The sequence below is a fragment of the Anser cygnoides genome, chromosome 4, assembly GCF_040182565.1.
Source record: "Anser cygnoides isolate HZ-2024a breed goose chromosome 4, Taihu_goose_T2T_genome, whole genome shotgun sequence".
Lineage (NCBI taxonomy): Eukaryota > Metazoa > Chordata > Aves > Anseriformes > Anatidae > Anser > Anser cygnoides.
In genome coordinates this window covers 26,463,924-26,536,012 of record NC_089876.1, presented here as the reverse complement: position 1 = coordinate 26,536,012, position 72,089 = coordinate 26,463,924, and the positions used below count along the sequence as shown (strand labels likewise).

At 35.8% G+C, this 72,089-nt stretch overlaps 3 long non-coding RNA genes across 3 annotated transcripts; all 3 read right to left on the bottom strand.

Moving 5' to 3' along the window:
* Positions 1-35,660: 35,660 nt before the first annotated feature.
* On the bottom strand, positions 35,661-42,204 carry LOC125183880 (uncharacterized). Its single transcript, XR_010831037.1, has 3 exons — positions 41,993-42,204; positions 36,579-36,690; positions 35,661-35,822 (listed from the first exon to the last, which is right to left on the bottom strand). It is a non-coding gene; the product is annotated as an uncharacterized lncRNA (long non-coding RNA).
* A 16,329-nt stretch (positions 42,205-58,533) lies between these two features.
* LOC136790830 (uncharacterized) lies at positions 58,534-63,490 on the bottom strand. Its single transcript, XR_010831544.1, has 3 exons — positions 62,801-63,490; positions 62,114-62,206; positions 58,534-59,703 (listed from the first exon to the last, which is right to left on the bottom strand). It is a non-coding gene; the product is annotated as an uncharacterized lncRNA (long non-coding RNA).
* Positions 63,491-68,436: 4,946 nt separating this feature from the next.
* LOC106030842 (uncharacterized) lies at positions 68,437-71,340 on the bottom strand. The gene is made up of 3 exons (XR_001203975.3): positions 71,238-71,340; positions 70,631-70,750; positions 68,437-68,958 (listed from the first exon to the last, which is right to left on the bottom strand). It is a non-coding gene; the product is annotated as an uncharacterized lncRNA (long non-coding RNA).
* Positions 71,341-72,089: the final 749 nt, after the last annotated feature.

The window sequence follows — 72,089 nt, the reverse complement described above, 5'->3', positions numbered from 1 at the left end:
CTCTCTTTCTCTCTTTCTCTCTTTCTCTCTTTCTCTCTTTCTCTCTTTCTCTCTTTCTCTCTTTCTCTTTCTCTCTTTCTCTCTTTCTCTCTTTCTCTTTCCTCCCTCCCTCCCTCCCTCCCTCCGTCCCTCCCTCCCTCCCTCCCTTCTTTCCTTCCTTCCTTCCTTCCTTCCTTCCTTCCTTCCTTCCTTCCTTCCTTCCTTCCTTCCTTCCTTCCTTCCTTCCTTCCTTCCTTCCTTCCTTCCTTCCTTCCTTCCTTCCTTCCTTCCTTCCTTCCTTCCTTCCTTCCTTCCTTCCTTCCTTCCTTCCTTCCTTCCTTCCTTTCTTCCCTCCTTCCCTCCTTCCTTCCTTCCTTCCTTCCTTTCTTCCTTAGTGATTTTCAAATGCCACTTGTGCTTACAGAGATGAGTCCCATGCTTAAAAGGTTGCTCATCTGGATAGTTCTCTGGGCTCCATGTGTTCAAAGTCTAGGGTTACCTAGATGGTATATCAGACATCTCTACAGTGCTGGCATGTAGTGGACAACGTCTGGAAAACATCTGCCATTCTGGGGCAGCAGCTGAAGGGAAAAGTCTCTCAAATTACAATAAAAAGCCTGTAGATGAGCAGCTAAAATAAGCCCTTGATCTTCACTGAAAATAGGTAAAATAAAAAAGTATATACGATACCTGATATATGGACACCTAAAGGTTGACACCTAAATTTAGATGATTCATTTGCAAACCAAATCTCACTCTCAGTGACCCTAGAATTAAGATAGTACATTTAATCATGAGAAAATGATATTTTTTATGTTCAGAAATGCTAAGAAAAATTTTTGCTGTCTGGATAATATGTTATGCAACGTTTCCTCATGAAAAACCGCGATGAGCCTCTTATAATCTCTGTATGACACAAAGTGATTCTTAAGAAAATGTTAGTAGTTTTCTTTTGTGGGAAATACAGATATTCTAGCTATGATTTTGCCATTAAAACTCATATTCATGAGCAGCTGAAATCCAGCAACTCACAGATTTGAAGTCTTTTTCTTGTTTGAATTCTGTGTGGTACTAATCTTCCATTTCTGAGACAAGTAACATGTCCAACCAAGTGCCTAAAGTAGGTCTATTTAACTCTGTCTTTTACCAAAATTCACCTTCTTACTCTTATTTCTCATAATATTCTTTGAATGTTATTCTGTCTGCCTTGCATTCTGGAGGTATTAAAATTAAATGCTCTCTTTCAATTGCTGTAATGAATAGTCCAAATAAAATATCTACTGAGAAAAACAGGTACTTCCATCCATACAGTGTTGGTAGTTCAGCAGGTGTTTGGTTTTTGAATTTTGCTTTGTTAGATGAATAGCCTTTTACAATACTCAGTTGTTTTGTTTCTGTTTCTGTATTAAGTTTTTATTTCATTTGTGACATTTTCTGTTTAGATTTTTTTTCCTATTGTCAAGCTTTTTGATTGCTTTCTGTATCCAAGATCAAAAATGAAAAAAAAATACCTGGAGGAGTCTAGTTGAGATGGGCTTCATCTATTTACTTCTTAAGTTGCTTATGTATTGGAAAAGTAATTACAGTATATGAACCTATACAATTGCTTATATGAACTAAGCACTACAAGGTACAAGAACAAAGACCTGGTCCACTAAAGTAATTATGTGCCTAACTCATGGATGCCAGTGGGATGCAGGTGCTTAAAAGTGATTTACGCACAACAGTCCTGCATCATTTATTATTTGCATTCACTGAATGATTGGAATGAAACTCACTCTTCTTCTCTTTACTTTTCCCTTGAGCATGGCAAAAATTGGAAAAGTATTTGGACGGAAGAACAGTTCTGAAAGCTTTCATTACAGACCATGTATTTTGCAACATTAGTTGTAAAGCAGGCTAGTAGGAAAAAACAGATGCTCATGAAAACATGGGAATGGAAAAGCAAGATCCAGTGCAGTAATCAAATGCAGCATCTTGAGTTAAGGAAAGAGAACCCTAAGGGAACTTCTGCTTTTCTGAAGCATCACAAAATGTTTTTCCAGCATCCTTCTACAGTTTGGTTCTTTTTTCACGCACAGTATAGCTTAGCACAGAACGTTTCACATAGGTTATTTTAAATGAAGAAAACATGCTTTCTCATGGCCATAAATAAAAACAGTAAAAAGAATACATAGATAGCTAGACAGATAGCTAGACAGATAGAAGAGTATTCACAGAACATCCAAAATATAACTCTAGAATATAGGGAACACATTATTCCTCAATGCAAGCCTTTTTGTAACTCTGTGACAAAACCTACACTAACTCACAAGACCTCAGTTTCAGAATGGAGCCCTGAGGGCACAGATTCTCCTTCAGCCTAGCATATATATATATCACTGTGCAAAAGAAAAAAAAAATCCAATCCCCAGAGACATATTGTACCTACTTAAATATTTCTTACATGTTTCTCGGGTTGTCTCCTTGGAAACTAGAGTTTCAGCTTGTCTGCTTATCCCTTCATCCAAGCTCAGGTATAGGAATTCATTAGCAAGTTGAGATTCTGGAAGCTCAGACAGCTTCACATCATTAGCGTGTTAACAGGTGTGAAGTAGAAAAATGTATACAATATTCTGCTTGTTCTCATATTTGTCCTGCTGGAGAAATGAGTAAATAAAAGTAGCAATAATATTAGCCTCTGAATTCATTAATGTTCACATATAAAGAAATACATGCATATAAATACAGACTTGAAAAGGCTGGGCTTACATGTCAGATGAGGAAGAGCTGAAGCAGTGAGGAAACTTTCTAACTTTGAAATTTCATCCTGTTATCAATGAGTTGAAAGTTTCAAGAATTTTTGCACTTCATTACATTATGATACATGCATGTGCATCAACAAATTAACACATAATGAAGTAGTTGTCTTAGATATGTTGTCTTCAGAGAAACAGAAGAGATACTAAAAAAACCCCACATCTTTCATAATGCTCTAATTGATTCAATTTGTGTATGGATTAGCAAATCAATGCAATAAATAAATAAATAGATGAATAAATTCTATAATAATCAACTTTGTATTTCTCCTGAGTTCCTTTCCACCATGATTTCCCCAAACTCTGTAGAATTTGGAGAAAATATTAATACACCATAGCAACAGAAAAACACATTTTCATGATGTCCAACTTCCTCTTGAAAATAGAGTTGAGTGTATAGTGTTATATTCTATTTCTTATCTTAAATGGCCATTATTTAAAGTTCACCAAATGAACTAAAAACACATTCCCCTCTGGGAAAAAAAAAAAATAAATGAAAGAGTACTGAATTTAAAAGCTCTCTGTAAAAGTGATATATTGTACTTAACATTGTTGATCCTCTAAATGTTTATGAGCTTAGTTTATGATGTTTTATTTGTTACCAATTGTGAGGCAATATTTTAAACTTTATAATACATTCTCTTTTCATGGTAATGAAGTGTGATTACTCTGGGCACTAGACCATAACACTTTTAAAGAGCGTGCATGAATATTGCTAAAAATACCCATAGAAGTTAGCTAAGTTCCCATAAATATGTTTGAAAATGTGTATGTTAATGCTTTAAATTGATGTCTCATTATAATCAAGCTGCCTGTCTACTGCAATACCCACACAATCATGTGGCAGAATGTTCTAACCCATAACAGATCTGTAATTCCTTCGCCTCCCTGACTCACTGTCCTAATACAGACATGAACCACACGTTAAAATAATTAAGATGTGATAAAATAATTCCAAAATGTGGGAAAAAATATGCTAGTTATTTGGCATATACAAATATTAAAATCATAATTAAATATTTTGCTTCCCTCTAGCCCTGCTTATATTTATTTGTTCGTATATGAAAATAAGTAATGCCTAAAGTGTTTACTTTCTGCAAGCAGAAGAGTATGACAGTTAGGGATGCTATCAACCCAGTCACATATGCAGGCATTTGTATCCTAGCTAGCTCCAGTGAGTTCATTGAAAACTAATATTTCACCTTCTATTTCTTAAAGCCATGAGTTTTGACTCAAGATTTATTTATTTATTTTTTCTTTTGATGAAGAGCATTGATGATATCCTGTGTGTTTGAAAAGAAACTGGAGGAAATTATGAAAAGTTTTGTCTTAACCCTGTTATACAGATTGTAAAGAATATAGTATATAGAATCATAGAATCATTAAGGTTGGAAAAGACCTCCAAGATCACCTGGTTCAACCATCACCTTACCACCTATATCACCCCCTAAACCACACCCTTAAGTTCCACATCCACCCGTTCCTCAAGCACCCCCCAGGATGGTGACTCCACCACTTCCCTGGGCAACCCATTCTCCTTCTGAGAAGAAATTTCTCCTAATTTCCAAACTAAACCTCCCCTGGCACAACTTGAAGCCATTCCCTCTAGTCCTATTGCTGGTTATCTGTGAGAAATGGCTGAGCCCCAGCTCCCCACGACTTCCTTTCAGGTAGCTGTAGAGAGCAGTAAGGTCTCCCCTGAGCCTCCTCTTCTCCAGACTAAACAACCCCAGTTCCCTCAGCCGCTCCTCATAGGAGCTAGCAGGAGCTAGTAGGAGTCGCTCCTCATAGGAGCTTCACCAGCTTCATAGCCCTTCTCTGGACATGCTCCAGGGCCTCAATGTCCTTCTTTTAGTGACGGGCCCAAAGCTGAACACAGTACCTGAGGTGCAGCCTCACCACAGCCAAGTACAGGGCAATGATCACCTCTCTGGTCCTGCTGGCTACGCTATTTCTGATACAATCCAGGATGCAGTTGGCCTTCTTGGCCATCTGGGAACACTGCTGGCTCATGTTCATGTGAGCATCGACCAACACCCCCAGATCTTTTTTCCTCTGCCCAGCTTTCCAGCCACTCTGCCCCCAAGCCTGTATTGGTGTATGGGGTTGTTGTAACCAAAATGCAGGACCTGGCACTTAGCCTTGTTGAACCTCATCCCATTGGCCTCTGCCCATCAATCCAACCTGTCCAGATCCCTCTGCAGGGCCTTCCTACCCTCCAGAACATCAACACTTCCCCCCAGCTTGGTGTCATCTGCAAACTTATTGGAGGTGCACTCAATTCCTTAACCAAATCATCAACACGTAAAAATATTAATGATAATTTTGGGTTTGGTGAGCAGCAATAGGACCCGAGGGAATGGCTTGAAGCTGTGACAGGGGAGGTTCAGACTGGATATAAGGTAAAGTTTCTTCAGTGACAGGGTGGTGTAGCACTGGAATAGGCTCCCCAGGGAAGTGGTTATGGCACTAAGCCTGAAGGAGTTCAGGAGGTGTTTGGACAGTACTCTCAGGGACATGGTCTGATTTTTTAGTTGATCCTTTTGTGGACCCAGGAGTCGGACTTGATGATCCTTGTGGGTCCCTTTCAACTTGGATATCATATGACTTGGATATCCTATTATCCTATGAGAAAAGAGTCCTACTGCCACTAAAACCAAATTTTCAATAATGTCTGGGTAATAAAGATTAGATATCCAGGAACTTAACTTAACCAATATATATCTCATGCAGTCACCTTTACTGCTAGGAAGTCTTGGAAGATGAACTGAATACATGTTTGGGAGTTTTTGGATTCCTAAATCTGAGTTCAATTGGAATTTAGGTGGAAGTGATTCTGGGGTGTTCTTTGTTTAAAGAAGTGCTGAGCTGCAAGTACCAAACTGATCCCTACTCTTGTGTTCAGGGAAATGAGATCTACTTTACACATATTTTAAATAAGAAAGATCTATTAGGAACAATTAAATTTCTACATTAAAGTTTCAGTGTAATTATGGTGTCTCAAACCCTCTTTATTTTGAATTAGTCTCCAAACTTGAAAGGAGGGAAAAATCCTGTGATCCTTGTCAAAGAGAGAGAAGAAGGACAGAGTGCTGGCATTCCTCTTCAAATACATTGGAAATAATTGTGGCACTGCTCATACAACTTTCTGCTAGGTAAAGTGGAGTTAAAGGAAGAGTGGAAGACTCAACAATGGTGTGAAAGTAACTTCGGAATGTGTGTTTGTAACTGAGAGATGACTAGATGAACAGGAGAGAAAAAAAAAAAAAAACACAACTTTTCAGTTTGGATTGGCTTGTTGAAGACAAGGTGCCCCCCAATATTAGATGCTATGACAAGAACTGAAAAGAAATGTAAAAACTCAAGACACTTTTGAGATATATTTTAGAGCTGGCCAGCTGTAGTTACCTGAAAGAAAAAAGGTAGTGTATACCTATTTATTACTAGAGATGACTCAGAAGAGATCCCATTGTTCTGTATCCCAGAACAAACAAGAAAAGCCTTATTTTAGGGGAAAAAAACTATAATGGCCTATTCCATTTCAGATCTCAAATGCATGTCTTGGAATTGGAGATGAAAGTAAGGTCTCTAGAAGCCATGTTAGGTGATATAATTTAGCTGATGCTGTAGGACTTGTGTCTTGGGAGACAGGGGAAAACAGAGAGAAGATAATAATATAGGCTATTCTGTGATATATATATATAGTTGTTACTATTGCTTTTGTTATTACTACTCATTTTGACAACCATGGAGGTGGAAAGAATGGATCTGAAATCTATATTATTTAGTTCTCAGCCATCCATAGGAATGAGTTGTCCAGAGCACAGATGAGAGAGAGAAGGAAATAGAAAGAGATGACAATTAATTTGACAGAAGTCTTGCACTGTGATTTTTATTCTTGATTTGTCAAGACATCTACAAGGAATTCCAAGATAACTTGGCTTGACATGACATCAGTTGTTTGAGGAACAGGAGTAAAGGAGTGAAGAATTAGTGTCTCCATGTGACAGCCACCATGTTACCCTGGGATCAAACCACAGAATATAATGAAAGAAAACAAAAGGATACACCACCATTTATGATTAATAACTATAGATGTCTACTTGAAGACATAAAAAAATGTATGAAGAAGACATAGCTCAGCCTTTGAGTAGTATTGTGCAAGATGGAGAGAAGAATAGTATCTAAAGAATGACTTGAATAATTATTTCATATCAGTACAGATTTTTACTGAATACTACTCCAAGAGTTTTGAAAACAGACAGTGATTTTTTTTTTTTGCTATGTTTTCTTATTCAAAACTTGAAAACTTGGAAACACTCATCTTTTTTTTTTTTTTTTTTTTTTTTTTTTAAGTCATACAGAAACATGAAAACAATGTTCTAGCATTGCTTTTCATATCATTCCTTCCCCCTTAATTACAACAGGTTACCTTCTTTTTCTTTCTTAGTGAAACTTCCAATAACACAAATCAGATTTATAGCAAAAGTGCATTTTTTCTCATATAAATAAAAAGTAGTTATCAATTTTCAGCTGAAATTTTATGTCTATGATTCAACACCTGGAACAGCTGAAGGTATAAAAGCCATGTATGATAAGGTTAGAGGAACATTAAAAGCACAGCATTAATTGTTTAGTGTCTTCACCATTATTCTTAGAAATACACTACAAAATTCATCAGTGATAGTACTATGGTGATCATTAACATAGAAGTTAATTTTTCATAAGTTAATGAAAAGTTAATTTGGCATGTGATGTTTCTCAAGAAAATTCCCAGCTGCTGAGAGAATAATACTGTATGAGATTTCCCAATTTTCTTTTTCGTTTTTTCTTTTTTTTTTTTTAACTCTAAAACTAAAGAAAAAAATTATAATGTGAACTCTAAAAAGTTAATCACAATAAGATCAATCACACTTCTGCAGTTCTACCCCTATAATTATTATTTGGTCAGCTGAATTTTAATCAAGTCTCCAGAGGTCTGACTTGTGTTTTTTTAACATTAGGCAATGTAGATTACATTCTATATCTTTATTATAGCAATCCTTTCTTCACAGAAAATATTCTACATTAAGAAAGAGAGACAGGAGGGAAGGAAGGAAGGAAGGAAGGAAGGAAGGAAGGAAGGAAGGAAGGAAGGAAGGAAGGAAGGAAGGAAGGAAGGAAGGAAGGAAGGAAGGAAGGAAGGAAGGAAGGAAGGAAGGAAGGAAGGAAGGAAGGAAGGAAAGAGAGAGAGAAAGAGAGAGAGAGAGAGAGAGAGAGAGAAAGAGGCACTACATTTTCCTAAGAATATTTTATCTGGTTTTCAGAAAGTAATTGAGGACTGAGGAGTCTGAAGGGTACAGTTATTACTTAAAGACAAAGAGTAGAATTGACAAGATTTTTGTATGGTCTCTGACACACGTGTTTTGTAATAAAATATTGAGATGTAAACATTTTTTCTTAAATTTTACATGGCTGTGGGATTTTTACTCTGAAAACTGGTGTGGCTTATATTGTTAAGTACTGCAAGATGTCTACTGTACTATTGGTTGTAATCACCTTAGCACTTCAGCATGGATCAGGCACATGCTTTTGCACTGATTTTCCCAAATGTCCCTACTTACTGCAAGGATACTTGTTTTGCATTGTGGAGTGTTGTCAAGACATTACATTTCTTTCAGAAGAACTTAAGCATGCTTAGGTGTCTGTACCTATTTTTCTCCAGCTGCAAACAGTCATTCAGTCTAGGGGGTCAGTCTAGGGACTAGTCTGAAATGAAATCCATTTGAAATGTGCATGAGGATATCAAGTTTTCAGTATCAAGTCGTTTCTCTTTGCATATCCATGCTGATGAGTCCACATTACTTGCTGAAGTTTGCATAGCCTATGTGCCCAGCAATCTCAAGCCAAGTTGCCTCCTGGCTATGTCTAGGGTTGAGGCCTAGATAAACATGTAGATAAAGAATGAAAATGCATGCTGCAACAGATGTTGTGGACCTGATGGTTCAGGCATAAAGACTGAGAATTTAGGATTGCATGATGGTAAGCACAGCCAAGACATGTTCTTCATGCTAGCGTGATCACAGAAAATTGGGTATTATGTTTTACTCTAGTGTGGGTCTTCATGGTGTATCTAGCATTAAAAAACTACAAACTCTACAACAGTAATTATATTCACTTTGAGTATAACTGTTTATTTCTTTAGATATTGTCCCATTCTACAATAACACCCAAAATACATGGATTTGACAGCAAAGACATTTTCACAAAAAGTCTACTAACAATGATTTGATGAGTTAAAATGCTTAAAACCAGCAAACCATTATTACCACATGTAATGTGTGACTTCATACTTTATTTTGATCTTCCCTTTCTCTTGTACCTGAGGTCATGAAGGTGAATGAATATATCTCAATGCATTTTATACTCAATGTGTACTTTGTAGAGTAAGAAGTTATAGAAGAACATGAATCAGAACGGAGATTTGCTGGGAGGGAAAAACACCATTCCCAGAAACCTAGCGCCTTATAGATCCCCACAAAGATGAAAATTATTCCCTCTACCACTGCTCTAGAGGTCACTCACTCACTCTAATGGCTATCAGTCTAACTTTAATAGACCTATGCCTACTAGCTGCTCTCCACAGCAGTCTGGAAACTTCTAAAACTACATTTGTTTTCATGTATTTATTCCCCCGCTCCCAAACTATTCATCTGGGAAATAGCTACAAAAATGTAACCTTAAAAAAAAAAAAAAAAAAAGGAAAATGAACAAACAAACAGACACTAATACTGGGTTGAAGTAGAGACAAAAGATATGCATATAAAAGCAAGCGTCTATCAGAGATAATGAGCTTGATTCTTCACAGATTAGTACATTGTGAAGTTATTTACAGATATGCAAGCAGGTACAAAAATCCAAATTATAGTGTCTATGTGCAATTTGAACTCACTTTCTAAATGACTCCGCAAAAACCTTGACAATGGAGAATCAAACAAATTTCCACTGCAGTGATACTATTTCAGATATTCATTACTCTGGAAAATATTTAATTTTTTTCATAACTGTAAACCACTGAGAAAAACAAGCAAATAGCAAATCAAGAGAGGCTATATATTAAAATTATCTGGAGAGCAAAAGTCAAATCTCACCATACTCAAATAAGAATGTGAATAAGGAAACTTCTGTTACCACAGGTGTTCCAAAAGAGCATTACAAATCATTGCATTTCTACTTTTCAAAAATTTCTGACAACATTTCTGATGAACTTTCAGAAATCAGTTATTATCAGCCTATAATTTAGATCTTAAATGCTAGCAACACATATTTAAAGTTATATTTCATTCTTCAAGCACAGCGCTTTAGGCAAAATTCAAAGAGTTTGTGCCCTCAGCTATCTAGAATTCTGTAAGTGACCTTTCCTGCAAAACTCTATTCATTTTGCATTAGTTTTCATTCTGCAGGTTAAACCTTCTTGTTTGTCAGGTAAAGAACTCTACATATCCTTATAAGATCCAAAATATTATTCTGAGTTTTACAGTGGATGAAAATTCTTGACAAAACATGTTAAAGAAGAATATAGAAAAAAAAAAACCATGAAAACACACTTCCTCTGTTTATTTCTAGAATACACTTTTGTCTGAACTAGCTTAAAACAAAGGTTCCAAATATTAAAAAAAAAATCAAAAAAAAATCTAGGAAGACAAAGATAGCCATCACAATACCGTTCCACATTATTGCATATATCATCATTCCCGATAGCATGACTTATTTTACCCTTCCTGTATTGCCCAAACATCTAGATCTTCATAGTTTACTCTGTGATCTAACAGAAACATGATTTTGAATGCATATTATTGATTTCAGTACTTGCAGAAAAGATTGAAAAGCAAAGTAGTCTCCCTAGTATATTAAACTGCAACAGTTAAACTGCACTCAGTTCATTACATATTGTTCCAGAGCAGCCCAGGAACAGTTTAATGAACTATTGGTCTCTCTCATATTATGCCTTGTGCTGATTATAATCCAGTGGATCTTTGAACATATGCAGGGCTTGCAAGTGTGCATTTGTAACATTTTATTAACTAACCCATGATGTTTTCAGTAGAGAGCTAAAATTACCCAGACTGTCTCTAAAATGTGGAAGATGAAATCAGTCTAGTTCCTTGCAGCTGATTCCCATAGTTACTTTACCCAGTCTCATACCCCTGGGATTGGCAAGGAAAAGAAAGGGCAGCCGTCATCTAATATGGCTTCATCTGTATAACCCCCACTGTAAAACCTGTATAGCGGTGCAAATTGGTTGGAGCAGTTTTGTTGAAAACAACAACAATAACAAAACTGTGCTGAAGCCTGCCGTCTTCACTATATATGTCATCAGGTTTGTATGCATTCATGTATGTATGTATTCATTTATTGTAGAGCAGGTGTAGCCTGCTACAGGGCTTGCATGTCCATTTGCCGTTGAGATATATTGGATGAGCTTCGGCTATGTAGGCTTATCTGAGAAGAATCAAGTGCAGGCACTCTGAGGCAGTTCCATATGATGATCTGAACTGGGATCAGCTCGGAGATTTGTGTCAAAAGCACATTAACCACTGATATAAATTAGAACATATACGTAGATCTACCCTGATAGATCTAATGATAAATGGGAGAGCAAAGACTGAACCAGAAATTTCAGGTAAAGAAAGTGGATACATGAAGCTCTCTGCCATTACCTCAAATGTTCTTTCACTATGCTTCAGTGAAAGATGTAGATATAAGAAAATGAGAATGAAGGTCCAGCACTGAAAATTGCTCAAAAATTAAAATGTAACTGAAAAGGTAGATACATAAAGGCTGATACTGATCCCCATTTGGGGCCCTCAGAACATGGGGTCATGGTTTCTTCTCAAAATCTAGTAGGGATTTAGTGTAGAATACGAACTCTTTCCCCTGGAAGTGTATGCCTTTGCAATTCAATGCTAATTACATGCCATATTCATCACTACATGCAGGCATCATTGCATACTTATATTGCCAGGCAGAGGAATTGAACTCAATGACATTTTGCCCATGAGTCTTTTATTTATTTATTTATTTATTTATTTATTTATTTATTTATTTTCTTTTTACATCAGCCTCTTGGCTGATTTCTACTAGTTGCTGCTGACTTCCAGTGAACATGTAGTTTACCCATAAGGACAATATTAGATAAGTGAGATGATTTATAAAGACTGTGTGAACTTTTGTGCATGGCCACAAACATAGGCAATTCAAGCTCAATGTAGTGTGTGTGAAAGAAAGTGAGTAATGCTTAGTGAGAGTTAGTGTTCGACATTTCATAATTAAAAAAAAAAAAGCAAAATTGTGAAGGAAATTATGACTAACAATAATCCTCTGTTGTTTCTTATTTACCTTTTTTTTTTTTTTTTGAATTGGTATTTCCTTCAGGCAAAAAAATGAGTCAGATGATGAAAACATTTGCCTTGGAATCTCCTCTTGAAGCCCACAGCCTAAATGTCAGAGCAGCTATAAAAACAAATCAAAGATTCACATCTTTGGCAATGCTTAGCATCTGTTGTTTTCTTACAACTCTTGCATTTATGAAATGCAATTAGAAGAAAATAATATGCTGTCCTGGATTTTCACAGTATGTTTTCAGTATTAAAAATAACATAATTTGTTGCATGTTTTTCTTTACAATAGTTTTTCTGGCAATTAGTTTATTATTTTATATATATGTATACACACATAATTTAATGTAAAATATTATTGCCTCTAATTTTATTATTATTATTGCAGCTGGTGCAATAAGTTAAGTGATACTTCAAGCAGTGTTGTTGCTGTATTGTGCTAGGCATAATATAAGTATATTGAGAACAGTGTATTTGTATATTTATGATACTTATGGTTAATAATATTATTAAGCAAAATGAAGCACAGATATATATGTTTACAGCATCTGGGCCTCCATAAACTACTGGTGTACCAGAAGTGGAGGATATGCTTCCAGTCATATATTTACATTTTTGATATACACACAAAATGTTCTTAGATAATTGCACATAAATATAAGGTATCAAATATTTCTGTGTTTCCCTCAAGCAGTCTCTGTTCAGGTACATCTCACTATTAGAAAAAAATATATGTTTTTTCCTTTACAAATCTATTAATAAGCACAAAATTGTTTGTGGCTTTCATATTTTAATGATAATCTTATTACCCATACATCTGTTTATGTGAAGTTTTACTGAGTGACTTGTGTTTAAACTGTCAGTTCACCAGAGTTCACCAGATGGCAGAACTTGTAGCTATGTGGAGAAAAAGACTGCATTCAAGACTGTTAATTGTCTTTGACAACACTAGTTATCTCAGAAGTGCAATAAATCCTAAAGTTCTTTCTTTTTCTTTTTTTTTTTTTGTACTTGTAAAAGTGGAATTTGTCCCTTTATGAACCCAACTATTTTCCTCTCTCTTCACATGGACAGATAAAAGAATCAATTGCATTAACTAAATATTTCACTAAACCTTTTAAACAAATTTCTAAATATAACATCATAAATTTAACATGAAGGATTGTACTTAGTTTGAGAAAACTTTATCTGACACTGGTATGTTTTAAAAGGGGGAACATATTTTAGAAATATCGTTAAAAACTTTTGTGGTCAATAGCTTAAAATTTCTGGTAAACCAATTTGTAAGTAGTTAATATGTCTGGCATCCAGTTTAAAGCACCTTAGTTGAACCAATTTTCAGTGGTTGTGTTCTAAAAATCCTTAAGATTTTAATTTTCAAAGTTGAGCAGAAAACCCCCAGGAGACACTCAATATAATTTGCCTCTTTATGAGTATCCTTCAAACACAGGTACTTATAAGCAACTTGAAAAAAATATACAAACAAACAAACAAACAAAACCCCTTCTTTTTCTAGATGCAAAAGATTTCTTTCTTACCCAAGACATCAAGGAAACACAAACCTACTGAAAAGCACCAAAGAAGGTAGTGGATTCTTTTACATTACTGTTTTAGTTTAAAAATGAGATTTTGAATCTGATTTCATTCATTATCCTCATTTGTTATGTTGTGAATGGCATCATGGAACAGTATGGAAGAGAAGAAACTGGATTTCTTTTGAATGAGACAAATAAAAGCAATATTTCTGACACTGTTGGGTCATCAGTCCTCAGGAAACTGATAAAGCTAGCCCAAAATAAAACTGCTGAAACACCTTTGGAGTGTATGCCAAGTCCTCAGCACCTCCCTTTCCATTTTCCATGGTACTTTCCCTGTGGCACCACTTTCTTTGTGAATGCCATTTTAGCCAAAGTTTGCAGTATGCAACTATATAAGCATCTTGTTGAGCATGACTGTGTGAATGGTTAGTTTTACAAAACCAAAGGAATGGTGTATTGCCATAGAAGATGTGTGGGCATTTAGTATTTCACCTGGCTCCTCATGTCTGAGCACACCAGGACTATATGTTAGATATCATTCAGTTCTTCTATAAGATTTCATGTAATTTTCATGTGTTTTCATTATAATCTCATTTTTTTTTAATCTAACAATTTGTAGTGAACGTGGTTTAGATTACCAGGCATTAAAAATAAATAAATAAATAATTAAATAAAATAATAATTAGTATGGATCAGATCCTGTGCTGCAAAAAGTAAAAATGATGGATCTGTGATGATTATGCCTGCTGACATTTTCATTTTGATCCACTCAGACAGAGATGTCACATTATCAAAGAAAACATCAGAGGAGAGAAAGTAGGAATTTACAGAGTACAGAATAGATGAGAATCCCTAATGCAGGATGTAGAACAAAATGGAAGAGTTTCCTACTAACTGCTAGACCGTTAGATGGATTTAATAATTTTATCAGAAAGGGAGTACAACATTCAAGATATTATCATCATATCAAGAAAAGTACTTAAATTTTAAAAATATGCTTTCATTTACTACAGAGAAAAAATAATATTTTGTGATTAAATAACTGAGATTGTTTAAACAGTGAGATATGTTCTTGATTTAACCTTATGTGAATGATTATGAAATGATTCTTAATAAGAGAAAATAGTTTCTGAATTTATACATCTGAGACATATTTTGCCTAAAATCATTTTTGGTGTTTGGATCAACCAGGGAATATTGTTATCAAGCGGGGAATATTCTTGATGAACTTTTTTTTAGGGGAAAATATATTGTGCCAGATTCAACATCTTTAGAGAGGTAAAGCTGATCCTGCTCCATGACTAAGGTCCAACCAGCAGTAAGGTTGAACACTCATTTGGAGTAAACACATGCACACAGACCATATATATCCAAAACATATTCATATATACACAGCCAGCCAGCCAGGCTACAGGCAGACAGACAGAGAACTCACATGAACAGAGCCAGCACCAGCAGTATTATCCTACTCAGGATGGAAGGCCTGCTGATAAGGACATATATATATATATATATAATAGGATAAGGACATATACTTGGGCTCCCCTCACCTGTCTTTTTCTCTTTGTGTTGCTTTGTAGGTGTGCAGATGAACTTTTATCACACATCTGACTGTTCCAATTCAACAACTTTTTTTTTTTTTTCCCAAAGATGACCCATATATAACAGAAATAGAGAATTCAGCATAAATCAGATTTATTTTATAGTCACATGAGATCAATATAGTAATATATATCTCATATATTTATTCAGACTGAAATTGTGAATGTCAGAGAATGAATTATGAGAGGAAAAAATATTTTATTGGAACGCTTTCATAAAATTTGTATTATTTTGCAGTGAAATAAGCTTGGAGAGCAGTTGAAAACAATCTGCTGTAACTACTAGAATTCATAAAGTAATGTATACAAAAGTCGTGGACCATATTTCAGATATATAGTGTAAGAACAGTTCTGAACACTTGCACAGTTTCTTCTACAAAATAATACTTTTAATCTGGTCATTAAAAGAATTAAATAGTTTGTGAGAACTTCCAAGACCCGAGGGACCAGATTAGAAGGTGATAACTATAATTTGATCTTTTGTGTTGTCTGAAAATTTCCAGAAGTAGAGAAAACTGGCATACTTCAAAGTACTGCACTCAGTTCTTGAGGCAGCAGTGCAACAAGAGGGAACAGAAGCTGTGATTAGTTCTCAGACCCTCAGATACTAATTATTTTGTTACTTCAGATTACAAGATACATTTCCAGCATTCATTAAGCTTTATATTTTCCCCTTCTGATGGTGTGCCAATCATTTGTCATTACATATTTGATATTTCAAGCTGTATGCTGAAGATCAGTGGATTTACATTCCCTTCTGCAAGTGAATCATCCACAGTAATTCACTAATTACCTTCTTTGCCATTTCTTGCCTTCTTCCCCTTTGCAAGGGTAGGCAATCAAAAGTTGCTTTTTCCCAGGCTTCTAGAGCCTCATCCCTCCTCTTACAAGTCCTCTGGGATAAGGACAAACAGCTCAGAGATTACTTCACCTACTTCTCAGAGATACATAGAATGGATTTCAATGGGGCCTGTCCCATTTTAAAATCTCTGGGTCCTTCTCAATTTGTTCTTTCCTGTTTCAGTTCAAGTTCTTACTACCCTTTTCCTCACACTTGTATTCATCACCTGATTGAAGCTGGTCTTTTTTTTCTGATGACTAAGAAAGAAGAGGCATGAACGACTTGCATTTTTGATGTCATCTGCCATCAGTTCTTTCTCTTGAGCTGGTGGGCCTGCTCTTTCCTATCTTTTTCTCTCAGAGCCAGTGTCCTTTGGATTTCACAGTGTTAGAATGTATTTCAGAGTGATGACTTCACATCACATAAAAAAATCAGAATGTAAGACATTTTTCTGGTTTGCAGTGTAAACTTTATTAAAAAAAAATCTACCAAATAAAAAGAAGTATAACTTAAATTTGCATTATTCTACATTCACACTTCTCATCACAAGCAAACACATGAATAAATCTAGAGTCAGGCACAACTTATCGTAAACAAAAAATAGCCTGTTCTATTACCATACACAGAAGATACCTATCTAGAAAACAAAACAAAACAAAACAAAAAACACACTTTTTTTTTTATTGATTTGTCTACATTTTACTGCATATTCACTCAATGTTCTGTGTTTGTCGTTTGTTTTGTTTTGTTTGTTTGTTTGCTGGCTTGTCTGTTCCTTAGTAGATGTGACTAGGTGCACCCCTGTTTGCTTTTCCTGGTTTCAGTGCTTTTGATAAGGTGAAAACTTAAAGAGACAGAGGCAATATGCCCACAGGATCCTTGCAATAGCATACTTGTCATCTCAGTAGAAAAAAAGACCCAGTAGTTTTCAGCTGGTGAGAGCATGACAGAGGAGATTCTTTCTGTTTCCAGAGCAGTTTGGTGGTAGTCTGCCTGTGCCCAGAGAAGAAAAGCAGACATATGAAGTGATATTATTGTTTGTATGTATGCATGTATTATGGATGTGTATACCCCTAGGAATCTCCTTTGTCCATCTCTGTTGCTATTAGCTGAGAAAATTAAAAGTGCTTGGAACAATGACTTGTTTAATTCCACTTCTTGGTGAAAGGGAAAAAGAAATGAAAACAGCTTTATAATATTGCATCTGAAGATGCTCCCTGGAGCAATATCTTGTTGTCATATATTGTAGATAAGAAGATCACCAGGGACTGCAGAAGAGCATTATGATGTTGCAAGTGAATTTAGTGGATTAATGGTTACTTTCCAGCTGTAGAATGAAATGGATTTTGCTGATTTATAGCATCTTCAAATGACAAAGCACTGAGACAGAGTCCAATGACATTCTGTAGTGATTGTAAGTTGTGAGGTTTTCTTCTGTCTCGCCATGTATTTTGAACCAATTAATAAACTGGAACAATTTACTGATATCCTTAAATACTAAATAATTGAAAAGCTTTCCTAAATAGTGTTTACTAAACTTTTGTCTTCTACCCAAGTGTTCAGTTATATAAGAGAATACAGAAGAACAGAGAATCTAATTCTTCATTTTAATCTTTCAAATTCAATAATAATGAGAAATACATAATTTATAGAGTGTCAAATGCCTCTTCAATGCTAAGTATGCTATTTTCTTTCTGATTTTGGCCAACAAAGAAAACAGAGATGCTCCTGCCAGTTTGCCATTAAACTGAGATGTTTGCTCTGAGCAACAGCTGAAAACAAACCAAACAAGATTAAGCTCTGGCCTGCTACTGCAGGTTTTATATGCACAGACTTTCTGCAGAGGGATAGTGCAAGTAACCTGATACTGACACCAGGAAGGAAAGAAGCTTCCAGTGAAGCCAGATGGAGCTGTTCAGGGGACTAGGCATCTTTTCCCAGGGTTGCTTAGGTCTGTTTTGGGAAGGAGCCATCTCATCCAAGGCATCTGCTCAGCTTCTCTTACTTGTGTTCATTGTCCCCATCTGAACAAGCATACTTGTTGCATAGTTGTCTTACTGTTTCTGTTCACAGTCAACGACTGCCTGCATTATATTCTAATTCAAACAGTCTTTGAATCTTAATGACCCCTGCTGATCTTTATATTATCAATTAATATAAAAGCTGAAAGAAAACAACCTAGGAAGGTTCCCCCTCCCTAGTTAACTCATACTGTCAGTATTAATGTTAACTTTATGCACTGGTCGACAACTGATGGCATAAGGATGGGATCTTGAGAATTTGGGGTACAGCACTGAAGAGGTGTATATAGAATGTCTTGGTTGTTTTTTTTTCTTTTTTTTTGGTTGGTATTTTTTTCTTTTTTTCTTTTTCTTTTTTTTTTGTTTTTCAGAAGAAAACATGAATTAGTCATTTTGTGGTTGTGTGGGAATCGCTTGGGTAAGGCATTTCCATACGAGTGTTTGTTGCAGGGAGTGTGTGTGTGTGGGGGGGGAGGGTAGTGCATGTGTATGTGATATCAGTAACTCCTTGATGCTGAATGGCATTTGATTAATTACACCAATTATCAATCCTTTTGTGTCAATCACTGTATAATAATGTTTCTATAACCACAATGTATGGCCAAAGCTAGTAACCATCAAGCTGCATATCTCATGCTATATATATTATTTTTGGCCATCAGCTAGAATACACTATGATTCTTCCAGCAACCAGTGTGTGGAAACCTGAACAGCAATTCACAAACACAGTTCAGCTTACCATTCTTCAGTACTATAACACATTTGAGAATGATATAATAGGGACATTTTTCTTCAGGAAATGGTTCAAGAATATAGGTGGACATCAAAGAGAACGTGGCAAGTATAAATGCTGGTTTTGGATGTAAATAATGGCCATACCTTTACCAGCTACATCCCTAAAGGAACTGGCTTTGGAATTGATATAGTAAACTAATACACAATTGTGCCAGATCCTATGGATGTATCCAATATAATATTATATTAATTAAATTAATAATGATACATTATGGTAAATATTGTGCTAAAAGAAACATCTACCAATCTGTCTAGATAATTAGAACACAGCAATTTGAAACTTTTCATTGTTTTCTATAATATATATTTGTGCGTTGCTTTGTAGTTACTATGTTCTTACTCTTGGTGAGAAGTTCAGACACAACCAACTAACTTACATGTTGGCTACTCTGCTGGTTTGAACAGTAAGCATTGAAAATATTACACTTAATCTTTATAACAGTGTGAAATTTCATAGTTCATACCTGAGTTTAACTCTGTTAAATTTAGATAAAATAGATCTACAAAGTATTTGATAAACATAAGGTGTTTCATTTCTTTCAGAACATGTTTTGTTTGTTTCTTTTTGGTTTCCCCCCAGTATCTTGTTTTGATATTCATCTATTTTATTCCCTATTTAGTGAACTTTTTACGATGTACTTTTACCTGATGTATTGAAATTCCCTGTATAATTATAATATATAAATGGAAAAGTATGAAACCAAGTCCTTTATATGTAGGCTTCAATTCAAGCTCATTCCTCCATGGCTATACTAGCAACTGCAGAATGTTAGACAAAGATAAATACATAGAAAAATCTATAGATGGAAAGAACATCAAGATTTTAATGCTTGCTATTGCTTCTATGGCAGAATGTTTTTAAAGTTTCTAACACTTTTATCCCACTTGAACAGAGTGGTATTTACTTTAGAGAATTAGGCAAAAGGAAGGTGCTCTGTAAACAGGTACCTTGCTTATTACAAACAAACCAAGATAGGAAGAATGATTCAAATTCAGAAATGGAGTATGGGTCTTACCATAAAAGCTATTGTTTCTATACTTGTGATTGCCTAGAGGTACCATCATTTAAATGAACCTAGATATAAAAATTACACTGAAAACACACACACACACACACAGAGTTGCAGGGGAAGATGGTAAAATTATACTTTCAAGCAAGGTGCAGTGACAGAAATCAGAAGGTGTGAAGTAAAGCTAATAAAAATTGTTCATTGAGGATCTCCACTTTCCTCCTGCCGGTTTCTTGCCATCTTGGAGGTAAAAATGTGGATACAGAGATACCAGAATGCAGAGTTCTACACTAGCTATGAGCATAGTTGCTTTTTATGTGTCAGTATTGAGTTTGGCTTAAACAACGTCAGTCAGAGAGGGGGAGGGAACATAAGAGCTAAAGGCATGATAAATTGTTCCTGTTTAGTGTTAGATAAAATTAAATCTCTTTCAGTAGGAATGTTACACTTAAGGTTTTTTTGAGGATTGCTAATTAGGTATGTATAAGTTGTAGCCACTGGAAAAGAATTCTGCAGAAAGTCTTGTGCTTGATGTGAGGCAAGAAATTTATAATATGCTGAAACTGAGTGGGGGAGACTGCGAAAGGCAAAAATGCAAGCCTGATGCCTTCCATACAGTTCTGCCTTTGATAGGTCTCCCCTGAAATTTCCTTCCCCAACACGAGATATATACTCTGCTTTCACCTAATTGACAAGAGGCAGGTAAATTCTGTGTTCTCTGTTCCAGTGGGGTGCCTAGCCATTGCCATTCAGATGGAATTTTACTTATGCTGTGATTCAAATTTGTAAACATAGGGACAGAAACTGGTGTAGAAATTCCCTCCTGGAAGCTTTGTCTGTGAAGGAAACTTTCCCTGCGTGCTCCCTGCTGCCTGCACTACTCAGATCTGTAATTTATAATATAAAGCCTTATAATATATTATAAGGCTAGCACCTTAATAATTATGACTTGGAAATAAAATTAAAACTCAAATTAGTAGATGTTTGTCATCTTAATAGGCATCACTAAAACACCACATTCTTATTGCCAGTGCAATTTTTTCAACCTACCACATGTCAGGTTCCTATTCCCCTTCCCTCTGCTGTTCCACTGCCTCACATATTTGCAGGAAAAAGCCTGTCTATGGCTTCAAGATCCACTGTGTGTGAAATTATGGAAGAGGCAAAGCATTACAGCACTGTGGTGTGCCGTGGCATGGTGGGGTTTGTCTCTCTGTGTGGGGTTCAGTCCCCCTAGGTCCCGCCTGGAAGAGCAAGCCACTGATGTGCCCTGTGGGCGATGTCCTGCTGTGAGATACCCCTGGCAGCTTTCTCTTCCTGGTTGGCTGTGTGATTTGCTGCTTGGGGCCTCGAATGTCAAAATCTATTTTGGATGAGAATTCCCTCCCTGAACAATGCCACAAAGGATTGCAAAGCTATTCAGGAGGTGAAGAAGTGCCTACAGTTACTCTTCAGTCTTTTTCTTATAAATGTTGCTGAAGGAAACATCGGTATAGATGATTCTTTCAGTTTAGTTGCTGAACTGAAAAAGTTGTTAGAAAAAGACTAGTTATAGGTAACAGGAAAAAATTGATTTTGTTGCACATCTTCAGCTTTTTATTCTTTTCAAAAGAGGAGAAAAAAGAGAAGATCATCTTCCTGGGCCTGCTTGAAGTATATTTTGCAAGTGAAGTGAAATATTTCCTTTTCAATTATTTTATCTTTTTTTTATCCATCTTTTACTTCATTTTTCTCTAAATATATTTATAAATGTAAACATGTAGTAAGTAAAGATATTTTACTGATATAAATGTTAAAAGAAATAATTTCAAAAATTTTCTGATGTATTTGACCAATGCCATTGACAAAATTCAGACTCAGTCAAGAGTAATCTTGTTCCTCTGGAAACCAGTTTTTATGTATTTACAACACAATCTAATATCAAACACTACTTACTCAAAAATATTAAATACAACTTGATAAGTACATTTTAATGTAATTTTGAGTATGCTAAGCACTGTTTTTGTTTGTTCGTTTTTCACATTTCAGTTGTGGATACTTATTTATTTTGAGTTTATTTGTACATTGATTAGATTTATTTCCAAAGATATTCAGGATTTATGTTTGCTCACTTGCCACATCTAATATGTCTGATTCTCTCTTTATTAAATGAATTTGAAAATAAAATAAAGTGAAATGCCAGAATTTCTGGTGAGCCAGAAGTTTCAGTTGGGGTCAAATCTTTAGCATGTATGCAAATCTGTAGGCAGATTTGCCTACATCTTCCTGAAGTCCCTCTAAAATAAAATAAAAATAAAATAATAATAATAAAAAATTACAGCACCTGAGGTTAAGCTTTTTAGTTGAAAATTGACATAAATTTGACACAAAAGGACAGCATGTATGTCCAGTAACAGTCTAAAATCTCTCTCTCAGAATTACTTTTCATTCCTCATGTAAGTACATTATCAAGAGTAAGAAGTCTAGTGTCAGCCATTGCACCTGGATGAACTGATGTATATCTTTCCACTGGACAAAAATTAAATTGTGCAATGCGGTAACTCATGAAAAGCTGTAGAGAAAGATTGTAGCTCTCCATAATGGAGATTCTGCAGTTCAGATTTTCATTGTTTTTGCATTTATGCAAACTATTACTGATGCACAACAAGTGTTCATGAAGCCAAAGAAAACCTTCATGAGAAACTGAAAATACACTTATGTTAAGGGTGTTATAGAAGGGTAGCCATGACTTTAATGAGATAGGTAAACGTTAAATTAGCCATGCTGTTCTGGGGCTGATCTTATCCAAATCCCATGTTTTGGTTCAGCTGCAGAGACTTATTAACTGCTAGCCTTCTGCTCTTTCTCTTTTATTCTCCACCCCCCCTCCCCAACCTCCTTTATTTTATCTGTGTATTTATTCATTATTAAAGCAAAAAAAAATTAAGCCTTCATGTGTTGTGTGACATGAATGTGTACTAAGACATTGAAACTGCTTCCGAGAATACAGAGAGGAAACAGGGCAATCTAAAGCAGGAAGATTTGCTTGTTCTGAAGAAGTTTTTCTTGAATGATTTCCTCATTATCCTTGACAGGAGAAAGAATCACAAATGTGTCTTCATGGATGACTGTGAAGCTGTTCATATTAGTATCACAACCTGAGTTTTATGAGTGATAAAATAAGATTGGATATGCATGCAGTCGTCCCAAACACCATTGCTGCCCAGCAGAAACATTCTGGGAACTGGGTTTCTGTGTTGAAAATGCATACAAATGTTTTGTGAATGAAGCTAGGCAGAATACGACATCTGAAATCTAATACACCGCAAAGGGAAACAGGTATTTGTATGTTATTCAGTCAGTTCTGGAGGGAAAAAATAAAAATAAATAAATAAATAATCCTTACATAAACATTAAAATTACCTAAGCATTCTCTGTCACACGTTCTTAACAAGTCTTGAAAGAAATTTTAGATTTTTATATGACCCAATTGATTTCAAGATAAATGCTATTTCCTTTAATACACAGATACACATTCATGGTCAAAGAACTGAAAAAATTATTACCAGAGAAGTAAATAACCAATGACTGCAATACGAGCATGTGCCATAAGTTCAGAAAAATACATACTCTTCTGCATTGTAGTATGTGAAAAGGGAAGTTTCAGAGCATTTTCTTTCACTTAAACATTTTCTGCTGCCAAAAAGGGTCTGACAGCTAATTTGCTTATTTTAAATAATGACGTGATTAATAGTCCTTCCAAATATGAATGGTGATTCAGATAGTCTCTCCAGTTTCTCCTAAGTCTTATCTCTGTTTAACTACTCCTCAGCTCCACACCTAAATCCAATCAACATGCTGAGCTTTCAGACTGATTACCTCACAGTTACTCTGGGAAAGCCAAAATATCATTCTTTAAAATCTCTCTGTTCTGAATATTTTCTGCACACATTATCAACCATGCTATTCCTGATCTATTTCCAATGTTAGCTAATTGGCATAGAGATTTGATTTAGCTGTCAGTAGGCTGACATAGAGCTGATGTTGACATCACCTTACTCTCTCTACTTCATAACTTTGGCTTTTAAACACATAAACAAAGAATATAAGTGCTTTATATAACTCCTTCATACCTCACACTTGTACGTTATTTTAACTAGCTTTGTGATATCATGCACTTTTAATAGGTTCTACCAGAGTTTTATATTATTATTTACCTTCTACCTCTCTGCCAATCTCAGGGTGGCAAGCTGAAAAGTAGAAATCCTCTTAATTTATATTATATGTCTGTCTTTTTGCAGCTGGCTCAAATGTGCACCTCTGTGTAGGTTGCCATGGAGACTCCTATTTAGGAGCAACTATATTTGAAGAGAATTTCCAGCACTGCAGTACATGAACAAGCAGATACAAAAATCAAAGTGTTGCCTGTAGATCTCAGGGCTTCAGACAAGTGTCAGGAAGGTCTGCTGGATCAGGATGAGGGGCCCAGTGGAAGAGGGTTTGAACAGGAAAAAATCTTGCTAGCACAAACCTTTAATTAACAGGTTACTGTCACATCTCTATCATTTTCCTTTCCTCTAATATGCTCTAATATGTATTTGTTCATTGCTTTGTGGTTATTATGTTCCTACTCATGGTGAGAAGTTCAGACAGAAGCATAAAAAAAGATAGTTCTATCTGTCCAAATGACTGTAGTAATGTCCAATATGTACAATTTCTAACACTTCCCTGAAACTGAGCCCAGTATGTGCTCTACCTTCAGCATGACTATTCACTAAAGCATAGGTTTGTAGGTCTGACTTTGTATGTACTTGTCCACAGATGGTGCCCAAAAGTATTTACTTATTTTTAGTTTTGTGCTTATGGCAATAGTCTTCCATGGTGTTTCTAGGCTTTCATTCACTAAAGGCTATGACAAAATTTATTAGCTATAAAAAAAAAAAAATGGGGAAAAAGTAATGGGAAAAAGTATACTAGCAAACAAAGATCGGCAGCTAGCATTTATAAAATGAGATATTTATTTCTTTATTTATGCTAGTTTAGGGCCAAGACAGTGCCCTAAGGGCAAACAAATTATTCTTTTAGCAGAAATCCTAAAAACCTTTGGCTCAGCATTTCTCAAGGCTTATTTTATAGCTAAGTCTTGTTTTGATACTCTGTGAGCATTTTTTAATGTTGATTTTCACAGGCATATCTGTAATTTTTCCATGTTTTGGTTTTTATGATTTTGTTTGCAAAACAACTTACTGGCCAAAGACTTACCTAGGAGAATTAATTCTCCTAGTCTTGGAGAAGTAAATATTTTTTTTATAAAATTGCATTAATATTTTCCATGCTATCTACGTTTTTGAGAGCAATCAATGGTTAATCATAATACTTGAAATAACAGCTGGTAAAGAGTTTCCAGTATAAATATGAGGTCATATATGCTTTATATTACATGAAAGCACAGACCCTTTCTGGATGTTCCAGGAATATCTGAGGCTTGCAAGTCATTGTAATGAAAGCATGCAGATCTTAAATAAATAAAATTGTTACTTGTACTGAAAACTACAGTAAACAATGACATTTTAAGACCTTCTTCCTGGCAGCTCATTTATTTAGTTCAGTCTGCCCCACTAAGCATTCATTTTTAATTCACTGTTTTTTCCAGTGGTAGTCTCAAAAGTCTTCCACTGCTAACTTAAAGAATCCAAATGACTCTAGTCTTCAAAAGAATCTATAGAACAGATAAGGGGGAAAACAATGCTGAAGAAATTTCTAACTGAAGACAAACCGCAGTGTTTTTGAATGTCAGTAAATTCTTTTTTTATGGTTACAGCAATAATCAGAAATTAAATTAATACTTTCAAAATATACATGGAGAACCAGGGATGTGGAAAGAATGTTATCAGTGATCCAGAATAACTGACATTAAAATAGATTAAATAAAGGAATCTGTAGACAACTATGTATATTCAACAACGTTCACTAAGTGTATAGCACTTAAAATGATAATATTAATTCATAGTTACATATAAAGATTCATAGAAAAAGAACTATGTAGTTTTCATTAATTTGATAGAGTAAAAGTATATATAATGAAGTGTTCAGTGGCATCATATAGAGTTATGTGTTAGAAATTGATTAGAGATGTTGCAAGCACCCTTCAAAGACTGTTGTCGGTTTAAACATACAAAAGATATGATACTGACAAAAGATACAAGCATAGTTTTTGGATGGCTTACTATCATCATTAGTGGATATCATCTCTATGTTTTGAAAGTGCATCAAAATGTTGGGATATAAATACCATAATTCCTTTTCTGTCTATTGAAGGAGCAGGATCTCTTGAAGTTTGATATCAAAATCCTGCAGTTCATGATTGATTGACACATTTTATATATATATATATATATTTAATAACATTTCTACTCCTTATTTTACATCTAAGTCAAGAAGCTTATAGAGATTTGGGAAAGTAAAACACTGGGTGGTGGGGAGGGGGAGTGTCAGTATATGCAGGACTAGATTGTGCTGTGAGTATAATGAATTACCCTGTTATTTCTATTATTTTTATTTCTATCTTGTTTCCACAGAAATACATTTTCTTTGATCCACTAAGACTTTTTCAGCCTATACTTCTTTAAGATCATATAACACATTCTACATACTTTTCTAGTTCAAGTCAACAGTAAAAAGAACAGTTTGTATAGATACAACACTTTGTTACATCTTTTCATGAATACTGATGAAAATCTATAGAAATTAAGAAAAAGCAGGAGAAAAAAAATGCAGACAATAGTTTGGAACAAATTAGTTTAACAGCAACTTGGTGAAAGAAAGGAAAAAGAGAGCACTAACAACAAAGTATAGGAAATGTGAAGACTGGGGAGGAAACAGCAGAAAAAGTATAAGTGAGAACAAAATAGATGTGGAAAACTGAAAAGGAAACATGGCATCAGGAGTGCATTTTCTGGCAGTATATTCAAGTATATTACAGGTGTAATAAATCCCCCAAATGACATATCCTCATTATCACATGGACATGATAAAATACATAAAAATGATGAAAATGAAAATATGTTCAGTGAATACTTCAGTATTTTGAAAGAAATTAGAATATATGCTTTGATCTGGTGAAGATGAAGAATTAATTACTGTCTGAATATCCAGCGTGTTTCATCAACACCAATATGTTTTGTTGGGATGCCTGTAAGAGTTTGAAGTTCTAAACAGTAACTTTTTAATATATACTGTTATATACATACAAACATATTTTTAACACAAAGGTAAAATGATAATATCAAAATAAAATATTTAATCTCTATTGAATGATTATAAATAGTAGCTTTTACATAGTATTTTTGAGATTTTGAAAATTAACCATTGTGAAATATTTAATGTCAGTATCATTTAAAATTGTAGTCTGTTCTGTAGAGGAGAGAAGGGGGGAAAAAAAGAAAAAAAAATAAAAAAGGAGAAAGGGAGGAAAGAAGGAAGAGAGGAGAGAGAATTACTTGCCAGAATTCCTAATGGACTGAAAAATCTCTTCCTATTGCCAACATCTAAAGTGGAATCAGAGAGTCAACTATAAGTTGGCTATAAATACAGTGATTCCAGTTGAAATAATTGAGAAGCTGATAAAGAAGTTTATTAATAAAGAGCATTAAAGGATAGGGATATTTTTTACATCAACTTCATCCTTCTTAGTACATTTAGCTTACTGCTCTGTCATATTAGTTTTAAAAAAAATAAAATCACAGTACAAGACCAGTAAAATTCAGGTAAAAGGATTAATAAATATCCAGCTGATGTTTAAAAAGTGGGAAATCATGTTTGAACTGAGATGTTTTCACTGAAGTTGAAAGGGAAGTACCCACAAAATGAAGGTCTTGTTCTAGAAGATAGTGGCTTTACCAAAGGTTAGGGGCTAGCAGTGACAGAACTAAAAAGGAACAATGCTGATTTTAAAATGGATGTGTTAAAAAGATACATCGCTGAATTCAGCATTGTTCATTGAGATAGTAAACCCTGGGAACACTTCGGGTATATATGCATTTCAGAAAGATGGAAATGGATATTAATGTAATTGAATTGAAATGGAAATAGTGTGTGAGAAAGCCATAAGAAAATTTTAAGGGCTAAAGAAAATTTAGATTTATGATCTCTATTTAGAATACTAAAATTAAGAGCATGATTTAACTTGATTATCCTATATACGTAGCTTTGCTATATAAGGTATTTATTATTTAATCTAGTCTTTAAAGGCAACACTAAAGATGATTGGGAGATTAATGAAAAACACTGAAACTGGAATATCATTGCTGCTCTTATGATTGAATATATATAATTTGTAGCTAAGATGCAGCATATATAATACATATGATATGATATATATCCATAAAATATATATGGAACGTAATCATTCAATTCCTGGGAAAGTCAACAGTTTAATTGCAGCCTGTTTGTCTACACCTAAAATGTGGAACTGAAACATACTCCCAGATCCTAGGTTTCGGTCCATGCCAAATTCTTATCCCATTCTTATGTCAGGATCAGACACCATCAACTTCATATGCCCTAAACAGCCTCAGACTCCCACCTGCAACAAGAGCAGCAAGGAAGCTGCATCTTCAGAAGCAGTCTGTACGAGGGATAGAGGTGGCAGTGGGCACTGCAAAGTATGATTCCAAAGCTGATTCCAAATCTAGTTGTCAGTCTTCTCCAAACCAAACTATTTACCAATGTACAACCATAGCTTTGTTTTCAAAGTCTCTTATACATCTGAATACTTTTTACTGTCACATGGTCAGGCATCTAGTGTTGCTGTTAGCATTTGAAGAAAAATTATGGAATTGGAAATGCATCTCAGTACTTGAAGTGGCATAGAAATCTATTGCAGTATTTAACAACCCCCTGTAGAAATACATCCCTGAAAATCTGCATTGCAGAACACCTGGTAGACATTCTACACAGTATGTATTTTAACACTTTTAAATGAAAGATTACTTTCAGTGTTACTTTACGTATTTCATTTATGATCATAAACATTCATCCCTGGTAACAGGATGTTGAGGCAATATGGCATATGATTTCTAATTGGTATCACAAAGCCTTACATTGAAGTGAAATCTACTTTAAGGACATCTGCCTACTTACCATACTATAAACAGAATATAACCTTTTCCCTTGTGCTTGAAGGATTACCTAAGTACATTCCAGTGGTATATTTAATGGTATTAAACTCAGTATTGTAGCTGGATGTTTTAAGGATACGAGGAGAGGAGTAACCTACCCTCTTTAAACTAGACATTATGATTAAATCTGATTTATTGTTCCTGAGGTGGCATTCATGATTGGTATGCACAAGAAGTTGAAAAAAAATATCCAATTTTTCAACTTCTAAGCTTATACTGTTGTTTTGTCTATTGCGGTAACATAAGACTATGACCAAAAAGGACAATTATTTAAACCAGAATTATTTCTAAGCATAACTGTGTGTTTCTCACCTTTTCCATCCTGATATACTGAACCACAATTAATCTCAGGAGTTATGCTGAAAAGTGACATTCCATATGAAGGAGCTTAAATTAACTGCCAGACTATGATGATGAGGCCGTAAATTGCCTGAGTCAGGGAGTGGACTGAAGTAAGCAGTGATCCCTCACCCATTCTCCATTCTTCTGTTCTGACAGCAGTTTTTCTGCCTGCGGAGGCCACTTTTTCTTGCTTTACAGGACATAAAATCCTTTAGGAAGGACCATGGATCATTGGTGAGTGTATGATATCACCGTAAGACAAATAGGTTTGAGTGTAGAGGGAAAGTTGGCTAGGACAGGACAGTCATTGTTTTCATCCACATCATGACCTGCAGTGCTATCAGCTCAGATGTTCTCCTCTACCATGACGCAAACTTGCACTTAACTGCTGCCTGGCACCGAATCACTCTGATCATGAGAGTCTGGGATCAAGCTTATGCACAGTCTTCAGATATCACAGATACTATCATTATATCTTGCAGGTAGATTTAGAAAGCTTGTGAGCTCCTGGCACCTAAATAGACAGTTTGATTTCCAGAGATGCCAATCACTTAGTGATATCAGTGGCGTTCACTGAGAAATCAGTATGCAGAATTTTTAAAAATTAAGACATTAGAATTTAAGTGGCTAAATATGAATTTAATAGCTTAACTACAGACAGAAAATGTCTGAATGTTTCTTCTTTCATTCTCCCTAATATTAAGTAAAGTAATTTTTTCTCATTATAGTAATGACTTCAGCAATATACCATTAAGACTCAGTCATGCAATTTGTACTCCTGTTGCCAGGCATTCAGGTTATGCTTGCATGTCACAGTGCATTATCATATAGAAACAATCAAGTAATCTCTAGAGAAACTGTATTGGGTCCTGGAAATATCGTTCAATGCTCTATTGTGAATTTTATATCTGCTGACATATATTCATACCATAACATGATGCTATTTGTATTTCTTATTACTACATAACACAAATAGTTCCACAGGCCACTGTGAAGGAACTTTCAGGGTCATTAAAATGACCAGGGGCTGCATCATTAAGTCTTAAGTTCGTAACTGTTTTCTACTTCTATACTAGAAGAAAATCCTTTCTACTACCGTACCACTTATTTCATGTATTTTATCAACTAGTCTCACTCAAGATAAGCTCCTCATTTTTGCAGGTACAGTTGCAAGTTTATATTACACTGTCGATGTTGTGTAAAATTCTCTAACTTCTGCACCAAGGATATTCTATATCCTGATCTTTCTAGTCATGTAGGTATTCCTCTTGGTCTAAATTGAACTCTTACCATGAGTGAAAATAGACCTGTCTGAAGATCATTCAGGAGTCAGAAAGTTTCTTCTGAACATTTTAAACCGTTCAATAACACTTTTATTTTGGAATCACCTTGCCTCTGTTTCACTTCTTAAACTTCTGACTAATGCTGTGTGTAGCATTGAACCATTATTAGAGTTCTGCTTCAGTGCCTTTCCAGGGAACATTGAGAGCAAATAAAATTAGCACTGACTAAGGACCTGTCTTGAAAGACAGACTTTCAGTTGTGATCTAGAAGTTTTCACACAGAGAATGTAACAGGTGAACTTACCTTGTTTCCAACATACACAATACTGAACGAAAATGAGAATGTCATTGGTAGAAAAGCAATGACATTTGAAAGACAAAAATGCCCTTTCAGATGTTAGTTAAGAAGTCATCAATGCAAATGAAAACATTGCTGCCAAGATACTTTTAAATCCAACCCCTCATATCTTCTGTTCTCCCATTAACAATATGAACACCGAACACTTAGAGCCCACTATGCTGTCAAACAAACCAGGGCAAAATATGCAATGCATTGTTCAGTTTCCTAAATGTAGGTCTGTAGGAGACAGAAGAGCTATTACAAATCTTCTTTGAAACTATCAGCTCCTCTGAGACATGGAATTTTGAGAAAGAATCTTAAAGAGTGATTGTGCTTTTTCTCTCAGAAACCCGAATATCACTCAAGAGAAAAGAGAAAGCACAGAGAATTCAATATAGCCCCTACAGAAGTACAGTCAGTAACAGTATACTTCTTGTGTTGACTACTACGCTGCTACACTGTTATACAAGCAGAGAGAAAGCAACAAGGATTATTTTTTTTTTTGATAGCTGTCATATTGGAAAGGTAGGATGAAGATGAAAAGTCTCTAGCTAGACCAGCAGTTTAGAAAGGAAAAACTTCTATTAGGAACTTGGGAAGGACCAATGTAGTTTTGTGTGACAGCCTGGAAGTGAAATGTTGTAAGTTACTGTCTTTTAAATCCAAAGAAAGGGAATGGCAAAAGAGATGGGACTTCAATTCACACATTTTCTAAAAAATTACATATCCTATATCACTTTAAAAGGCAGAAAAGCTGAAGAAATTTGAGAGGTTAATAGAGGTGTACCAAAGATACTTGCCTCGTCTTTGGCATACAGTTTTTCCATTTATCTTAATCCACAAAAGCAAGTGATTACAGATTTTTATTCTAGGCACAGCCTGGCCTGCATAGATCTATCATCTGAGTCTGAGTATTTAAAAATGGATATGATTGGAAAGGTCTACTGTGTCAATGGAAATTAAAGTATTAATGACATAAGGGGATGCATTTTATAGAGCTCATTACGAATTTGTATATTTAAAAATTAAAATATTTTACAATACTTTCTGCCCGTAATAATCATACATAATAAATATGAATAGAAAAATATTCAAGTGTAGTACTTGCTCTTTATTAACCTCAGTTCCTAGGTATTTCAGTTTTAAAATTAAATTCTTATGTGCGTTCCTTTTCTGAAGATGATGTCATAGTATACAGCCATTCTACTATAAGAAATACTGGAAGGAATACCTGTTTCTAAATTCTAATTCTGAAATGTACATCATTCAGACTTTGTGACAACTACAACATAATTGTAGATTGCAAATTTTCAAATTAGAGAATATGAAAATTATCTCCATCAATTTTTTATTTTTTTTTTTTTTACGGTGAGGGTCAGATAGTAATTTTCCACCCTTGCATTTTATGACTGTTTTTGTAAACCATAACAAAACCAATGTTTTCAACTGTCTCTGGACTTACTTTTTTTCCAGGATGCATGCACAGTTGAAATTAATTTGATTTTTTTTTTTCTAAATATAAAAAGAAGTACAGAAGGACTTTGACCTCACACTAAGATCACTTTCAACAGCAAAATAACTTTTTCTGCCAGCTATGGCTCACATCCCATCTGGTAGCAACAGTGACCCAAGAATTGCGCCTGAGAATATCTATATTTAAGGAAAACTTGATTCTCCAGAGTGTTCTTCTTATAGCTGCTATTTGTCAAGTGATCTATAGTAAGTCAGGCTCTTTCTCAAAAGATATTTGTTGCATGGAAGTGACCACAAATCAAAACTAGTATAAAACTGCATAAAAAGAAATGAACATGGAAACAGGGCAAGAGAAAAAAAATGAGAAATGATTGCTTCAGCTTGACTACTTCATATCTTGCTTGAAATGATGAGATTTCCCTTATAAATTAGATAGATTAACTAGATTTCAAAAGTAAATGAGAATTAAGGGAGATCAAAGTCTAACAAACTGGTAAATGTGGTGATCAAAGTAGAAGAGGTATCCCAGAGCAAGGAACAAGGCAAAGAGATAGCTGTGTGATGAAGAGTTGAAGTTGATGTAATTGATGGAGAGGACTGAAGAAAAGGAAACTTGAAAAGAGAGCTAGCTAAGAGAGCAGGGATGTGTTCAGAGCTTAGGAATCAAAGAAGGTTTCGAAATAGCTACTCAGCATGGTGTCCAAGCAGTGAAGTAGTTCAGAGAGCCAAGGCAGGGCCAGCATGCATAAGAGCTCAGTATGAGGTGCTTGCTGCATAGGCTCCAGACAACGTATAGGCTCATGCCCTTCAGGGGGAACACTTAATTTGTTTTTTGGGAGACACAACATATATGGACTTTAAAATGTTTTTGGAGATACTTCACAGTCTTGACATGGGGAAGAAAAAGGAAGAAAATTATGATGAACTCTTTTGGCATTTGACAAACTGTTCATTTACCTCACACTCTTTTACCAAAATCAATATTTTACATAACTGGTGAAAATTCCCACTGAATCCCTGAGCAGGACAGGGGTTTGGAACTAGATGATCTTAAAGGTCCTTTCCAACCCAAACCACTCTATGATTCTACAATAAAATAGGATCAGCAGTAGTGCTCGTATAGCTTGTCAAGGCTTGCTTTTAGCAATCTAATATCAAAAAATGTGGAAATGAGCTGAATGGTGAAGTGTGATTAAATTCCAGCCTTAATTTTTTTTTCAGTTTTCCTTTTCTCCAATCTTAGTTTGTGGAATGTGTTGCAACTTGCTTGCTTGTAACTTGTACAAGATACACATGATTTAATATAAGTTTACATGAGCCCGAATCTGAATCTGCAAATCAAACAAGTTTTTATTTGCTTTACTCTGTGAAATGTAGTGCAGTTTGTTTACGTTATTTGAAGTGCTAATTAAGGGATTTTTATTCCACTTGACAATATATTAGTGCTTAACACTTGATTGGGTTCTGTAAGATACTTTTCTGACAGAAAAAAATATATATATATATATAAATGAACTATAACTTGTATTCCATTACTTACAGAAACAATCTAGACAAAATCCTTAGAACTATGATCATTGGACATCTCCTGCTAAGAGGTATGATATCTATTTTATTTTACAGGCTCTGGAAAAATGAAACACATTATATAGTGTATTTCTAACAGATCCTTGTCCTTGTTATCCTAAAGGCTTCTCCCCTCACATTTTTTGTTTGTTTGTTTGAAGTGTGAATTTGCAGCAGTAGGTTTCTTTCTTTCCTCCAGTCCCATGCTCTAGCTTGTGTATATTTTCTCCATTGTCTGTATCCCAGCTATGATATTGTTCCCCCATTTCTTTGACTCAACAGAAGAATCAATAAACAACTTTGGAGAGCATCCCTAAGCTTTGTCTCCATGTCTGCTGTTGGTCTCCAGACAGCACGGAAAACTCTGTCACATTCGTGTGTCTTCAGGTTTCTTTCTGAGCCTCTGCCACTTGAGGATACCGTGTATTTGGGAGAGATGGAATTATTTAGCTCTGATTTAGCTCTGTCCAGGAAACTAAATATACGTTATGAAAAAAAAAAAAAAAAAAAAAGTCCACCTTATATAAATAACATCCTGAATTTGGATAAAAAGCCTAGATCTTACATTTTGTTGTTACTGATTTTTTGCTATTAGAATATGTCAGAATATCTTACTTCACATGCAAGTTTCCCATGGAAGTCAAAATGGATGACATGGTCATCCCAGTGGTTGACCATCTCATCAGTTCCCACAAGATGTTGAAAAATTGGAGAGCTGGATATCTATAGCCTCTGAGCTACATGTTTTCTTGGTACACTTCCTAGAGAGGTGATAAGAAATTATCCTGGAAACCCTTAGAACTGATAACCTAAGAGTCCCAAAATTTAGGGAACTCGAATATTAGAAACTGGGAAATCTAAGGTGCTTGCCCAGTACCTTGTCCATGAAGACACACACGAGCCTACAGAAAGTGTTCCTGGAAGATAAATAAAAAGTGATCTGCTAGCAGCAGCTCCCTGTCACAAGACATATAGGAAGCTAAGAGGAAAAACATCTCTTTCTCAGCCTTTCTCTTTAGTTTCATGTAAGTGAGTCCACTTTAATTCAATCTAGCCTCACTTAAATTGGTGGGAGGACTGCATAGTGGCTATGGGGCTATCAACCCAAAACTAGAACTTTCAACTCAGATCTCCAGACTCCAAACATTGCCTCTCTCATGTGAAGATTTTTCTCACCAGTGTTTAAGATTGCACTGATTTTTCGCTATGATGAACCTCAGAAAGTTCAGATGCAGTTCAGCCCACTGGCAGTTTTTTTAACTCATACATGAGCTGATAAAGTGAACCATAGCCAGCTAGTTTTAACAAAGATTCACTTTGATTTTTTTTTATATATATATATATTTTTTTAAGAAGGAATGTCTGAGAAAACATATCCCAAAGCTAAGTTTATGATATATTATGCCATATATATAGCAGGCCCTGAAAGGCACTCAAACACTTTATTTCCTTTAGTATTCAATGACCCATGCTTCCTCCCTCCTTCCTCAGCCTCTAATAATTCTCTAGCATTAGGAAGCAAATCAGAGAAGTATATATGATTTTCCCCACATATAAGTCTTTTATTTAGAAAGACAGATTTATTTTCTTATTAAGATAATCTCTAACATCTCTCCAGGATATTTTTCAAATTTTCTCAGGGTTTGAAAGACAGTAGGAAATGCACACCAGTCGATACAGCTTGTTCGTTTCTCTAAATTCTGAAAAGGAAAAAAAAAAAAAAAAAAGAAAAGAAAAAAAAAAGAACATTTCCATAAGATACCTCCAGAACAGAAGTTTAACGTATTAGTTCTAACAGTACAGTTTAGACATTTCTTTATGCCATGTTTTACTAATGCCTAAATATTACTTGCATCTTATACTTTTCACGTCTTTCCCTCCTTCAAGTCTTCTCCCACACAACTAGTTTACCAGATAAAGCACCTCTTGGAACTGGACAGGAATACATATATATATATATATATATATTTCTACTGTTTATCTGTTTTGTTTTCTGTTGAATTTTTGTGTTTGTTTTTAAATGCAGCTCCTGAATGAGTTAGCAATGTCCTTTTTCTAAAATTTCTGAACAGATTTTTTTTGACATTCATGACCATTTTCTTTTTTAGTTGAACAAAACAAGAACTTTTTCTCACCAAAAGTGGAATTTGTCTTCTAGTTTTGCCAATATAATTGACAGAGGGCAAACTGTATCCATTTTACATTTCTTGTATGCCTACTTCATCTTAAATTATATGTCCTTGTGAATCACCATATCAAATGTTTTCACAGACAGACTGCAGATATATTAAGTTCAGCAAATTTAAATCCATCTACATTTGTCTGACACAACCTACCTGCAACAGGACTTTGTTGCATTTTATCACATTTTCCTCCGATTGCTACACCCTTGAGCTTCCCTTCAGAATTTGTTCTAAAAGCTCATGTGGTAGTAAGGTCAGACTAATGGGACTTACGCATGTTTGGTTTTACTATTCTACAGGTAGAAGATGACAGGTTCTTCAAAAAATCCTTGCTACTGAACTTTCAGCATCATACACTGTTAGTGTTATAATACTTCACAGAATCCTGTTTCAAAAAAAAAAAAAAAAAAAGCAATTAGTTGTAGATAAATTGAAATAAAAGATATAAAAGATTCCTTTGCTACTTTTGTTTCTTGTATAACCAAAAATGTGGATAGGAAGGATCTTCCAAAGGTCATCTAGTCAGTCTTCTTTCCCCAGTGCAGTGTCAGTGCATGCATACAAAATGGAAATAGCATACCATCTTGCAATTGTGCTCGCGTTATCATTAGGTACTATTCTTAACAGATACTTGTCTAAGACTTCCAAATACAGACTCCATGCCCCGTCATGTAATCTATTTTGATGCTTCACTATCCATAATATTAGACAATTTTCTTAATGTCTTACCTGACTCTAACTCGTTTAGTTGGAAGCTTCAGCTTGTTTTATCGTCTTTCATATGGCCAGGAATTGGTTTTATGTCTCTTTACAGTTATCTTCTGCATATTTAAAGAGGGTTATTAAGTGAAATAAAGAGGCACAGGCTCCTCCTTTAGCCACTCTGGTCCAAGACCACTCCTATTTTGTCCCTGGGGTCCAGCCAAGTGCCCAGGAACCGAGGGGCTCCACCCAGGCAGGGGAATGTACCTGCTTCTTTCCCCACTCCAGCCACTGGTACAGAGCTCCATACACACCTCACTCATGCTGGTCCCCCTCAGTAGCTAGTTTGGGAACACAAACTGCTCCCACCCCAGAGGCTGTGGGTAGAAGACCACCACAAGCTCCAGTAGATGACGCTAGGACCCCACTCGCTCCAGTAGCTGGCACCACAGGTTGCGGGTGCCTACATCCCTGGCCTGATTCCAGTAGCTGGCACAAGCTTCACTCACATGTATGTGTACTGGTCTTGCCAGTAGTGGGCATGCACTCCTTGCAGTCACATACACATGGGAGAGAGAGCATTAATACACAAAAAGACAGAGTTAATAGAAGATTTAATGAGAAAATATAAGAAGGTAGATCAGACTGTAGTGATCGGTTGCAGGGCTCTGGCAGACAAGTGTCCTGACTGGCACCATTTTACACAACAGGTCCTTTTATATACTTTTCTACCTCCCTTCTTGTTCCTCCTTCATCTACACGTCCCCCATGGGTTTACAAAGCTCTGCAGTTTCCTGCATCCTCCTAATCTAGGGCCCCTTGGTTTACAGTCTCATCAGCTTCAGGTCTCATTTTTGCTAGAAGTGGTGCCTGTAGCTTGCTAGCCTGCCAATTAGTGCGACTGGGAGGTTTTTATCTGGTCATTGTCTCCCAGCTTGGAAATCCTCCATCAGATTATCCTGCTGGAATAAATGTTCCTATTTTCTCACATACTCTCATAAATTAATGTGACCGACCAGACTTGAGTTCCATCACTACCTCCATTTCTTATTATCCCTTACTGAATTTGAAAAGGTCCTTGACTTTGGAGGAGCAGACATTCTCCTTCTACATATCCTTACAAAGGTTACTGTATCACCTTTGAAACATCTGTTCTTACAGCTAAGCAATACCGGTACTCTTTCCTCATACATGATCTCTTTCAAAACACTCTTATGGTCTCTTCTATGGTTTTATCATTTAGTCCATGCCTTTTTTGTTGTGCAGTGCCAGAACCTGGACACAATATTCACCAAAACTTCAGCAAAGCTGAGAATAATATTGTATTTCCTGCATATATTTTATTGGTTATTCTCCTGCTTAGAGGAAAAAGTGTGTGCCCTCCATTGGCAATAGCATACATTTTGTATTTACGTTTAGACTGAAGTCAACCACACTCAGATTTTGTTCTGCATCCTAATGATTTATCCAGTTCCCTAGTCTCTATTTATGTAGTTGATCATTCTGGTTTAAATGTAGAATTTTCAACTTGTCCTTTTCAACTGAATTCTGAGTTCCAGCTCCTTTCAGGTTTAAGAGTGCTTTGAGTTCTTTTCTAGGCATTTATGCTTCCCGTTCTTCAAATACTTCCCATTCTTTCCAACAGCAGATGTAAATATAATGCACATACTCTCTGTTCAATCATTCAGTTTAATAATGAAACTATTAGTGGCAATGGAATCAGAGGTGAACTTGGACTGTCTATTCTTTACACTTTCATTTTCACTGTAACCCACTTCTGAGTAGTTTTCCAACCAGTTATGTATTTGAGATTTGTTTTTCTATAGTGGCTTATTACTTCTCAGTGCCTCCTCAGTCTACTTATGAGAATGTCATGTCAGAGTGTGACTGGCAAAATCTGTGCTAACATCGGGATACATCCCTTTTTACGTACAGCTCTGGTACTTTTTTTTAAAGAAGAAAATTAGGTCTGTTCAACACAAATTGTTCATAACAAGTCCAGGTTAGCAGTTACTCATCTAAGCTGTTTTCTTTTAGGTGCTTAGACATTGTTCTTGTCCATTTTCTAGGAATTCAAGCTAAACACTCCATCCATAATTACCTCAGTCTCCTTTTTTCTTCCTTTTTGAAGGTAGGCATTACAATCACTTACCAGCAACCATTTCTTAAATCACTACTCCTCTTTTAGAGTAAACTGAACTGAAAATGCAGTGCAATGGAATAAGTGGAAAAGTCTAAATGAAAATCAGCTGCATAAATGAAGAACAAGAAACTAAGCAAATGTTCTGCAAAATTGAACCTGAGCACTCAAAGACTACCATTAAGATAATTATTTATTCTTTTTTTTTAGCACCGAGAATTTATTCTGACCCTGGCAATATAAAATGTAGTTGTTTTTTTTTTTCTAAATATGCTTTAACCTGTTCATACACTATGTCTGGAGAAAATCTTCCCAGTGTCAATGGTAGCAATTTCATTAGCCACATGATCGTGCTTTGTATTTTCCTGTAAACTCTTGAAAAATAATACCAAACATGGTGATTGTCGAGGGATATTTTCCTAGACTCCTACAGTGCTTGCCTAGCTATTTACTTTCTCATGTGACATGCCTGGAGAGTTGTCCGTATTTCTTTCCCATGGCTTGTCTAATTTTGTCCTTGCATACTTAGTCTTCAGTTTTATTTGTCCGTCGAAATCTGATCAAATTTTTACTTTCCACATGCTTTGTTCCTGAAGTTGGGTTCAGTGATCATTTCATGGTCATATTGTTCTCTTAGTACTATTATATTTTTTTCTCAGCAGTGTGACAGTTCATAATGTGATCGCTGAGGCAATCAGCTCTGGGGCAGACATTCTTCAGCAGAGTGGGGGGATCTTTTCCTTCTTCGGGGGTTTCCTTCCTTCTTCGGGGGTTTTTTCCTTCTTCAAGGCCCCTCAAGGCAGCCGAGTAGGCCTTCAGGCCCCGGCAGCCGTTGTGAGGCATGTTGTTGCCAGGAGCCAGGAGCTGTGTCTGTTCCCTGCCTCCCCTTCAAAGGCAGCCCCTAGGGAGCCCGAGCGGCCTGGAGTTCGGGGAACAGAGCAAGCAAACAGGGCACGGCGCATCAGTCAGGGCAGCGCGCTCTTGGCCAGGGCAGTGTCCCTCCCCACTCAGCAGAATAGCTCACCTACCTGTAGCTAAACCAGCCATGGCCTGCACTAGGCAGAAAGCTCTTTACAGAAAGTCTGTGGTGACCCAGGCTGACTGCCTGCTCAGAAATGCGGCAGTTCAGGTCTCTGGATGCAGGGAGTGCCTGAGCCTGTTGCTGCCATCAGAGGGTGTCAGAGACACCATATGTGTGAAGTGGAGAGGTTAAGTGCTATCAGCGAGTGTGAACAGGAGATAGACTGGTGGAGCAGCTCCCTGCCAGGCCTGAAAGAAAGGCACCAGGGTGAGACACCCCAAATAGTGGTGGACCCCCTGCCCTGTCACTGTGAGGCAGAGGGAGGGGAACTAGGAGATGAGGAGGAATGGAAACAGGTCCCTGCTCGGAGTCACAGGGAGTCTCCCTCCCTACCAGCCTCACCTTCCCAGGTGCCCTTACACAACAGGTAAGAGGCCTTGGAGCTTGAGAGACTGGTGGGTGAGGATGTGGTCAAAAGTCCACACAGAAGGTTGCCTAGGGCAAGGAAGTTGACTCCACGCCTCAAGACTGCCTCCACCAAGAAAGAAAGAAGGGTGATCGTTGTAGGTGACTCCCTTCTCAGGGGAACAGAAGGCCCTATATCTCGGCCTGACCCTACTCATAGGGAAGTCTGCTGCCTCCCTGGGGCCTGGGTCAGGGATATTGCCAGAAACCTTCTCAACCTGTTTCGCCACTCTGATTACTGTCCTCTATTGATAGACCAGGCTGGCAGCAATGAAATTGCTGAGAGAAGCCTGAAGGCTATCAAAAGGGACTTCAGGGGACTGAGGCAGTTAGTAGATGGAGCGGGAGTACAGGTGGTGTTTTCCTCTATCCCTTCAGTGGCAGGGATGGGTACAGACAGGACCCAGAAAGCCCACCTGATAAACACATGGCTCAGAGGCTGGTGCCATCAGAGAAATTTTTTACTGTTATAACCTTTCTTTTGCAGACTTTTTTTTTTCTTTTTTTTTTTCCCCTTTATATATATTTAGAATTCCCCTTGCTGCAAATTGCAGTTGTTGCCTCTTGTCCTTCTGCTGTGAACATTTGAGAAGAGAATGGTCCTGTAATCCTCCCTAGGTCATGAAAACAGTAGTTAAACTCTTCCAAACCCTATTAGCTTATTCTTCTCTAGGATGAACAAACTTTTATTGATCGAATTTATTGATCAAAAATGTACATATTATATCTATAACACTATTTTATATACTTTTTTTTCTTTTTTATGAGAGAGAACTCATTAAGTGCTATTCCTTTTGTTACAAAGTTCTGAAGCTTTGTTTCAGTTGACATCATTATTTTGATAACAAAAATATTCTGGGTTTAAAAGTAGTCTCAAGAAGAAGCACACTGCACTCAATGAAAAATCCATTCTGTCAATCAACACAAATTGTTTAATCTCAGCTGAAAGAAGATAGCAGAGAACAGTCTTTATTTTATCTTATGATTACTTTGCCTTAACTCTCTGCCCTAAAGCAAAATAAAAATAAAATAAATAAAATTCAAAGAAAGGCAATGAAAAATAACAGTGAAAATGAATCACCAAATGAGTTACAGAGTAATCACTCATGAAAGAACAGAGACTGATAAAAGTAATAACATTTCACTGTCTTCCTAAACGAACCTGAAATTAACTGTTAAATACTAAATTCAATCCAAAAGATAAATCTATGATAAAAAATATGGCTATGGTTCCATACAGAAATTTTGATTTCTACAGACAAGCATTACATATGATTGGAAAAAAAAAAAATATATATATATATATATATACACACATATATATATATATTAAAAAAAAAAAGTCAGAATGTTACATACCAGGAATGCAGAACTAGCCAAATTCCACTCAAAATCAGTATGACTGGCTGCACTCAGGCAGAAACGCAGTGTAGAATCTTAGACTCAGTGAAGTCAAAGCTACAATTTCTAGTCTTAGTATCAACTCAAAATTCTTATACAGTGTTTGAAATCGTCTCCAACTCGACTAATCAGTTGCTTGCTCTTCCTTAAAGTTTGTCATTCCCATTAGCTGGAGATTCCTGACCTTCCTAACCCCAGTCTCAGATTAACACCAAATTCATTACTTAAGTTTCCATTAATAGGACAGTAGAGCAGTAAGCAAAGCAGAGTATATGTTGATGGACGAGCAGCAAATGTTACCTATCCAACAGCTGGGATACAAAGTTCGTAGCTACAGCTTTTAAAACACAAATTACTGCTTTCCAATAAAAATCACAACATGGTTTCTAACTGTCTGCAAAACAAAATTAAGTATTTTTCATCTACGCAACATATACCATTCATGTATTTTACTTCATGGATCCTTGGCTTATTTAGACCTATAATGGGAGGTAAGTGAGTATTTGAATTAGGTTTGTGGTTCTCCAAGTTCCAGCTTAGTTCAACTGAATGCTAGGATATAGTCATCATTAGTCTCAACATTAATATTTCCTAAAATATGGACCCTGCAGTAGCTGAGAGATTCCCTCCAAACTGTTACATACACTTCTTATGATTGGTTATGCACATGTTCACACTATTCAGTTAGGTATCTATCTATACCTGAAAACAGGTACGTGAGTTTTTTAATACATTCTGCATTCCAATGAAAATTATAGACCAAACTTTATGCAACACAATTCTAAAATTCCCAACATTTTTTTTAATGCAAATGCTAGTCCAGCATGCACCATATTCTAGCACTGAAAGGAACATAAAGCAAAGCAATATTTCTGTCCTAATTGCTTGGCAATATAGGCAGCACAAAAATAACCAATAAGTGAAAATGTTGAATAATTATCTTTTTTGTTTGATTATCTAGCTGCAGCTAATAACAAATAGATAAGTATTAAAATTGCTAGTTTAGTTTATAGAAGCTATGTAAATTGTGATTAATTGCACTCCAAAAGTTTCAGAGACTTTGGAATGGAAGTTGTCCTTTTTTTTTTTTTTTTTTTTTTCAAAAAACACTCTCCCTTAATTTATATTAAACTTATTTAATTAATTAATTAATTAATTATTTTTCTGAAAAACAGAGTCTGTGGTGAGGCCTTCTTATTGTAATCATTCCTGAGCTATATTAAAGCAGTATTTGGTAGAAAAGGCAATTTTCATTCTTTTGAGGGATACATCATAAATTCCAAAACAGTTCTGAAACCCATCGGTCATCTGCTGATCTGAATTGATTTGTTCATTACTAATTCCTTAATCATATTTTGTTTTGATTATCTGTTGAAATGAACACCTGTTAGATTCGTAGCCTGTACAGTGTATATATACATATTTAATGTAATACTGTAACCAGACTAGTCAAAGGATCTGCTCTGTAACAAAATATAATGAGTAAATTATGCACTTTTACTGTAACACAGATGTCATTTTACAGGACTACACTGTGCTGTGGAGGAGTTCTGGAATGGTGGAAGTATGGAATTATTTTAATCCAGAAAACATTTCTTTTTCCAATCCTATTATTTTAATTGTTTTATTTATGACATAATAATTCAGTTTACTGCTGGTCCCAAAATTTTCCAGACTTCCATCTGGAAGACTTCCATCTTTTCCAGACTTTTCCATCACCTCACCAAAACCAGTCATTTTTTCATAGTTTTTGTTGTTGTTGTTTCCTCATTCTTCTCATTCCCTTCAGTATATTCTGTAGGAGATCTTCAGCCACTGGATTTCAAGAGTTCACATTTTATGAAGTTCTTCAGTTGCTAATCAAATATATTTTGATGGTTTGGCATTTGATAATCAAATGTGTTTTAATGTTTGACGTTTAGAATTGGAACAGTATTTCATTGAACAAACAAACCAAAGTATCCTGCCCATGCCATGGCCTTCTAAGGGCAGAAGGGACAGAAAGATGAAGAATCTCTTTTTGAAGACTTTTGAATGCACATCACACTTGCTCCAACTTTCACAGGCTCAATTACTCATTTAGCTTCAGTCAGACTCCCTTAGGCTCACACCCACTTACTGACACAAAATTACCTTTTATTTCACAATAACTCTGATATGACTCCTGGAATCCAACTGTGGCAAAACGTCTAACTCATAGGCCAATTGTAAGAAATAATTGTGCAGCCAAAAAGAAGAAAGAAAAGAAAAAAAAAAGTAAATGTATGTAAATTGCAGCTGAAGAAAATGCTTATAATGCTTGTTCCTTCCTGGGCCCCGTAAGATTCAGCTTGAAGTGACTAATGCTCACACCTGAGCTCATACAAGTCAGTTCCAGGAAATTTTTTTTGAGTTATTTATATTATTTGTGCTATCTTTTACTCCTTCACATGTCTCTCTATCTCTCCTTTCCTCTTCATCCTCTTTTGCATTTCTACTCACAGCATGTGTGCAAGACACAAAAATAAATACAATTTTATGTGAAAGAATTTGATACAACTTTGAGATTTAAGGAGAGCATTTTCTACTGAACTGCTGGAGCTGAAAGCAGCAGGTGTGTCAAAGTACATGTGGGTGTTACACAGATGCAGGTAATATACACAAATATATCCTGACCACTTTTGCCCATAGTCAGTCAAAATAAACTTTGATTTGCAAATCCAGATTTAATTTGGTAGAGAATTGGAACTACTGCATATACAATAATGCTCATTGCAAATGGTAAGTAATGCAATAGATTCCAACCCATGTATTTCATTGTTGGTTTTGTTTTTGTTTTTCCAAAAGAGGAATACCAATAATAAAGAAGAATGATAATAATGGAAGAGTTTAATAGGTAGCCAAGAAGTAAGCTGAATAGTTATACATTCCTTCTTTTCCTATCATCTCATAGAACCAAGAACACAAAATTATTGCTCTTATTTTACTGAAAGAAATCACAATGCATTTGATAGATTATAAATTATGTGTGTGATTAAAGCTTTTTTATTTATTTATTTATTTTCCTAATTACACGCATTTAATATATTATTCAGGGTGAACAGTGAAATTACTTTAATCCTCAAGAAATATTCTCTTAGGTGGCTGCATTTCCTGCCATCCAAAAGGTTGCGTTAAACAGAGTGGAAAATTCTTTAACTCTGTGGTAATCTGGTTTTTGAGTCACTAAGTATGTATTGCTTAAGCAGAAGAAAATGAAAATGAATGTCCATGTTAATTTGTAATGAATTGTTGCACAGGGGTGTGAGTCAGACTGTGTATCTTCTCTATTTTGATTGTGATTTACACAGACATATGAACATGTGGTTTCCCTATAGTTCACTAAATTCCAATGAAAATATCATATTTGTCTAAGCAGAGTGAAAGTCACGATGTATGCTATTTACTATATAGAACAGCAATTCTGTGATCACATTGCATGGCTGACAAAGGCACTATTGAATGACAATTTTTAAGAAACTGAATAATCAGAGCATTTATTTCTGCTACCATGGGTCTATAGAAATAAAGATGCAGTTGTTTCAATAAAACATGCAATATTTGGAGAGAAGAAAAATTAAATAAGGATTCTTGTGTCCTTAAAACTGGAAATTAAACACTCAACCAGACAAAGAAATGACAGAGATAAATTACAAAGACTAGAAATGTATTCTGTGAAAAATAAATTGGAGCTAGTTATTGTAGAGGAATCAATATTCTTGTTGACCTGAGCTTAGAAGTAATGCCAGATTAGTCACTAGTTTGATAAACAATTAGGCAAAATACCTGTGGGCACTGCATTTCAGGGCTCTTTTGCAAAAATACTTCAGTGAACATGGAGTACATCCATCCCACTACCTACAAATCTGGTGCCACAATCACAGAAGCAGTTTGTAACAAGAAATATAAAATGAAAAAAACTGTTTTGGGGCATGTTTGAGACTACAAATGCTTGGGAATTTGGGAACTTTCATATTTGGAGGTTAGGTAGGTATGTGTAGCTGATTGAATTGACAGCTAAAAGGGACTTCAGTAGCTGTGCAGATGGGGATATGGCTGTAGTATATTACAGCTCCATTCTGGTCTATGCATTCAATCATGGAAAACAAGATGTGAAGGAAGGATCATTTTTGCCCAGATATCATTCTGGGAAGAAGCGAGATGCAGCTGAGTATTCACCTTGCACTCAGGGCATGAGAAGCACTCCTGGGTCCCTAGTTTAGTTGTAGTCTTATTTTATCACTTACAGAAAAAGAAGAGCAAGAACAATTTAATGTGGAATGATTTTGGGGAATAGAATTGAGAACTATAAATGGATGTAATAAAAAGGTGTTATAAAATAGTTAGAACTTCTAAAAAATGTCTTTTTTTTTTTTTTACTGTCATGTGGAACGATCTCTAAAGGTCAATGGAGAATACATTAAACGACCTTCTGTATCTGGTGCCTTAGAGGCATGAGACAAACCATTTTTTCCTCAAAATGATACCATGTCTATTCATTAAGAGTTACATGATACTAAGATTTCATGCAACAGTTACTCTCTATGATTTCAAACAATTCTGAAAAATAATAGTTTTTGTCCCTGTGTTTCCACAAAGCTATAGTCTTTAATCCCAAATTTGTTCTTCTTGATTGCCAGTTTGCTGAACTTCTGTGTATGCAGCCTGATACAAAGACTTTAAAATCGATGTATTTTGCCAAATCTGATATATTATTTCAAACATTTTGATTTATATAGTATATTAAGTGTGTATAGTATCCGGGACTTTAAGGAGAATATTTTAAAATGTATTTTTTTAATAATCTTTTAAAAAGAAGAATATTAGAAAAAAATAAGATAAACATGGCTTTAAATGAAGGTGAACAAGTTATAAATAATTGCAAGAGTTGCTTCAGTGTTTCGGAAAAAAAAAAGAGGAAGGAGAGAAAGAAAGAGAAAGAGAGAGAAAGAAAGAAAGAGAAAGAATCTAAATACAAGAAAAATAGTTTTATTTATATAAAAATTCGTCAAAGACTTTGTTTATATTGAAATTAAAAGAACAGGTGAGAGCAGTCTACAAAAAGCTGTGTTCAATGAAAATCAAGGTTATCATAATATTCTTTCATTTAATACCCTCATTTTCAACAAAGTTCACTTCAAACTGCTTTATGTGACTTTCTATCTATATTTGCGTTGTAGGCCAGCTACTTCAATATGGTACTACTTTCAGAACAATGTCCTAGAAGCAGAGTGGTACTCTTCTTTTATCTCTACACAGGCATGGTCTAACACAATAGGTACCACAGTACCCAGACCTGAAATATGCTATAGTGAGTTCAGTGGGATGGAAGTAAATATAGAAATTTTTGAAATAAAGCAGAAAGAGTAAGAAAATAATTAGCATAAAGAAAATTAAATAAAAACAAACAAAAAACAACACCAGAAGTAACAGGACATAAATAGATCAATCTAGAGAGGTTTACACATTAAGAAGGAAGGAAGGAAGGAAGGAAGGAAGGAAGGAAGGAAAACTTTTAACACGTTACCATTTCCTTACAATTGGTACTCAGTGACGTATTTGATAATGACCTTCAGTAACCTGGTTAGAATAGATAAGAAATGCTGTAGCTGTGATATGCCTAAGTACAAAGTTTTCATTAAGGTTAATTATCTAATTAATTCTGTCAAATGAATAAATCCTAGCATTTACCATATATTTGTGTAATTTACTTTGTTACGGATACTTCTTTGTATCAAAGAACGGGTGGGAAAGGAAGTGAAAGAGAAAGTTGACTCAGTAATAAAGGAAAGGCAAGGATAGTTATACTCACTAGGAAAAGGCATTTTCAATAGCAAAATACTTCAGGTACAGACTACATCTTTCTGCTTTGAGTCAGAAAATAATTTAAGCTGGAAAGGGATTTCTAGAGATCATCAAGTTTGCTCAAAATAGGGTCAGCTCTGAAGGACTTTTCCCTACAAGAGAGAAATTATGCTTAAGCTGTCCTAGACACTCTAAAGGAGTAATTGATATAAAGAGAATGAAAGTAATGACAAAAATCTAATCTTTTGGTGTGGAGACCAGATTTATGTGCATCGTGGGGAAGAGCTGGTGCTAGTAGCTCAGCAGCAGATCTTCAAAAGAAGGATCCCATTTTAAATTCCTAAGCAGAAAATGAGATACACATTTGAACTCATGGTTTACATCTTCCAATTTCCTCAATTCTAACATCTAGGATAAATTCAAGTTCAGAAGTTCTATATTGATTTGCTTAAATTACTAAATGCAAAAAAAAAAAAAGGAAAAAAAGTTTACAGTTGTACTACCTCAAAATTTACCTTCAGAAATTGTTGAGAAAAGAATAGGAGAAAAAGCTACTTGCCTTCAGATTTGTTTTGTTTTCCTTCTTCCACATTTTCCTTTTGCTGAAGATATTTAAACAATCTTTGTTATTGGATAACTTTTATTATCAGATTAATCTGAACTCCTTTTGAAACTGTAAAAAGACCTGGAAAATCATTTTTTTGCCATTGTATAAAACATAATATAAATCAATTGCAGCAAAATCAAGGGACTGTTCTGAGTGTAAATGTGACAGTCACCCAGGAATAGCACAATGACTCACAACAACTGGAGGTGCAGAGATGCACAGCACTGGTAGCTTGTTTAAAGTTAATATATATTTTCTTTCTCATTTTTATCAGGGTTGGCTGACAACTTCAGAAATAGTCTTTGGGAAACAGAATGCAAACCCAAAAGAGAAAAAAGGAAATACTGAAAATGACCAAAGATGTTTGTCATGTTGTAATAGGAAAATTATAAACTAGAACTGTCAAATCAGAGATCTGGCATTTGGGATGAGTGTTATTTGTGAATGTTTTATATTGTCATTGGCAAAACTTGAATCTTTCCTAAGCATCAGCTGCACAACAATGTTATTAGTGTAGGATTCCATACTTTTATGTATGCCTTGAAAGTTTTAATGGGTTTCATGCTCATGGGTTTCATAAAGCTAGAAGGGCAGCTGAGAAATAATAACTTTGATGTAGAAAATACAGCTATAACACAGCAGGCTACCAGTCTCTTTCTAATATTGTGATCCATTTTTAAGTTATTTTGATTTTAAACAATCAATTTGAAACAACACAGACTCTGATTTTTTGTCCTTTATCCATTACAAACACTGAAGAAAAACTTGCAAAGGCTTTCAATAATTTAACAATGGTAATAAGTATGGGTCTTCTAAAATGCATACTATATTTTAAAAAGTTATTTGCTTCTGCATTTGTGGTAGGAAGTTTTGGTGCACTTAACAAGGTTTAGAGCATGCTGAAATGCTAATTCAAAAAAAGATAAAAACATTGCTGGAATCCAATGAGTATCTTGGCCAAACTTCACTTAGGAAGTTACCTGAAATGTTCTGATGAGTCAGTAGTATCTTAATGTGGGATACTTACTGTGCTTAATGACAATTTAAAGAAAAGTTTTAGCAGTGCTCTGTGAATCTTTTCTGTTTAAAAAAAAAATCTTTTTAAGAATTTAATACAATCTCTATGGTCACAACAATGAGAACACTTGCATGTATTTTCTAGAAATTTCATAACTGAATTCATGTGTTACAGAACTGTTCTTCCCCCAAACCTACAAATAGTTAATTTATTAAATATTTCCTAAAACAGAGTTTCAAAATGCTTAAAAATTCTATAAATCATGCTCAGAATAAGGTTTATTTTCAACATGCAGGAACACTGCTATTCAAAATGACCTCATAAAATTGATCCAAATGCTATTTAAATGTAGATCTGTAAGGGATTGCTCAATATTGGTCATTATATCTGACATATGAATCTGATTTTCTTTAATGTATATATATATACTCAAACAATAGAACTTAAATAAGCATTATTTCTTGGATACAAAAGCTGTGGGAGATACCATACAAACAAAACCTAGCGCAAGTTGTGATCAAGTATTTATTAGAAGTGGAATGAATGTGGCACATATCAAGGAGGTGTGCTCTCTGATGGTGTATTCTATTTTTAGATTTGAGACAATTTTAAGTATTACATTATTTTCTTTGCTTTGTAAAGTTTTGCACTTGGGTTGCTGATCTGTGACAATACAATTCAATTAAGTGCAAACACCTTTTTCAATTCAATTAAGTGCGTTAACACCTGGGACATTTCTAAAATTAAGGCTTTATTTATTTATTTATTTATTGTGAAAATAGATTATTAATAACATGAAATAACTACAACCCTGTCCTGGTTCCAGTTAGGACAGAGTTAATTTTCCTCATAGTAGCTGGTAGGGTGCTATGTTTTGGATTAGGATGAGAAGAGCGCTGATAACACGCTGATGTTTTAATTGTTGCAGAGCAGTGTTTACACCAGGCCAAGGACTTTTCAGCTTCTCGCTCTGTCCTGCCAGTGAGCAGGCTAGGGGTGCAGCAGGAGCTGGGAGGGGACAGACCCAGGACAGTTGACCCAAACTGGCCAAAGGGGTATTCCATACCATCTGACGTCATGCTAAACAATATATAGGGGTGGCTGGCCGGGGTGGGGGGCCGGCTGCTCGGGGATAGGCTGGGCATCGGTCAGCGGGTGGTGAGCAATTGCATTGTGCATCACTTGTTTTCTTACACATTATTATTATTATTAATACTATTATCATTATCACTATTATTATTATTATTGTTATTATTATATTCCTGTCTTAATAAACTGTCTTTATCTCAACTCACCGGCTTCACTTTCCCGTTTCTCTCCCCCATCCCAGAGAGGGAGGGGGGAGGGTGAGCGAACGGCTGTGTGGTGTTTAGCTGCCAGACGGGTTAAACCACAACAAACCCAATGAAATTATAGTGCTTTACAAAACGTTGAAAAATAATATGTTTTTCATGAAAAAAGTAATAACACATAGTCAAGATCCTACTGATAATCACATTCTTGAAATCTGAGTCTAACTGTACTTCCACTATAAGCTAGTCCTCGAGAAACCATGAAAACTGAATAACAGATAAATGAGGAAAATATCTACTGGTATACTAATTTATGAAGGAAAACTAAATTACATAATTAAAACTGTTAGGCTAAAGTCTGTTTAACAGCTACTGGGGTAGCCTTTCATTTTAACGATTCAGTAAGATGAACAAAAAACCCTTTCATAACAGTGTAGTGGGTTACAGCAAATGTTTCGTACCATTAAAAGTATGCAGATGGGTTTTAAATGATCCATTCGTGCAGCTCAACATACTTTTCAGCATTTTGGAAACACCGTTTTGCTCAAAATAAGCACTTAGCATTAAGATAGTGACCTAGCATTTTTGTAACTGTCAGAATTCTTCACTTTTCGTGAAACCATGAAAAAGACTAATAGAATGTGTTTCTGAATCTGGCATCACTAAATAATCTGAGAAAACCTCCATCTCTCTCTGGATGTGACAAGCTGATCTGTCCTCAGTTGTCAAGAATCTTGCTAAATTTTATCCCATAAGCCCAGCTGCAATCATTATTCTGGTGACTGTAAATTCAGGCAAAAATGTGGTGTGTATTTTCTCATCCTTCTCTGTGAGCTTTTTATTGGAAAATTGTCACTAATTGCTTTTCTACCTTTATAATGATGTGCTTTTTTTTGCTTTCTAACATAACAGCCAGGAGTCAGACAATTGTTACTGATTGACTGAGCCCTAGAGTGTGGAGATGAGCCCTCTAAAAGCCAGTGAAACACTTACAGAAAGGATGATGTTACAAATAGGAAGTTACTTTCCAAAATAATAACAGACGTATTATTTTAAGCAGAATGCATCATCTATAATAAAAGAAAAAAAAAAGGGGGGGGGGGAGAGGAAACATGGCAGAGACAGGATGACACCTCTCAAAAAAAGGTTGTTTTTGTTTTAAGGAGACATGAGGAATTAGTTCTCTATGGGCAAAAATAAATAAATAAATAAATAAATAAAATGGTGGCAATAAAAATCAATAAAATTGCTTTATTGGTAGGAAATTTTAACCTGAACTTCAGTAATGGCAGTTATGAGTACTTGCTTTAAATATAGAAAACAGAAGACATAATTTGCAAACCAAGAAAATGAATGCAGACTCTAAGCAATGTTACAGACTATTAACTTTTTAAGTGTGTTCATTAAGGTGCTTTATTTACAAAATTGTAACTTAAAAACTATTGTGAAGCTCATGGAGCTGCATTTCACAGAACAGAACAGATTTCAAAGCAAGCACTGCCTTCTCATCAAGCAAGAGGCACTGTGACTGTGATTTCACAACCATATGCGAAGAAACTATGAAGTTTTTATCAATAAAAAGTGTTACAGACAAAAAGAAAGGTAATGTACAAATATATAAAGGTATAATAGTACTCCATTATAGAAATGAGTTCATTACGCTTTGCTCTCTGGAGATATATTTCAAATTTACCCTTATGAGGTACCCTGATGACCCTTCATTCCTCTCAGATAAAATTTAACAGATTTAAAAAATGCTTTCCTGCTGCCTGTCTTATTCAGAAAAGGACTGTTTAACGAGAATGATTTAGAGCTGTTAAGCATTATAAATACAGAACTAAAACCTTCTGAATAAGCAGCACTACCTCTTAGCAAAATAAAATAAATAAAAATTTGCATGTTTTGAATCAAAAGATAATAATGTCTTTTGTTTGTTTAAAGGTCATCTTGTAATCTTGTAACTCTTCTGAAATAAAATATTTGTTTAGAATGCTGAAATAAAATTTACTTCTGAAATGTTTTGTCCATTATATTTGCATGTCAAAGTATGACTTCCATTATACTCTTCCTTCTACCCTGTTTATTAAAATGTTTTTCCTTGCAGTTACATGTATTTAGCTAGGTGGAGGATTGGAAATAGAAAATATCTCTACAAATTAGTATTGTAGAGAGATCACAAAATCATGGCTGTCATCAAGATTATTTTTTTTACAATCAGGGTAATTTCAAGGTTCAGAGGAATATAATAGTAATGAATATCCTTATAATGAAGACATTCTGTAAATATTGCATTATATGAAGGGAGAATAAAATTGCAGATGCCCCTAAGAGATAACTTTTTCATTTATTAAATTTTCACAAAAATCTCTAAATTTGACCTCTCATCTTCTGAGTAAAATCAGGGTTGTTATTGATACCACTGGTTTAAACAGGATTCCTTACTCGTCATCTACCTGCAAATGATATTGACTCATTCAGACTGTAGCTATCAATCTAAGCTTAACCCAACATCCTCTGCTTCCCATAAGGCTTTCTTTTTATATAGGTATTTATTTGGGGGGAGGTGGGGGAGAAGATCTTGCTGATTGTTTCTATATTTATTCGAATAGTAGTGGCATCGTAAACTGCTTTCTTTCACATTACACTACTAAACATCTTACTGCTAGAATTTTTAAACCTATTTCAAGCTCAATTCCTAATTCAGCCAAATAAATCTGTAAAATGTCCTTTTAACTTTGATTCCAAACAATTTGGAATTTGTAGGAACAATTGTACAATAGCTTGCATAGTAATAATTTAATAGTAACCCAAAACATCATTGTTTATTGCATATTTTAAGAGCTAGCCTCATAGGATTTCTAAGCTTGAGTTCCAAGAACATACATAAGCAACAACAAAGAGACTTGTACAGCTACCACATGTTCAAATACATTCACACTGAGAAGAGAGAGTACCATTAAATGTTAAAAATTCATTAAGATTAAAACAGTCCAACAGTCTAAACAACAACATTGCTATGAAACACATCCACGAGTTGTTATTGCCAGCTGGGAATAAACCCATTTAAACATCATTAGACTTCACCACCAGATGAGCCCAGAAGCCCTGACTGGACTCGAAGATCAGAGTTGGGAGTAAAAGAGTTTTTCTTGTATGCAACCTGTGTCAGTGATGAGTACAATAGCTCTCAGACAATTTCTTCTCATCAGAAAACCTTGAAGTTCATCTTTCTTTAAGAAAAAACAAAAGGTAGCTCATTGCTCAGTATTGTTGGTTAATATTTTAGTGGGATAAAGAATAAAGTCCATGTTAAAGAATCATGGACTTACATGTCACAGAGAACTACTGTACTCAGAATGGAGAAAAATGTAAAGCAACCTCTATCAACACATGAGCTATATGCCCAGAAAATCTTCATTCTAGATTTGGATCTCCTCAGTCTTGCAGCCTCACCATTTAGATGTGCTAGGCCTTTGGAAATTACAGTATTCTGCTCTACAGAAAAATCAGACATATTTTCTTCAGTTGAGAAATGGGAAAAAAAAAAAAAGTGTATTTTACTTAATTTACTGCAAGGGTATGCAATATTTCAGCAGTTAATATTCAGAGTAATATGACGTCCTGTGAGGAAAGGCATGATACATTATAATTTCAAATTATCATCACTAATTATTATCACTAACAACAAGTTGCCACTGAGAGAACATTTTGTTTATTATAGATGAACTAAATCTCATGTATTAGTATTCAAACTCTATTGACCATTTATTATTATTATTATTATTATTATTATTATTATTATTATTATTATTATTTTATTGTCATTAATGTCCCTATCAGATTTTGCTCACTCTCAGGGTTAAAATCCATCCTACTCTTAAAGCTGGAATATATTCTCATCTCATCTTGTAAAAACAAAGACAGGTAGAATTGGGGTACCTGAAATTCCTAGATCACTCCATTCAACTATGACAAGTAAAAAACAAACAAAAAAAACCACAAGCAACTAATCCAACAAACATTATATTTGGACTAGAAATACATTGGACAGAAAGTACCACACAGATTTTTAAACTGCTTTGTTTTCCTTTTTTGTCCAGTCAGCATGTGAGCTGGAACTGTATAATCATAAGACAACTATAGCAATAGGCAGATGGTGTGTGGGTAAGCCAAGAAATAAGCTTCACAGAAATGCATTGGTGGAAAAAAGCTACCTGGGAGTAATCCACAAGAGAACTACTTTCAGTGATACAGTTTGATTTTATTTTAGTCGTGAGTACACTTAAGGGTTCTTCTGCTCCCTATTTTTATACATGCCAATGTGAAGGGGAACTGTTTAAAAGCAGTGGGCTTGGCAAAGCTGCTGTGTATATGGCAGGGCCATGCCAAGTGTGCTCCAGAAGGGGTCATTTGCACATAATATAAGAGGGCTCATTTCCACCAAAGGGTGGATTTGGAGGAAAAAGAGGTTTCATGATCACCACAGGCTTGCACATTCTATCAATTTATGCTGGCAATATCACACACGTTGTGTCCAACCTAAGAATTTAATGGCACACTCCAATTTGCCTTCCTTCTTTCAAATCCCACATCACTTCCAAGCACCTCAGCACAAGAAGTACCCACAGACATACAGAAACACGTCACAGGATAAATAACAGGCTCAAAAAATAACAGCAATCATTATTTTCAGAGAAACTATCATATAGGATATGATAATGACATCAAACTCAGGTCATCTTACAGCCACATACTAGAACATGGGGGGTTATCCCATAACATTTAAATCAAACATGCAAGTCCCAGGTGATAAGAAGGATGGGTTAAAAACAATAAAGGTGAAACACTCATTTTAAAAATCATGGAGAAAAATCATGAATCCAGATACAATTGGGTTGTAATTTGCTATACTGTCTCCAAGGCTCCTTTGCCTCCAGAAGTTTCACTAACCTTAATTGTAATTTGCTTTGGCTTAGGATACTGTCCATATCAAATTATTTTGCAACTGATTCCAGGTAATTGGATTAATGTGGATTCAAAATCCACAGTCACAAAATTATTTAAGCAACTAATATTGTAACAGAAATGTTGGTACCTGAATAAGCAACTGTAATTAGTATTTCAATTACATTGTGTTCCCTGATTAATCACACATTTTACAAAAATACTGCATCTTTGAAAATGAAAGATCAAGATCTCTTGGGAGAGAGGGGAAGAGAATAGCCCACAGGGAATTCATCATTAAGTTATCAGCTGAGTCTTCACACCTTGGCATGACAAATTTCTCACAAAGCCATGACCATCATTTCAATGGCTTGCCTAATTTTTAACTATAACACATACATACCAAAGGGGGAAAAAAAAAAAAAAAAAAAAAAAAAAAAGTAGGGAATGCAATTTGCACCAGAAGCTTAATGGATATTAAGTTAAAGGATACACACGATCTCCATGTATTCTCAAATTTATTAGGTTGCAGTCCATAACCATGAGACAGTTTCATGGAACCTTTGTTTTATGACAATAAAAAGGAAGACATTAGTGTTTTTCTACAAGAGGTGAGAGAGGTGAAGTCATTAGCATTTGTACAGCAACTTTGTCTATAGAGTGATGTAGTAACAAGTTCGCATCCTCTTCAATTATAAAGTTCACAGAAATACCACATTACCTGAAAACCAAAAGACAAATCCTCTCCTAATGTAGCTCTACTGAGACCTATTTCTATGAATAATTTGACCTTAAATTCTCAGCTCCACTGACTACAACAAGCTTCTAATTCGTAAAATTATTTTAAATTAATAGTTGTGTGTTGCCCAACCAATAATAAAGTACTGCGAGAATTTTCATGAGGGCAATTAACATCCAGGAAAGCCAGAATAGGCATTGAAACCCACATCTGTGAAATTCCAGCAGGCACACCAGAGCTGGCATGCCTTTTTGTTCCAGGAGGTGGAAGGGGAGAAACCAGCTGTATGAGAAGGCTTCAAGAAAAGTTTAGCTAACATCTTCTTTGAGCTCAAGGGAGACAGGCGAAGCAAAAGCAAAATCTGAAGACCCAAGGGTGTAGGTCCCTTCCTAGGTTCAGGGGTCAGTCTAAGACTAAATTATGAATAGGAGATTTTTATTTTTTTTTCTGTCTTTGAAAAAAGTTGTTGCTTTTTAAAATATATCTATATTATCTTTTCATGGCTTATTCTGATCACAAGGCTTGCAGAAATCAGTTCAGCTTTGATCTGTTGGATATAGAGTTGAGAAAATCCCAGCCAAGAACAATTCAAATAAATGCAGGATCTTCCACAAGGTCGGATGAATTACTGAAAAAGGGAAAGATAACCATTGGAGTTTACCACATTGATTGGCAATATACATATATATATATATATTTATAATTACAAAGGAATTATCAAATGGAGATACATGATAGCATTGGCATGATAACAAAAGTGATAATGAAAAGTGAGTAGTGTTACTTTTTCCAAACTTGCAAAATATTAATTTTTATCATGCCGTGTTTACTCTGGACACTTAAATTGGCAAGTAGACAAAGGAGAAAATATATATGCTTAGCTACCAATACCAGCCTGAACTCAGAACAAATGCTTGAAATTCTTGGTTCCTGAGGAAGGTGAAACTCATACCTCCTTCCTTGTTTTTTATTCAGAATACCTGCCTAGGCTTCCAGCAACAGTCACTTGAAGCAACTTTGACAAATCAACATTTGCTAAACTTAAGTATTGAAAAAATATAGCTCTTACAAATTAGAAAATGAATTAATGCAAAATAATATTATAAAATAATTGAAAAGTGATACTAAATTTAAAATGGTACTCAGTGTAATTAATATGTTGCCTTATATATAAGCTAAAATTGACTGATTTAAAAAATATAGACTATATACATTTCTGGAATAATATATATATATGATTGTTTTTAATGCACTGCAGTTGGCAAATTCTAATTAAAAAAAAAAAACAAACAGTATGTGGAATTAATATCTGAGTATGTCAGCATCCTTAAATCACACTGGATGCAAAATTAAGTCAAATATTTGCACTGCCATATTCTATTGTTATTTGTAGAGCACTACAAATCCACACATGACTACAGAGAGCACAGATATATCAAAGTCAGCACTTGAAAAGGCTTTACAATGTGAAGAACTAGATCCTCTAACCTTATTATACCTATGCTTAGGATCAGTGGAAACACAGCATCTCCTTGTTTGTGTGACCCTGAAGGGAATTCTGTCAAGGCAATCCTCACTGTTGAAGTGTGTTTGTATGCAAGAAGGCTTTCCATGTTGTGGTGCTCATCCATGGCATGAGAAATGGAAGAAGAGCACAGAGTGTAGAAGGCCTGGGGTGGCACTTTGGTTCCTATGTACCACTTTGATTGTCTGGGCTGTCTTTAGGCTCAGGCATTATTAAGCACCATCTCTTAGCAAGCAGGCTCCACTGCCATTTTGACACTCCAATTTTGTTTTAGCCAAAGCCTTGGAAAGCTAAATAAGAACCTGATGCTGGGGAAAGGATTGTGCTATTATTCCTAAATGAGAATGTCATATTTGGAAGTCATCTTCAGTGGCTAGGGACCATCTCTCACTGTTCCACTGTTCCTCTTGCATAATGAAAAACAAGAAACCAAAGTTCAGAGTACAGTTTTGTCTCAGCTCCCCCCCCCCCCCCCCCCCCTTTTTTTTTTCATGAGGTCTAGCTTTGCCATGGCCACCCATCCTTTGGTCAGCAAACCTCAGCTCTGCAAGTGTCAATTAAATCTCTCTGAGCTGGTTTTGTCTTTAACATCTACAATGTGGTTGTTGTATGGAGAAAACAATTTACTGCCCTGGGTAGGTAAGGCATGATATTGATCTCATCAATACACGTATAAATATCTGAAGGGAGGGTGTCAAGAGGATGGAACCAGACTCTTTTCGGTTGTACCTAGCAACAGAATGAAAGGCAACGAGCACAAACTGAAACACAGGAAGTTCCAGCTGAATATGAGAGGGCACTTCTTTACTTTGAGGGTGACAGAGGACTAGAACAGGTTGCCCAGAGAGGCTGTGGAGTCTCCTTCTCCGGAAATATTCAAAACCTGCCTGGATGCCATCCTGTGCAATGTGCTCTAGATGATCCTGCTTGGCAGGGAGGGTGGATTGATGATCTTCAGAGGTCCCTTCAAACCTTGGCCATTCTGTGAAAACTTCTCTTGTGTCTCTCAGGCACCAGAAGAGATTATCAAGATGACCTGTGCCTCAGAGTGCTGGGAAAAATAAACCCTTGATACTCTGTTTGAAAGCAGTGTCCTGATACTCCCAGCCTTTCATTCCAAAATTAGGTGCTGTGAATCTGTAGCCGCAGGCATCAGGACTTTATTGAGGGCAAAGCCTACATAGGCAGGCTCTTGTGACAAAATTGTTTTTCATAGAGTATTTTAAGGAAGATAAGTTTAGCTCATTATTTCTACCAAAAAGCTTAAATCTAGTCTGCTGTCTTTAAGTATCAGGGTTTATTCACAGCTTCAAGGCACGGCATCAGAGAACCAGCTACATTTAGAATATATGATCCACCGTGAGGAAGTGTTGGCAGATTTTGATTATTTTTTTATGCTGTACCATGGTCATAGAAAGTTTTCTGGTGTTAATAGCTACATAATATGACTGCTAAATTTCCACTACACTGTATGGATTTGCGTGTTTAGACTACAAGAAAAACAGAAGGAAACAAGTACTGTAGCCAAAATCTAATTTTCCATTTTCTTTTTCAAATGCCAGTACATAGTCAGATATATACCATAGTCAATCCAAGGATTTTCAAAGATTATCTGACCACTAAATTAATCTGTTTTCCTGACTCTTGTTTATAGCTGCATTGTCTTGAGAAAAGTCTGTTCTTACTTCTTATCAAATCCTTTCCCAGTACTTTGTTGAGATCTGTTAAGAGAAAGCAGTGAAGTTTTTAAATTAATCTTTCTACGTAGCTATTCATGAATAACTAAAATATACCTGCATGCATGTTTAATTGTGTCATGTATCTTCTAATCTGCAAAATTGCATGAGACTCGGTGCTAGGATGTGTTATAAGCTTTTTTTTTTTTTTTTTTTTAGTTCTGTAGTGTAAACAAGACTTAAATTATCTGCATATGTGCAGATTCTGAGACAAGCCCAGGGTAGTACCTGTTTCGGTCTGGCAGGTTTTTATGGTTTGCTTATCCCATCACTATTTCTTTCTGCAAGTTTTTTCAAAGCATGTCTATGACATTTCTGGAGTCCCTTGTCTCTTCCAGTACTGGAGTTATGTGGCAGAACAGAATAATTTAGTGAAGTGTCCCTGCTAAGTTGAACTACACTGAACAAAGTGAGACACTTACATAGAAAAACTATTTGAAAATTATAGATAGACTGCTTCACTGATTATACATTTGTTCTGCAGAACATGCGATATATAAATATAGGCTGTTCAAAATCCCTGTCTAAAGTATTGGATGTAAAATTGATTTTAGTTAAATTGTTATTCTCCTTTTGGTCAGTTAAGGTTGCTATTTTTTCTTGTGAGATTTTTTTTCTTTTGAAGCTGAACCAAAACCAAGAAGTGTCAGCACAAATCCCAAATATTTCCACTTGGCTTGGCTTCTGTAGTGACTCATCTTAGGTACTGTTTATTTTCTTTCTGTTCTCATTCACACTCTTTGCTATGATTGAGCTTCCCCACTGGTTCTCCTGAGAGCATTTTATGATTCCTGTGATTCAGCTGCTCTCTTCTGCTCTTACTGGAGAGGTGACCACAGTGAAACAACAGAAACACTGCTGAAAACCAGTGCAAACAAAAGGAAGAAGTCAGACATCCCAAATCTCACATTTCATGTGTTTTTCCTGTGTGATATTTTTCTTGCAATCTCTGTGAGAAATTAAAAAGCTTTCTGTGAACAACACATGTATTTTGAAAAAGCTCTCATTTTCCCTGTAAACCCGGGCCATTAGAATTACACCGGTTTCAAGCCATTATGATTTCAGGTGAAGGATGCCAGCATACTCCTATTCATAGTAGATGGATGCTGGCTGCTTATCTTCTTAGGGAAAATATTTATGGAATATAAACTGTGTTTTATTTCTTATAAATAAATAAATAAATAATCCTGTATGCAATGTCACTACAAAATTATACTGATTATTTTGTCATACATATCAAACTGACAGTTCTAAAGAGACTGGAAATTGCCATAAGATTTCCACCTCTAAGTATACAATGACATTATAATGTGGCTTAGAGTCATGTTGCCTCATGTGGCTAAAATCTCAGTTTCCTTAGACCACCATTTTCACAGACAGATATTTTAAAATAAAAATAAAAAAGATTTATTTATTTTGTCTACATATAGAATGCAGTGTTTAGACCGGTAATGGCATGAAAAACAATTTAAATTAGCTAGGTGCAGTTAGCCGTATACCATTAAAATTGTCAGACTGAACTGCAGGTCATGGCACAGATGGGCTGCCAAACATTTGTCACTGCATGGCCAGTCACCAGAATGTATTTCAGATAAAAGAGTGAGTTGAAATAATTAGTTGCACTATTCCATTGAGCTGAACAAAATTAAATTAATTCTCTGCAAATGCAGGATCTAAGATCAAGCTAAACTTATTCTTGCTTGTGTTGACACAAAAGAGCGGTTAATCAGCTTAAGATGATTCCATAAATTTCAAAGCATCTTCAGTTCAGGTGTGTATTCCAAAGAGCTGTAGAATGTGGATTTTAGAAATCTAACGAAAAATCAGACATATTGAAATATTACACAGGAGAATCCATCAAATCATAGTTACACTTCTATGTGGACCTTCTACTATTGACTATTTCAAATTGATTTCCCCTTTACTGAGCAGAGAGGACTGGGCAGAACTGAACAGACATCCTAAGTTTCTTGTCTGTATGTTGGGCAGAGTAAGAGAGAAAAGAGTCTTCCCATGGGAAAAAAATAATTTTTCTGTGGAAAGTGCTCTGGTGATATTTCACAACAGCATGATATTTGGGCAAAAAGTGGTGCAATAAAAATGTCCATAATTGAATTATTGAATTTATTGAAAACATAAATATTTGATAAATTGCCATGCAATCCCAGTTTGGTTGTTTGTGTGGGATATATATATATATATACAGACTGATTAAACTGTTATAACTGTTATTAAACATATATATATGTAAACAGTTTAATCAGTCTGATATAACAGTGTGAGTTTTATCAGCTTAAATATTTCAGTCTTACATTCAATGAGACAAACTAAAGTAAAATAAAACAAATTAAAACTGATGATATAATTAAGGCCTGCAGCAGAACAGTTAACTTACTGAATGCAAGTGTGTAGAAAACCCATTTGTCAATTTGAAAAGCTGGTATTACATTGCACATACAAATCCATGAGGGAAAATCTAAGCTGCAACCTGAAGGTAGAAGTGATAGAAAGAAAGCAAAATAATTAAGCAATTGAACCTGAAAATCTGATTCACATTTTCATCAAGTTGAAGTGCTATATTCCTCTCTGAAAACAGTCTGTATCGATGATCAGAAAGTTTGGGACTGTGAGTTTTGAAGAAACTATATTTTTTAAACTGTTTTCTGCTAGTAGTGTTCTATTACTGCCATCATCTTTGTTTAATCATTAGGTAGCACAAAAAATGTTAGTTTCAGTAACAGATAATGCATAGGTTCCTCTGCTGACAAAGCTGAAAGTCTTTTTTTCAGTTTTATCTTGCTGTGACAGGCAGTTTCAAGGTAAGGTGACTTACTTTGCTGGCTCTGTCTTTTATATTTAATTTCTTTCACAACAAACAAAGAAACTAAACTTGATAGACTGACTTACCCATTCCCTAGAGTGTTTTCAGCCCCAGAACTGATAAAGAGATGGTAAACTAAATTTAAATCAAAGTTTTCCTTTTAAAGAGCAAAACCTAGCTGAATGTCTGTATACTTGTACAAAACTTTCGTAAGGCAAATCCTTCACGCTTTCCAAAGACAATAACTATTTCTGTAGTTACCTGTGAGATGTTACCTGCGACCAGTGAAGAGTTGCAGGCCCTCCCTGGGCGAAGAGCTGGGCTACAGCTCTTTCTGTAGAACTGAGTCACATCAGCTGTACTGGAGTGAAGAACCTCTGACATCGTTTCGTACACTTTTCCTCCTCATTTAATCACTTTTTTCCTTATTGTTGACACTGCAGTCTGTGTCCTCTGATGGAAAGCAGAGCCACGGGCTGCCAGCACAGTGGTTTCAAACAGTTGCTGTGGCATCTGAGCTGTAATGCCCAACTTGAAGCCCTGAGCAGCAAAGCTGTCTACTTATAGGTGAAGTTGCTTGATTTGCCTTTTTACCTAACTCAGCTTAATGTCCCCTGCTGCTGCCCTCATTGCTGTACACCAAAATTGGCCTGGGATGCTACCTCAATAATGAGAGCTAATGGCACTACATGTATTGTTTTCCTCGCTCCTTGCTAACATAAGAGAATATACTAGGAGTCAGGTGGTGGCTGATAGTATCTGAGATTCAGATTCTTTTTATGACTTGGACAGGGTTCAGGCAATAAGATAAAAATAAGCAAGATCACGTTGCAAAATACAGACACTTCACTGCAGCTGAGCTTTTCTGGTTAAGGGGTTAAAAAAAAAAGAAAAAAAAAAGAGAGAGACGAACAAACCATAAATTTCAGGGGCCCAGTACTCACCCGGAACTGTTGCAGTACATTTATCATTGTTACATAACCCTAAAAGGCTTTGTTGGCTCAGTTTTCCCTGACTTGAACATTTTAACTGCAAATTAATACATGCATATGTAGATCAGTCCACTGCATGTAGCTACCTGGTGGGTAATTCCCAGATGGGGATTTCTCTTTCTCTACATCAGCTTATTTCTCTCTCTTTTTTTTTTTTTTAATATTTATTAATAGCTCAAAAATAGCGTGTAGGTTATATAACTAATAAATGAAACCAGAGACAAATCCTAGCCTTAGGCAGTATGAGGAAAGGATAGCAACTGTCAACCCTGACTCCCTGTTTGTCAAATACTGAATAGGATGTTAACTCGTGAACAATTTACAAGCTTGGAAATGTCACAGACATGGGTGAGTCAGGGTTATTGTCCAAATCCACCATTAAAAAAAAAAAAAAAAATCTGTGGTAGGCAAACATTTCATCTGTATAAATTAAGGTTTTATTTTCCATATGTTGATATAAATCATTGCTAAGGTGTTCTGCAGCAATTAGGTAAAGGAACAAGCTGCTGTTCTGCCCTGGCCTGTCTAAAAAGGTCAGAAGGAAAGACCACTTGGTCTCTGGGAGATCACCTACTGCCCTTTCCAGTACAGAAGGAATATCCAGGACTATTTCTCTGCTATGGAATGATCTCTTCGCTCTGTCTTCATTTTCACTGATTTTGGATCCCTAGGACACTCAGGGTGAAATTCAGAGAAAATGGTCTGTGTCTTACAATCATATTACATTTGAGGGTTCATTAGCATAGAAAACTGTTGCTTATCTTTACAGGTGAACTCAGAAGGGAGAATTTAAGAAGTTGTTGAGGGAAAATATTATTGGGCCAGGAAATTACTGAGGAACTTTTTAAATCTGTCACAGAGAAAAAAATCCCCTATTGAATCATCAACTTTTTTACTACAACATCTGATTTCTTCTTGAAGGTATCCCATACAACTCCTGACTGCTTACAGCCCTCCTTTAAATTGAAAGATATAACAGAAATCTATGATACAACTTGGCTGAAAGTCAATGTATTTATGTCAGAGATAAATTTGCACATGAAAGGTGCAAAAGCAATAAGGAAGACAGAAGTAAAAGGCAATGGAGATCAATTAGCTAATTAATCTTGAAGTAAAGTTTCTCAGCCTTTCCATCTTATTATGTAAAAAGGAAATACCACTAGCCTGGTTTAATTGAAAAAATTCATATGCAGTTTTTTATTGGAATACTAAATAAATCTGTGATGTTTAAAACTGAGAAACATCAAACCCAACATAGTTCATTAAAAAAAAAAATTCTTAAGTGACTGATTCCTTTTTATCTTTTGCTTTATAATGTTTATTCTAAGCTGTTTTTATTGTTATTGTTTTTTTTTTTTTTTTGGCCACATTTTAAAATAAGTTTACATATAAAAAATGACTGGTTAAAATGACATGCCCATAATAGACAATGTACCAATGCTGCTTTTCAAAGTGACCTCTAATTGTGATTAATTATAGTTGAATTGACAGAAAAAAAAAAAGTTTCTAACTGTTACACCTCTAAGACCAATTAATCACTGGAGAACTCAGCTGTGTTTATATGCAACTGTTGACTATCAAGTAAAATCTGACTGCAAAACTTAGCAAATTGAACTTGCCAATATTTTCTTTCTGTAGTGATTGTTGTTAGTGATGGTAGGAGTCTGGCTTGGTTTTCAGATCATATACAATCTGCAAATCTGAGAGATACATTTTTAATGCAGAGCAAACTGGACAGAAAAATGACAAAATGAGCATGGCATCCTCACTACGTCATGCCTTTCAACCCAACACTGAATGCAACTGCCTGTGGGCTTCTTCTTTCCCAGGAATAGAAATGCAGTGTTTGCAGGGAGTTGTGTCTCACTAAGAATGCCCAAGTATCAGCTTCAAAGTTGCTCTCTGCATTCTTATCGCTCATTATTATTGTATGGTGGTTTCCCTCTTACAAACTAGTCAAACACTGCATGAATGAAGCATTTTATTTTATTTTCCTGCAATCAGTTGAGAAATATTTCTAGCCCAGGGTGAGTTAGATTTCAGAGTCACCTTACTTAAATTTTCCAGTCACCTACTTTCCTGAAGTCACCAACTTAGACTTCAACAGGAGCATAATAACATCAAGGAGAAGAAAGAAAAAGCATCACATTTTAATCAATAAAAAATGAATTTTTCTTATATTTTTCTTATGATCTCTTTCAAACATTAGCAGTCAGAAGCAGTAAAAAAAAAATGTTTTTAATCCTCTTTTCATTTTGAAGCAAAGAATAGTGATACGTTTCAGTATGCTGAAATTTGTAGAGAGAAATTAATTTTGGGAGGATAGGTGGCTGCTTTCAGAATAAATATCTGAAAACTTCTTAGTAGCAAATGCACCGCTCAAAGCATGAGTCACAGAGGCAGCATGAAAAGGAGACTTGCAGCTCTCCTGAGCAGATTGACCAGCCTTGTATTTGAACTCTCTGCACAGAGCAGCCTACATATTTGCTGGATTACCCAGTGGTATCTATAGAAAGTATGCACTTGCATCTTCAGATCCAAAAATAAACAAGTAGGACTACTGTTTTTTACCTGTATCTTTCAAGAACAGGCAAGAAATAGCAGTCTCCTTTCCCTAAAATAGAACCCAAAATGTTCCTGCCTTTATGTTCAGTAAGATTAAAAGAGGTCAGTTCCAGTTCATCATAAAACACTTATGAAAGAGTTCCCCCATGACTTATAACCCAGAAAGAACTAGTTTAAGTTTTCTGAATTCAAAATCTTCATTATCCATTAAAATTACTATAGTTTCACATGCAATTAAAATAAAGAGAAAACATATGTCCACTGCTTGATTGGAATAGTCACCTCACAAACAAGGACATGGGCAAAGCAGAGACATTTAATGCCTTCTTTGCCTCTATCTTCAACACCGATGATGGACGTTGGGACCTGAAGTGCCTTGAGCTGGAGGACTGTGCTGGTGGGAACTCCCAGCCAACCCTGAACGTGTGCTGGATTTGGTGCTCCACCTGGATCCATACAAGTTCATGGGGCCTGATGGAATTCATCCCAGGGTGCTCAGAGAGCTGGCTGACATCATTGCAGGACCTCTCTCAACTATTTTTCAATGGTCTTGGGAATCTCGCGAGGTTCCAATTGACTGGAAGCTGGGCAAGAAAGCTGACTGGAAGCTGGGCAAGAAAGAAGACCCTGCTAATTACAGGCCTGTCAGTCTCATGTCAGTACCTGGTAAAATTATGAAGATTACCCTGGGAGTTATTGAAATGCACCTGGGGGACAATGCAGTCATAAATCACAACCAACATGGGTTCACAAGGGTCCTGCTTAACAAATTCAATTTAATTTTATGATAAGATCACCCATCTAGTCGATCAAGGGAAGCCAGTTGATGTTATTTTTTGGATTTCAGTAAAGTTTTCGATATGGTTTCTCATAGGATCTTACTGGACAAAATGTCCAGCATACAGCTAGATAAAAACATCATATGATGGGTGAACATTTGACTGACCGGTAGGGCTCAAAGGGTTATGGGAAACAGGTTTACCTCATGCTGGCAGCCAGTCACCAGTGGGGTCCCCCAGGGCTCCATTTTAGGGCCAGTTCTTTTCAATGTTTCCATAAATGATTTGGATGTAGGACTAGAAGGTGTTTTGAGTAAGTTTGTTGATGATACTAAACTGTGAAGAGCTGTTGACTCTGTCGAGGGTGGAAAGGCCTTGCAGAAACATCTGGACAAATTGGAGAGCTGGGCAATCTCCAACTGTATGAAGTTTAACAAGAGTAAGTGCCAGGTCCTGTACTTGAGAAGGGGCAACCCTGGCTATACGTACAGACTGGGGAACGAGATGCTGGAGAGCAGCCCCACAGAGAGGGATCTGGGGGTTTTGATAGATAGCAAGTTTGAATATGAGTCAGCAGTGTGCCCTGGCAGCCAGGAGGGCCAACCGTACCCTGGGGTGCATCAAGCACAGCATTGCTACTCGGTCAATGGAAATGATTGTCCTGCTCTACTCTGTGCTGGTGCGGCCTCAACTCAAGTACTGTGTACAGTTTTGGGCACCACAGTACAAAAAGGACGTGAAACTGTTGGAGAGTGTCCAGAGAAGGGCTACAAAGATGGTGAAGGGCCCGAGGGAGAGGAGCGGTTGAGGTCACTCGGCCTGTTCAGCCTGGAAAAGAGGAGGCTGAGGGGAGACCTCATTGCAGTCTACAGCTTCCTCATGAGGGGAAGCAGAGGTGCAGGCACCGATCTATTCTCTTTAGTGACCAGCAATAGGACCTGAGGGAATGGAGTCAAGCTGCGACAGGGGAGGTTCAGGTTGGATATTAGGAAAAGGTTCTTCACCAAGACGGTGGTCATGCACTGCAACAGACTCCCCAGGGACATAGTCACGGCACTAAGCCTGTCAGAATTTAAGAAGCGTTTGGACTATGCTCTCAGTCATATGGTCTGAATTCTGATTTTTGGGTAGACCTGTGTGGAGCCAGGAGCTGGACTCAATGATCCATCCTTGTGGGTCCCTTCCAACTCAGGATATATTCTATGATTTTATTCTATTCTAAATAGAATAAATAAAGGCCTTGCCTAATTCAAAAAAGATATGGTCAAAAAAAATTTAACTTTGAAAATGAAGCAAGTGTGATTCTGCTTAAATTCTTTCTCTTAGATTCCTGCCATATTAGTACCATAGAATAAGAACATTAAAGCACTCCAGGAAGAGTAAAATTCCTGTGGACATTAGAATGAGACCCAAGCTCCTAATATACTTTCAACAGATCAAAATAAAATTCATGTGATTATTTTTATCATAATCAGTTGAAAACACCAAGGTGGGGGGGGGGGGGGGGGGGGGTTGGGGTGGAAGAGGAAAAATAACAGAGCATGTTTCTAAGATTTCCATTATATTTTGCAGTTTTGCTTGATGCAAGAGCTCCTGACTGTGCTATGAAACAGAACAATGGTGCTCCTTACTCTTGCAATTGAACCATTCTTTCAGAAATCTTTTCATTCTGTCTACAGGAATTAAATTCAATATCTCTTACCACACTAATCCAATAGACTGCCATCTTTTATTATACTACACACAGAATCCAGGAATCAAGATTTTAATTCCTATTTGCCCTGCATCCCCCACATACAACTCTGTGTCCTTATTTTAATCTTCTCTCCCACATCCTTTCACAGAGTATGTCTTACTATAACGCAGTGTGATCTGTGGTATGTGACCAAAGTATGGGAGATAAAACAGTGGAAAAAATATATAGTCCTGGGAGAAGACATCTGATGTGTGATAGCCAATAACGATTTTATGTACTATATAAAACAGAATTTATGCAGAAGTTGTCATATTTTCTGAAAGCTGGGCTTTGGTACGAATGACAGCACAAGCTCCTCAGTCCTATGAAGCTTGGGCACTTCTGCATCTGTGCAGGAAAAAACAAAAACAAAAAAACTTCAGATGCATGGGAAACTTTAAATTCACAGGCAGTGTCACCTATGTCTCTTAGGTGGCCTTGGCATTAGGCAGTCACAGCCCAGATCATTGGTCTGTGCTGCCAGGTTTAGATATTCTTTTCCTCTTCCATGGAAGAATAAGAGTCCTTGCCACCTTCTCCTATTCTGCTTTCCCTCAGCACCAATCAGAGACCAACTACAGCCCTCCATGACTGCTTTCAGGGCTATGCCTTTGAGTTTATTACCCACAGAAACCAAAGTGATGGAGGTGGAGAAAAGCACATGCTGAGATCTCATCCTGATATTGAGTTAGGATATAGCCTAACAGGGTCACATTCAGATTCAGGAGGTGGAAATGCTGCCAGGTCTCACCAGAAAACTTTAGTCACTTAAGCTAACTAGATATGGCCCATAGACTTTCTAAAGAACACTACTTGATGCTTATAAATAAGTAGTCTCTATTTAGTATCGTGAAAGTCAGTGTTCAGCTTAACTGACTCATTTATTGGAACTCTACTGAGAGGGCAGGGAATTAGGAAAACCAAGAACACAGAATGAGCCATGAAGCAGAAGGACACAGCATAGCTGTGGGAACTTAAACCGTATAAAAGCAAATAAAATAGAATAAGTCATTCCTTCCCAGGAATGGAAATATGCATTTTTTCAAGTTTTCATAGAGAAATGTGACCAGAAAATAACTTAAAATAACTGACTAAATAAATAAACAAAATGACATTCACAGGTCTTCTCATTTAACAATGGGTACCTATTTAACTGTTGGTTTCTCAAAACCCAGCACATGTATTTCTCTACATGGCAGCCCATGCAGGGGTGGATGCTCTTTTAGGTTTTATGCCAGTTTGTAAGTTTTTCAGGATAAGAGCTCTCTCAAATGATGAAACCTCAAACTCTATCATTTGAAATAAAGTACTTTTTTTTTAAGCTTTCAGAATAGATCCTTAAAACCTTGAAAGGAAAATTAATCCTGTAAATCAGTAATGGAGCATGTGATTGTTAGAACAAAACAAAACAAACTCTAGTGCCCAAAGACTTGGTAAATAAATATTTCAATACTGAAATACTCTGCTTGGATTACAAGTTTTTCTTGTTCTCAACATGACAGATTAGGGTGTAATTCTATGTAGCAGGGCTAAATGTGTTACTTTTGCCAAACAATTAAAAATCTGTACCTTATTACAAGAAAATTGCCAGAATTTCTAAGAGTAACTTCCAGACAAAACATTAATATTTTCTGGTGTTTGTTGTTGCTGTTGTTTTTTTTCCTTTTTGTTTTTTTGAATGTACAAAAAATGTTCCCCAGCTACATATATTTTCCCTTAACATTGATTTTGAGCAAATTATGTATTCACATATTAAATATAAGATCCTCCTTTGTGTTAATTTCCATATCAACCAATAGCCTCACAAGTATCAATGAATATTCTTTCCCCTTGAAGGAAAAAAAAATAAAAGAGAGAGAGAGAGAGAATGTGGAATACTTTTGTAAAGGTGGTAGGTATGAAGACATGGCAGTGTTAAGGGAGAAAACACTGGAGTGCTAAGAAGGGGGAGGGAAGGCTGAGTAATCCAGAAGGAAGGCTGCCTTCCATTCAAGGAAAGGACCAGCAGTTCACTCCCTACCTGTCCTTAACCTCTCCAGCAAGCAGAAAAACGATGGACTCCACTCCTCTCCATAGTCCCTGCTTTCTGTTATTTTCCAGTTCAGTCTCCCTCTGATCCCATTGACACTGTGCCAAAAACCTGGACAGACAGTAAATTCCCATAGGATTCAATGGACAAGATGAATCATAGAGATTTTTCCTCAATAATAAGAAAGCTTCCACATGGATCCCACAGCACTGGATATAAACAGATCTTCAGACAGATGTTCACAGCAATGGTTAAACCAGGACTCTTCGTAGGGGATTATTTCTAAATTATCAATGGAGTACTGAGGTCCAGGAAGATTTTGAGCTACATTTTTCAAATGTCCATTAATGTTAAGAGACCATATTTTTATAGAAGCTTTCACTGTTATATCAGGACTCGCTACTATGACTCATCAGTACTGTTGCAAATAAAACCTTGAAATCTTACCAAGCTTTTCAGGTTTTTGAAAGATGCACATAAATAAAGAGTAGGATGTCAGAAAATATATCAGACTAATTTCGGGTAGAAATTAGACACTTTGACATATATCTGACATTGATGCTTTTTTTTTTTTTTCCCCCTCTGTTGATTTACTCACCTTTTGTATTCTGTTCTTGTGGGAGATGAAAATATCTTTAGCAAAGTAAACACTTCAACTCCTTCCAAAGACAAAAGAAAGAGGTGAGTACCTTTAAAGTGAGATTCAGATTAACCAGGGAACTCCTGTGACCTCTGGCTATATTGAGAATGATAAGGAATTCCAAACACCTGTGAGGAACAGGTACTAAAGCTTAAACAAACAGAAAATATCAAGTACAAAATGTTTAATGTGTGTAGTAGATTTAGGCAACTGTAAGAATAGGTAGTACTGCATAATGAAAGGACTGGGTCACTCTAACATTTAGGAGAACTGTCAGCCATCTAAACTTCAATTTAGCTAGAGAGGAAAGTTTTGCTCAGCATTTCTGAGCACTTGCAGCTTCCTTTTCTGAACTGAATATCAAGAGAAATTGATGTTTAGATGACTACACTGAATTTTAGAAAGAGTCTGTCACCTCTTGCATCTGTTCTGCTCTGAAATATAATTGCTTCCTCATCCCATACACACATGCAAGAGAGAGTAGTATAATGTTTGTGGTTGGTGCTTGTTTTATTTGGTAAAAAGTAACCAAGTTTTATATGAATAACAATATTTAAATGCAAAGAAATCTTCCTTTTAACAATGCTGTCTGGTATTCCTTATCCTATATCATTTTGTACAGGAGAGAAAAAAGAACTGGAGTGATATGGAAGAAATTGTCCACACTGAAGTATTAAGATTTATCTGAAATCAAGTAAGTCAAAAAATCTTGAAAGAGCTTGTATTTGAGAGAACGTCTATTATAGAAATGTTGGACACATGAGCAACAAATGGCATATTGAATTTTAACTTGGTTTTGAATGTTGAATG